The 72,089-nt window shown below is 42.8% G+C and overlaps 1 long non-coding RNA gene across 2 annotated transcripts; it reads right to left on the reverse strand.

The window, feature by feature from the left end:
* Nucleotides 1–8,984: 8,984 nt before the first annotated feature.
* Nucleotides 8,985–35,332, reverse strand: LOC149452825 (uncharacterized). 2 transcript variants are annotated; one of them, XR_016314835.1, is made up of 6 exons: nucleotides 35,053–35,332; nucleotides 34,082–34,189; nucleotides 33,472–33,549; nucleotides 31,852–31,999; nucleotides 17,512–17,629; nucleotides 8,985–9,075 (listed from the first exon to the last, which is right to left on the reverse strand). It is a non-coding gene; the product is annotated as an uncharacterized LOC149452825 (long non-coding RNA). The 2 variants fall into 2 exon arrangements; XR_016314834.1 differs by lacking the exon at nucleotides 8,985–9,075 and having other exon boundaries at nucleotides 17,426–17,629; nucleotides 35,053–35,329.
* Between the last annotated feature and the right edge of the window lie 36,757 nt (nucleotides 35,333–72,089).

The following is a 72,089-nucleotide window of genomic DNA, read 5'->3' on the forward strand; positions in this document are numbered from 1 at the left end:
GTTCCCAGGAATTGTCCTCCGGACCATAGCCCTTCCATTTAATTAGGAACTGGGTCTGACCCCCCCTCCTTCGGCACTTCAGGATTGCTTCTACCTCAAATTCTTCTTGCTCTTCGACAGTTATGGCCTCCAGACGTCTGGACTCTCGATCTGGAAAAGGATCTGGGACCACTGGTTTTAACAGGGACACGTGGAATACTGGGTGGATCTTGAACGTCTCAGGGAGGATGAGCTCGTATGCCACTTTGTTAATCATTCGCTTCACACAGAAAGGGCCTACAAACTTCGGTCCCAATTTCCTTGAAGGACACAACATTTTCAAATTCGTTGTCGCCAACCAGACCTTATCCCCAGGTTGCAGCACCAGGTCCCCCCTTCGCTTCTTATCAAAAGCCTTCTTGTTATCCTCCTGGGCCCGAGAGATGGCCTCCTGAATTAATTTGTTGTTGGTGGAGAAAAAAGTAAGCGCGTCTTGTGTGGCCGGAACTGGACACTCGGGGACCAGATCAGGAAGGAAAATAGGGTGAAATCCATAGTTTGAAAAAAAGCGGGGATTGCCCCGTTGCTGAATGATTTGCATTGTTGTAGGCAAATTCTGCCAAGGGTAAGAGCGTCAGCCAATTATCCTGTAGGAAGGACGTGTAGCATCGCAGGTATTGCTCCAGGAACTGGTTAGTCCTCTCTGTTTGCCCATTGGTCTGTGGGTGGAACGCGGAGGTGAGGGACAGTTTGATATCCAATGCCTTGCATAGAGCCCTCCAAAATTTAGAAGTGAATTGGACTCCTCGATCCGAGACGATGTTTTCTGGAACTCTGTGTAATCTTACTATTTCTTGAATGAAGATTCGTGCAGTCTCGGATGCCGACGGAGTATTCTTCAAGGGTAAGAAGTGGGCCATCTTAGATAGTCGATCGATGACCACAAGGATCGTGGTGTGGCCCTGGGACGGAGGGAGCTCGACTATAAAGTCCATTGCGATCCTTTGCCATGGTCGTTCAGGTATCGGCAGTGGGCGCAGCAGTCCCCAAGCCTTGTTTCTTGAAGGTTTGTTTCTTTGACAGACGGCGCAGGATTTAACGTAATGTTTGCAGTCCTTAGCCATGCTCGGCCACCAAAATGAGCGTTGGAGAAGATCCAGGGTTTTTGTTAGGACAAAGTGTCCTGCCATCGGGTGATCATGACAATGTCCCAAGACTAAAGTTCGGACTTCTTCAGGTACCGCGATCAACCCCTCCTTCCATAGGAGTCCTCCCTTGTTCTGCAGGGACGCCCCAGATGGGGCTGACATTGCCGTGGATGCGTCCAGGAGTTTCGACCGAAGCTCCGTTTGGAGGGCCAAGAAGTTCCCTGAGGACAGAATGGTATCGGGTACTGGTTCTTCCTTGGGGTCCTCAAACATGCGTGACAGTGTGTCGGGCTTCGTGTTCTTGGAACCAGGTCTGTATGTTATATGAAAGGAGAACCTGGAGAAAAAGAGTGCCTATCTCGCCTGTCGCGGGCGTAACCGTTTAGCCATTCTCAGATACTCTAGGTTTTTATGATCGTTGAAGATCAAGATTTGATGCATGGCTCCTTCCAGCAGGTACCTCCATTCCTCTAATGCTGTTTTAATGGCCAACAGTTCTCGATCGCCAATATCATAGTTCTTCTCGGCCGGAGTAAGCTTCCTTGGAAAGAATGCTACAGGGTGTAGGAGTTCCTTGGTGCCTTTTCGCTTGGACAGGATGGATCCTACCGCATTCTCAGACGCATCTACTTCCAGTATGTAAGGCAGGGAAGCGTCTGGATGGCCGAGAATGGGTGCTGTGGTAAACAATTTTTTCAGGGCCTCAAAGGCTTCCTGGGCCTCTGGTGTCCATCTGAAGCGGGTTCCTTGTTTGGTCAACTGAGTTATGGGGGAGACCAGACCTGAGAAGTTCCTAATAAACTTTCTGTAAAAGTTCGAAAACCCAATAAAACGTTGGATGCCCTTTTTATCTGTGGGAACTGGCCAATCCAGAATTGCTGAGACCTTCTGAGGGTCCATCGCGACCCCCGTGGTGGAGATAATCAGACCCAAAAAAGTAATACTGGGCTGCTCAAAGCTGCACTTGTCAGCTTTGGCATATAGCCCATGCAGGCGCAACCGCCCTAATACCTTTGCCACATGAATCCTGTGAGCCTTAAGTGAGGGTGAAAAGATCAGTATGTCATCCAAGTAGACGATTACAAAAACATCAAGGTAGTCCCTGAATATATCGCTCACAAAATGCTGGAACGTGGCTGGGGCATTGCACAGCCAAACTGGCATGACTAGATATTCAAAGTGCCCAAAACGAGTACGGAACACTGTCTTCCACTCGTCCCCCTCTCCTAGGCTCAGTCATGGCCTTCTGGTACCGTAAGGGACCGCCTGGCGGCACCACTAGCACTCCATTGATCAGGCATCCCCAGAGCACGGAATCTAAGCCCCAGAGTACTTGTTCACCAGGGCCCCTGATGGTGGGGATGGACTTGGAGCACCCTGAGACCAGGTCGTGACTACTGAGTATACCTGTCAGTGGTAGGGGTGTTCGCCAGGGGCTCCCACAGGGGAGAGCCTGATAAGAGGAGGTCGGGCGACCCCGACGGGATGGATGGATGGCTGAGCAGGTGCGAGGTCAGACAAGCCGGGTCAGTAGCTGTGGGGACGGTGCGGTACAAAGCAGAAAATAGTCGGGTCACACGCCAGGCCAGTAACAGAAGATCAGATCCAATAGGGGGCATCCAGGAGAGAGGTCAGGCAAGCCAAGGGTCAGAGCAGGAGAATACAGCGTGGTCAGGTACAATCCGGGTCAGCAACTTACAGGGTACAGGTTCACAGGTTCAGGAATGCAGGTAAGACCAGAAGGCACTCAATGACAGTTCAGGACCGTTTAAATATCGCGCCCTGCACTGTCATTGGTGCCAGGCGCACGCCCGCGGCTCCCACTGCGCATGTGCGAGTTCGGACGCCGCGGCCGGCCTGGACCTAGTGCCCACGTCCCTGCACAAGGCGGCGCAATGCACCTGCGCCGGGACCAGCGCCGTGGTGATCCCTGACACATGGACTTATCCCATCAGAGTGTCCCCTTACATAGACTGATCCCACGGAATGTCCTCTCACATGGACTGATCCCATCAGAGTGTCCCCTTACATGGAATGATCCCATCAGAGTGTCCCCTTACATGGAGTGATCCCATCAGAGTGTCCCCTTACATGGACTAATCCCATCGGAGTGCCCCCTTACATGGACTGATCCCATCGGAATGTACTCTCACATGGACTGATCCCATCGGAGTGCCCCCTCACATGGACTGATCCCATCGGAGTGTCCTCCCACATGGACTGATCCCATCGGAGTGTCCTCCCACATGGACTGATCCCATCGGAGTGCCCCCTCACATGGACTGATCCCATCGGAGTGTCCCCTCACATGGACTGATCCCAACGGAGTGTCCTCTCACATGGACTGATCCCATCGGAGTGTCCTCTCACATGGACTGATCCCATCGGAGTGCCCCCTCACATGGACTGATCCCATCGGAGTGCCCCCTCACATGGACTGATCCCATCGGAGTGCCCCCTCACATGGACTGATCCCATCGGAGTGCCCCCTCACATGGATTGATCCCATCGGAATGTACTCTCACATGGACTGATCCCATCGGAGTGTCCTCTCACATGGACTGATCCCATCGGAGTGTCCTCTCACATGGACTGATCCCATCGGAGTGTCCTCTCACATGGACTGATCCCATCGGAGTGTCCCCTTACATGGACTGATCCCATCGGAGTGCCCCCTCACATGGACTGATCCCATCGGAGTGCCCCCTCACATGGATTGATCCCATCGGAATGTACTCTCACATGGACTGATCCCATCGGAGTGTCCTCTCACATGGACTGATCCCATCGGAGTGTCCTCTCACATGGACTGATCCCATCGGAGTGTCCTCTCACATGGACTGATCCCATCGGAGTGTCCCCTTACATGGACTGATCCCATCGGAGTGCCCCCTCTGTAACACTAAACTGATGACCTGTAGAGGCTTTTGAAGTGTTGCCTATAGAAAATATAAGGTACTGACGTTTGTCGCCATTTCACAGGTACATGTAAATTTAATGTTTGACATGCTAGGTATCTATATACTCAGCGCACAGTCCTCTTTTATATTTTACAAAAAATTTGTTTGTAATTTGTTGCATTTGTTTGCCTTAAAATTCAGTTTAGTGAGTTTCTTCATGAAATTTTGCATTTCCTAGACCTTTGTGGTAATATTGTGCGACATAACAAATTGGAACTACCCCTATTTCATTCTTTAGGGTGTCTGCTTTCAAAAAATGTATAATGTTTGGGGGTTTTGTGTAATCTTCAGGCCTAAAATGATTTTGTAAACGTGTGCAAAAAAATGCAAAAACGGTTCTGGCAGTGAAAGGGCTAAAATTGTTCAGAATAGCTTGCAGTCTGCCCAAAGACCAAACATCTAAATAGTAAGATCTTTTTTTTTTTAAACAAGAGTTTTAGATTTGCTTTGTAATTGGGAACCCATAGTAAACATATAGTGGGGGTTTCACAAATGTGACTGCAAATGTAGAACATGCTGCAGATAAGTAAATTACACAATTTAGACCAATTTTAAGTACATAGTAGACATAAACAGATGAGTAAAGCCTGTAGAAATGACTGAAGATGCCATAACCCATAAGGTCAGTCCACCCAAGGGTGATATTGTTGTTGTGGGTTGAGCCTTGTTGCATGAATCAGCCCCTGGCCTCGTATATTTATTTTATGGGTGTTCCTGCTCCTTCTGTTACATTTTTCATAGTATAAAATAGAAAAGTGGAGACCCCTCATAATGGGCACTGCAGGGGTATAGACCCAGGACTTCAGAGGTCTCATCTTTAGAGCCCTTAAAGTAGAAATAAAGGCAAAGCTTTTTTTTTTTAATTTCCAATAGGGTAAAGGAGGGTTTAACACTTGTCAGTTTTATTTTGGTCATCTGTGTCCCATTGGGGAGATTTCCTTTCATTTCCTATCCCATGGCCAAAAAAGGAAGTGAAAGGAAACCCATCCAAAGTGAAGGAATCCGTGGCTGTCATCAAAACTAGTGCCCCCTTGGAAGATTTCCTCTCTATTCCGTTCTGGTCACAAAACTAAATTTGTGATTTTCTTTTACTTTCGGTGATAATAGTAAACCGGGCAAATAGAGAGGGTAAATCTCCCTAAAGGGGACACCAGGGGTGGACTGACAACTCATGGTGTCCCCGGGCAATAGGGGATCATGGGGCCCCTGTGTCCTTGCCCAAACTCAAAAAAGCCTATGAAAAAGGTACCAGTGGCATCTCATGGGGCCCCCTACTGACCCCGGACCCTCTGGCAGTGCCCGCGTTTCCAAATGGTCAGTCCGCCCCTGGGAGACACAGACAGCAATAAAAACCTGACAGGTGTTCTAAACCCTTTCCACTCAATTCAAAACTACAAAGTTTTGCCTGTAGGTATACTTTAAATAAAGATTTAGACTTCGTTCACACAGGCGTACTGCCGCTTTTAGCCACAGGTGTTCATGCATCCCCATGCAGGCAGTCCCATTCATGTCAATTGGGACACAGAGCTGCATGGACACAGCCACTGCTCTCAATCTGACAGCTGTGTGGGTGTACAGCCCCAAACGCACACTTCTGCATTTCGGACTGCACCCCCACATCTGCATGGCACCCACCTGAACACCTGGGCATCCCCCTGTGGTCATACATGGCCCTCTCACAGGTATACACTGCAGCACACCCATGTGAACGAGGCATAGAAAGTAAAAAGATTTTTTGTTACAACATCCAAGTGAAAGATAGAACACCAACAGGTCAGAAAAAGAATTGAAAAAGTCAAAAACAGAATCACCGAGTTGGAAAAAGGATCACCCGCTTGTGTCAGTGTTTTGTTGAATCAATCTTTGCTTTAACCACTTGCCTTCCAGAAGATTTACCCCCCTTCCTAAGCAGGCCATTTTTTACGATACAGCTCTGCGTTATTTTAACTGGCAATTGTGCAGTCATGCAACGCTGAACATAAATGAAATTTATGTCATTTTTTTCCCCACAAATAGGTATTTGATCACCTCTGTGGTTTTTATATTTTGTGCTATAAAGAAAACAAAATACTGACAATTTTGAAAAAGCAAAACAACAATATTTTTGACTTTTTGCTATAAAACATATTAATTACAAAAAAATAAATACATTTCATCATAAATTTAGGCCAAAATGTATTCTGCTAAATGTCTTGCTAAAAAAAATCCCAATAAGTGTATATTAATTGGTTTACGTGAAAGTTATAGCATCTACAAAATGGCGGCACATACATATAATGAATTTTTTTTTATATATTGGTAAGGGCGGTGATCAGCGACTTATAGCGGAACTGTGGGACTGCAGTGGGCAATCTAACACTGCGGGAGACTAACTGCCACTGACCAGTGACACTAATACAGTGATCAGTGCTAATATAAAGCACTGACACTGTACTAATGACACTGGGCAGGAAGGGGTTAACATCTGGGGCGATCAAAGGGTTAACTGTGGGTTAGGGAGTGATTTTTTTGTGTACTGTGTTGTGTTTTACTAAGCAAAGCTGCTGCTTTCTAGATCTCTGCTGTGCAGCATGTCAATGCTGACAGGAGAGAGATCTGTGTTGTTTACACATAGGTCTCTCCCCTCTCAGCTTTGCAGATGATCACCTAGTCCTGGCCAAAAATCACCAGCCAGGACCTGGTGATTGACATCCTCAGGAGCCAATAGCAGAACGGGTAGGGCACCGCACACGAAAACCCCCTACCTGGAACTACAAAATCACATATATTTACGTGATTTTGCAAAGCTGCCCTGTAGCAGTATATCTGCTATGGGGCTGCAGGCAAGCGGATAATTAAAGCCATTAGTCTGTTGGGATAGGTCTCCACTAACTTTGCACATCTAGACTTGGCAATATTTGCCCGCTCTTCTTTGCAGAACTGCTCAAGTTCACTTTAATTTGATGGTGACTGTTTGTGGACTGCAGTCTTAAATCATTCCACAGAGTTTCAAAGGGGTTTAAGTCTGGGCTCTGACTAGGCCAGGGGTAGGCAAACTGCGGCTCTCCAGCTGTTGCAGGACTACAAGTTCCATCATGCCTCTGCAAGTCATAGCTGTAACTGTCAGTTTTGTAATGTTGCAATGCCTCATGGGAAATGTAGTTCCACAACAGCTAGAGAGCCGCCGTTTGCCTACCCCTGGACTAGGCCATGCAAGGACGTTCACCTTTTTCTCCTCCAACCACTGTGTGGCCATTTTTGCTGTGTGCTTTGGGTCATTATCATGTTGGAAGGTAAACCTTCTCACTGACAACTTTCTGGCAGAAGGCAGCCCATTTTCCTCAAGAATTTGATGGTTTTTCACCCCATCCATCTTTCCTTCTATCCTGACAAGTGCTCCAATCCCTGCTGCACAGAAGCCCCCCAGAACAGGATATTACCACCTCCATGCTTTACTGTAGGAACGGTAGTATTTGGATGGTGAGATGTATTGGATTTCCGTCAGACACATTTTATCCTTCTAGTCAAGTAAAAACTGAGGCAAAGGCTCTGCGGTGCCAGGTAGGGCTACACAGTGAAGATTCCCGAAGTAGGGCTGAAGGAGGTTCACATTGGTAGCAAAACTGAGCATGTACAATAAATCATCCTCCCTTCACGTAACCTTTTGCCAACCATGTAGCCCATATCTGCAATAGCAAGAAAAAGTGGGCCTCAGCACCCCGCGTCGGCACATATGCACCCACAACAGCAATTAGCAAGCTCACTGCACATTAACTGAGCTGTCAAAGACAGCTCTCAGTCACAGCTTTGACACGCAGCCTGTGGGATGGGTTCCCAATCATGTATCCACTGTGACAACCAACTTTAGTGGGCTCATGATAGTTAAGCTGTGCCAACTCCCAGCCATTAACCAAAAAGTGCCATTAACCACCTCCCATCCGGCTGTTGTATATAAACGGCCGGACAGTGGCAGTGCAGGGTCGTGTGGCCGTTTATAAACAGCCTTCCTGCACCCTGCTTGTGCGCGCTCCCTGGCAGTACGCAGCACCGCAATCCGGTGCCCGCTGTGTCCTCTGGACACAGTGAAACACCAATCGTCGGACAGGACCTCTGTGTGACATCCCGATCATGCAGAGTAGTAAGCAAGATGTCACTTTTGACATTGCTTACTACGTGTGAAATCTGTTAATGATCACAGAGATCACATGGTACAAGGCTATTCACAACAGCCTTGTACCCTGTGACAAGCTGTGACCAATCACAGCTCACACAGTAGTTCTCAATGGCTGCAAGAATGCAGCTAGTGAGAAGGAGAAATCATTGCTTTTACAGTCTTTACGGGTGTAAAAGCAATCAGTGTAAAAAAAAAAACAAAAAAAAAAAAACTTCATCACCCCTCACATGTAGTACAGTGTCACCATGGTGACACTGTACTGCTAGGGTGACAATATGTAAAAAAAAAAAAAACAAATGTTTAAAACTTATAATTTTTGGTTATAAACTAATTTGGGTTATTTTTTTTTACTAAAAAGATAACAGAATCAATTTTGGCCAATATTTATACTGAAATACTATTTATTTCCAAAATTTTATAAGAAAAACACTTTTTTTCTAAATTTTTGGACTTTTTCATTTACATAGCAAAAAAAATGAAAATCCCAGCGGTGAATAAATACCACCAAAATAAAGCTTTATCTGTCTAAAAAAAATGCTAAAAAATTCATATGGGTACAGTGTTGCATGACTGCGCAATTGTCATTCAAACTGTGATAGCACTGAAAGCTGAAAATTGGCCTGGACAGGACGAGGGTAAAAAAGTGTCTGGTCTGGAAGTGGGAAAGGGAGTTCAAGTTCTCTTTTAGGCATGCATGATGACGTGGATCATATTTAAACATCATAAATCACAATTTACCTTGTGCTCACACTTCTGGTCAACAGGACGTTTCAACCATTCACTTTCATCCCCCATGTTGATTTCCCTTTCTCTGTTTAAGTGCTAAAATGGTGTGCTAGAAAAACAAGATAAATAGCAGGTGAATGTGTTATTACAGATGTGGATCTCCAAGATAAAATGAATGATCAAAAAAGTGAAAAAAAAACCAAGGAGAAAATCATTAGAGGCACAAATAGCAGATCTTCACCCAACCCAGCTTTACATCTATATCAATGTCCCAACCACTCCAGACTCTGGCTGAAAGTTTTCAGAGAAGGAAATCCATTCATGCATTCAATTCCAAAGTAAGCGACTGCCTTTATTCTGAATGTCCTATTTTAGGATAGGGAGGGGTAACATTCACAAGTCTTACACCAATAGAACATATCCAAAACATCCAACTACCATTAAAAACATTGTTGGGAATTTTATTTCGGGGATAGTACAATTTTTTTAAATATATTTTTATAAACACACACACGTACACATACACTTATTTACACACACTGCTGTGCAAACATTTTAGGCCGGTGTAAAAAATGCTGTAAATTAAATATGTAAGCCCAACATTGCATACTCCTGACATACAACTGTTGTACCACGTGCTTGTACCAAAAAAAAAAAAAGTATCCTGTTCTCCTTGAATTGCTTGCTTTGTGTGAAATTGTTGGTGTTCCTGCCAGTTCCTCTGCTTTCCTATTAAAAACTGACCACACCAGGCATGAGAGCACAGCGTGGCCAGTTTTCTGGTTCTGCTGACAACTCAGCCTGCTCTCCATGGATTAAACTGTGCTGACATGCTTCCTTCACAGCCTTTCACTGGGAAGACCAGTGTGCTGCTGTTTCTCTTCCCTGAGTTCCATATGAAGCTGAGAAAAGAAGATATGTTTTCACTTTTTCTATATGTATACATAAATGTTTTGCCTTTCATTTCTATTTCAAACTGAATGGGCTATTTTACAAGATGAGGGTTTACTTATACTATGGATTCTTTCAGGCATAGAAGTGTTAATAGTTTATTTTTATCAAATAACAAAATGGAAGATAAATGAACCAAAGAGGAATCCAAATGAAATCAATATTTGGTGTGACCATCCTTTGCCTTCAAAACAGCATCAATTCTAGGTACACTTGTACAGTTTTTGAAGGAACTCGGCAGGTAGGTTGTTCCAAACAGATTGGAGAACTAACCACATATCTTCTGTGGATGTAGGCTGCCCTTTATCCTTCTGACTCTTCATGTAATCCCAAACAGACTTGATGAGGTTGAGATCAGGGCTCTGTGGGGGCCAAACCATCACTTCCAGGACTCCTTGTTCTTCTTTACAGTAAAGATGGTTATAATGACATTGGATGTATGTTTGGGGTCATTGCCCTTCTGCAGAATAAATTTGGATATATATCCTGAAGTTTAGGCGCTAAGGCTGGGCAGTGAGGTATACATAGAATGATTGTCTAAAGTGGCTGCTAGTCCTCAGCTGCTTCGCATGAAAATCACCAAGAGTGGTGAAAAAAGCAAACATGAAACCAAATGTCCCAAAAGCGATTCGAGGAAAGTGACTTGTATAAAGGAGTCCCCATGTCAAATCAAAAATCAGAACAACAATTCGGTCACTGTGGCACTAAACGTTTATAACAAGGCACAAGCATATTTATGGCAGATAAAACACGTGCTCTCTTGCTTGATCAATGGTAATATACCAGTCAGAACAAGAGAGGATGAACTTCAATAAAAACAGCAACATTGCACATTAAAGGAAAGCCTTCCAGGGAGATAGAAGCTCACAGAGCTGCAGGAGTGTCAGCGGTGAGCCCATGTCAGCAAACAGGACTGTTTTATAACCACTAGTGACTCCGCTAGTAAGGATCCACCATCAATGGGTCTCCGGCTGGGTCCACTAGGATTCTGGGAGTCACTCGGTAACCTGCGTGGGCTCGGATGCGGTGCACCAGAAGTGACATCAACAAAGGAAGTTAACTGGATCCGGGGATCAAGGTGGAGTGCAAGCTGGACCAAACAAGATGGAGGCTTCCACTGTCACCATGACAACGCATTTCGAGCGTGGCCCTTTCCCTGCTCACAGTAACTGGTGACAGGGGTCTAAAAGACCCGACATCTCACCTGCCTGCAGTGAAACTAATAGAGTGTGAGTGCCCTCCATTCCTGTCTTCCCCAGCCATACTCACAGACAACTATCAGGAGCAGAAAAACACAAACTGGATCCCAGGAGGGAAATACACACTGCCAAGACAAGGCAACCAAATCATGAATCAGCCATATAGTAAGAGGCCCCTAATGCCCCTCCAACCCCCAGAAACACCAACATCTGTTACGGCATCATTAACCCTCTCACTGCCGGGGGGGGGGGGTACACACCAGGAGCTGGGAGTGTGTTGTATGTAACAATGTATCACAAGTTGTCTGTCGGCTTGCTGCTGAAATAGACTCCTGATGTGTGAAGAAGCAGCACCTGTCACAAAGGCATTACATCACATAGGAGACGGTGTCCTCTCTGTGATATCAATAAAAAGTGTCAACAAATAAACGTACACCCAGGCACTTAAACCTCCAAAAGGTCCCCCCCCCCCCCCTATGTACATACCAACCTGAGCACACCAGTCACGGCACCCACATATGAAAACATTGCTGGTGCTACACGTGTTGTGCATTGCTGCACATGCCAGAGTGACAGCAATCATTTTAGGGCTGTTATACAGAGTTACTTCCAACCTAATGACCTGGAGGGGCTTTTAATGTGTCCCCTTGGAGAAAATATAGGGTGCTGAAGTACATGTCTGTATTATGGGCACGCTCAGTTTTAAAGCTTCACATATTGGGCATCTATTTACCTGGTGCAACTTCATCTTTTATATTTTACCAAACATTTGGGGAATATATTGTGTTTGTGTGCCCTAAAATGAACTCTAGTGACATTTTTTACTAAAAATTTGAGCTTGAAAAACCATTGCACACATATTATGTGACATAAATTGTCTAATTTTTGATATAATTTTTGATATTTGAATTGCCAGGGTCTCTGCTGCAAGAAAATATATCATGTTTGGGGGTTTTCTGTAATCTTCAGCAATCACCTTAAATTCATTTTTAAAATATGTGTAAAAAAAACCCTAAAAACGTCTCTGGCAGAAAAAGGGTTAAACACGCCCAGTCTAAATGTATGGTGATATTAATGTGTGTGTCTATAGAACAATATTTCTGGTTGTATTTGGGGTAAAATAAGGTTTATGTGTTAAACAAATGGGCTAACAGGTGAATTTCTAAGCATCAGGTCGGTTGAGGAGGGGGGGGGGGAGGGGGGGGGAGATTTGAGTAAACAACCTCACACCAAAAGTGACAGTTGATCGCTGCTGATAGCTGTACTGCTGAGGACACAGACACCTGTAGCTCCAGGATTTCTGTGGATTTCTGTGGATTTCAGCAAGTTTTCAGCGTTTCTGCTATTGTGATGGCCAAAGACTTCGACTGGGGATCAGCGGACCCTCTTCTGCTTCTGGGATTCGCATCCTCGGACTGCACCGGGAAGGACAGAGAGGAGGACATCATGGCCGCTGTCACTTACCTGCAGGGAGGAAAGCCTGAGAAGACTGAGGCCCTGGGACAGCTTCTGGACATGGCTACTACCTGCACCATGGCTCCCATCTTCCACTATCCAGTGAGGTTCCCAAAGACATCTGGGAAGAGGGCTGAAGATGGAAAGGCCCTCAAGGTGAAGAGGAGGGACATCACCACCAGCTTGGCATCCCAGGAGCCTACAACCAGCACCCAGCGATGCTCTTCCCGAGCAAGCAAAGGGGCTAAATACAAAGAGCTGGTAGCTGAAGGTCTCCTGGATGCCCTGAATGCCAAAGAGCCCAAAAGAAAGGCAGCGTACAGCAAGCCTCAAGGAGCCAAAAGACCCAGGGCCGAATGAGGTAAGTAACATCAGGTAAGGGCCGAATGAGGTAAGTAACATCAGGCAATTATGGGTTTTTTATGTTTACAGCCCATCTCTCTTACCTCCCCCTAATTACTGGCTTAAAGGGGAAAAAAAGTCCATTTTTTAGCCATAGCTCTCTCTATACTGTGTGTTTCTGATTCTGACATCTTCCCTGTCTCCTGAATCTGTCCTTTTCTTCTCACTTTGTTTGGAAAAAAAAAAAAATTACAAAAAAAAAAAAAAAAATACAAAAAAAAAAAAAAATAGATTTTAGTTTTTAAACATAGATAAAATAGTGGTAAGTTAATGTAAGATATTATGGTGTGTTTCTGACTTCATGTAACATCCTCTTTAACCCTTGAACCTCTCCTTTTCTTCTCATTTCTGTTTAAAAAAGAAAATGTTATATATAATATTATATTTTATGTATACAAACTGCAAAACCCACCACCTGTCACCCACAGCTGGCAGTTAGATTACAAAAAATGGAGATCTGGATCAGAAAAAGTCACTTTTTTGGGTTATTGTATACATTTTTAAAACATCTTAACGTTAACATCTTACAAAAAAGGAGAGGATTGGCTGGCTATAGGGGTGGAGGAGGCCAGATTTTTTTATTTTTGTGACACTAAACAATATCCCTATTATTCAGAAAAAAAACCCAAACACATCCGCTAGTTACTGTCCCTGTAATCTATTTTTCTGGAAATAATTTCTTACTGTGTTTTTCTACTTCTTTGTAACATCCTCCATGAGATTCCACACCTTCCCTCCAACTTCTTTTTGAAAATAAAACTCCTTGTGACATCCTACATTAACTCCCAAACCTCTCCTTTTCCCCACTTCTCTTTGTTTGAAAACAGCAGTGAATATTAGTTGTAGCCATGTACACTGCTCTATACACACTGCACGCCCCATCACCCATCGCCCAGGGCCCATATCAGGAAGTTGGATCACAAATTAAAAAAAGTAAAAATGGAGATTTGGAGGGTCTGAGAGCACCAATGACTTTTTTTTGGCTTAAGAACACATATTTGAATTGGATATATTTTTTAAACCAGAGTTTAGTGTCACTTCTTTAACATCTTACTAAAAAGGAGAGGATTGGTCGGCTGTAAGGGGAAGGAGGAGGCCGGATTTTTTTGTGACACTAAACAATATCCTTATCATTCAGAAAAAATCCAATACACATCCTCTAGTTCATAAAACATACAGTGCCGCGCTTTTAGTATGTGATAGCAAACAAATTATGTTATAATACAGTGAACATATGTGAAAAAAGAAAAAGTGAACCTATGTGAATAAAAGTCTCCAAGTATAATGTTTTTCTTCAACTTGAAACAAACTTCACAATTTCATATCTTCATGCAATATCAATCCTCCACCACAAACGCCAGATGTGCCCTCAACAGGGTTTTTGATCTCACATATAGTTTGGTCAAAAAACGCATGTGTCCCTCGAGGTGGACATAAATGGTCAGATGTATCCTGAAAATGGAATCTTCCTCCAAAGATCACCGATCCCTTTAATCTTTCCTCCTCCATTCAGCATACATGATAAAAAAACGAGTAAAACACAATAGTGCGTTATCCTTTAAAACACATTACTTTACTAAAAGCATAAAAAGTGGCCAGTCACATGGTACAGGTGCTAGATCGCACCAGATATATGCGCAATTAAAACCTGCAATACTCTTGTATGAGCAATCAAAGGAAACTCCACTCCTCAAATGTAACAATGTGGTTGTAACGATGAACAGCGAGCTTCATGACATCACCAAGCCCCCCCTTCATCGTTACAACCACATTGTTACATTTCAGGAGTGGAGTTTCCTTTGATTGCTCATACAAGAGTATTACAGGTTTTAATTGCGCATATATCTGGTGCGATCTAGCACCTGTACCATGTGACTTGCCACTTTTTATGCTTTTAGTAAAGTAATGTGTTTTAAAGGATAACGCACTATTGTGTTTTACTCGTTTTTTGACATGTATGCTAAATGGAAGAGGAAAGATCACCGATCCCTTTAATCTTTGGAGGAAGATACCTTTTTCAGGATACATCTGACCATTTATGTCCACCTCAAGGAACACAAGCGTTTTTTGACCAAACTATATGTGAGGTCAAAAACCCCTGGTGAGGGCACATCTGGAATTTGTGGTGGAGGATTTATATTGCATGAAGATATGAAATTGTGAAGTTTGTTTCAAGTTGAAGAAAAACTTTATACTTAGAGACTTTTTTCACATATGTTCACTGTTTTATAACATAATTTGTTTGCTCTCACATACTAAAAGAGAGCGCGGCACTGTGTGTTTTATGTATTAGAATCCACGCACATCATGAGTATGTGTTAGTGTGAGCTGCTTTCTGATATATAGTTTTGTATTTGACACAAGAAGGGAATATTTTTAGTAGCATTTGTGACTGTGCGAGAATTTGTTGTTTATAATTGTACACATCCACTAATTAATGGCCCTGTAATAAACTATTTTTCATTAAACAATTTATTACTGTGTCTTTCTGCTTCCTTGTAACATCCTTCATGAGCTCCCACACCTATGCTTCCCCCCCACTTGTTTGTTTGAAATGAGCACACTAGTTGTGATCATACGCCTGTTCTATGCACACTGGAGTGTCACTTTAACATCTTGCAAGAAAAGAACGTGATAGCCTGGCTATTAGGGGAGGAGGCCAGATATTTTTTTTTCTGAAACTAAATGATATCTTGATTTAACAAAAAAAAAAAAAACAATTATTTTTCAAGAAATTGTGTCTTACTGTGTATCCTTGTGATATCCGCCATTGACTCCCAAATGTCTCCTATCCCCCTCACTTCTGTTTATTTGGAAAGAGCAGTGAATATAAGTTATGGCCATGTACACTGCTCTACATACACTGCACAGCCCACTCACAAAAAAAAAAAAAATTGAGATTTGAAGCAGTAAAAACAACTTTTTGGGTTAACAACACATTTTTTAAACCAAAGTTTAGTGTCACTTCTTTAACATCTAACAAAAAAGGAGAGGATTGGCTGGCTATAAGGGGAAGGAGGAGGCCAGATTTTTTTTGTGACACTAAACAATATCCTTATTCAGAAAAAAATCCAATACACATCAGCCAGTTAATGTAATAAGCTATTTTTCATAAAATCATTTCTTACTGTGTTTTTCTGCTTCCTTGTAACATCCTTCATGAGCTATAACAATCAATAAGTGTAGCGCTCTGGTGAAAACTAACTGAATCTCAACATAAACAACATGTGACATAATGGTGTCAGGGTCCCTGAGGAAGTCACGTGAGAGGTGATGCAAGGCATAGGTGACGTCATTTTTGGCGCGGACGCCATCTTTGGACTCCCTAAAGAACCCATGCAAGTACACCCATACATCAGGTTCAAAATGCTGTATACAAGAAGATGTATCATGTGAGTGTCCTGTGTATATTATTTTAATTACTGTGTTAATAAATGATAAAACACTATGGAGGCTTTTCTCGTTGTGGACCATGTGGGAGATGATTTTTCTGAATAACAGCCATTTAGGATATTCCTAGAGGATACGCTTTAACCCAAGGGGGATCCAGGAGTGATCCATAAGGCATTTAGGCCCTTTTAGGGTCGCAGCAAGGAGGTGATGAGCCAATCTAGCTGTGTGTGGAGTCATCACCAGAGCCTACAAACGTACAAGATTCACCTGCATGATTGCATTTATTGTTGTGAACACTGGTGGCAAGTTTTGTTTATGAGATATTACTTTCAGTGATGTGTTCATTTATATTCACTTGCTGTATATATATATATATATTTTCTGATTTCAGCGGTTTATTTATGGTATGAATAAAGTGTGTTGACACAGAGCACTTGTTTTATAGGGTATATCCCTGTATTAGGGGGCTTAATATTAGTCATTTCCACCATATGCACAATATCGTGTGATGTTGCACTGTTTTAGCATTCATTCTCATTAAGATTCACGGTTTGTTCCACCATTATGTCACATGTTGTTTATGTTGAGATTTAGTTCGTTTTCACCAGAGCGCTACACTTATTGTTTGTTATATTTTGGTTTTTCACTTTCGGTAATAAGGTGCAGGTGTAGCAGCTTATTATTAGTTTAGTAGGATTGAGCGCAGGAGGTTTTCCCCAATCCTTCATGAGCTCCCACACCTATGCTTTTCCTCCTCACCTGTTTCTTTGAAACAAGCATGCGCACTAGTTGTGATCATACGCACTGTTCTATGCACACTGCAAATCCCACAGCCTATTTCAGCTTCTGGTGCAGGAAAAAAAGAGAAAATGCTGCATTTTGTTCTAAACAGAACTATACTGGAACATGGCAAACTGCATCAAAACTGCACCACAACAGAATGTGGTGTGAACTGTAAGCAAAAACGTATCCGGAATGCATCCAGAGTGCGTTTTGTGGTGTGAACTGGCCCTACATGAGATCTTTATCTTTCAGAAATAAGAAATACACATCCACTAGTTAACACTCCAGTCATCTATTTTTTGTGCAGCATTTGCTTTCAGTTCTGCGGTCTCAGATTTGTGCATGAAAGAATAAAGCCGTACCGTCTGGATTATTGGCGGTTGTCAGCAGCATCAGGAGTGAGGTAAGTGAGTCAGGTAGATTGTGAAAATATCTCATCCACTCGATGTCCAGTCTGGAATCTTGCAAGCAACCCAGAACCTAGAAATAACGATCATAAAATGATTTAGATGGTGCAACCATTGTACACAGCAAATGTCAAAATGTCAGCATTATAAATAAAGGTGTGAGAAAACTATTCTAGCCAATAAACACCCACCACCAGGGACACAATTCCAACATTTGAATTTCGGGCTCTAAATGCTGATGGATCTAATCTACTGGCCACATTGTCTAACATTCATCAGATACAACACTGTCATATCCTAACTAGGGATGCAAGTGTGATATCGATACTGTCGGTCAAGTACTCGCCGTTACCAATTACCGATACTTTGCTATGCCATTGGTGTTCATACAAAATGTATGGACGCAAATTGAACCGCAAAGAATAGCATGCATTTTGAACAGGAATGCAATTGACTTCTTCAGGACTGCGTGATTGTTAGACAGAACTCCATTTTATAGGCTGAAGATCTGCCAATCAGACCGCTGGGCGGGACAACCACTGCCATACTAGCGTAGTCCGAACGGTAACTAGGCAACCCTACCGTCGGACTCGCAGTGAAAAGAAGCCTGTTTTCCACAGACCCTATAGATCACAGGGCAGTACTTCTTAATGGCACTATATAGTATATATCCCTTAATGGCTCCCAACATCATTATTGGACAGTATAAATTGGACATCCTCAAAAAACCTTTAATAATCTAAATAATTATAAATTTGATAAAAATACACTAGATAAAAAAATAAAAAAACTCACCCCCTAATCCTCAAAAAAAAAACGGGTGATACCAACCCGATGCCATTAATATAAAAATTAGTATACAGAATTATATGTATATAAAAAATAAGTACATGTATATAAAAAATATTTTAATATACAAAACCCTTAATCAAATACTGTATACTAATAATCTCATATTGCCAATCCATAATATATGTGAATAAACCAAAATAAAATTACCTTTTATTAATATAATTAAAAATGCAAATAAACCCTTAAAAAACAGAGAAATAATGCTCATAATAGTGTATTGGCACAGGTTTTTTTTTAGGCGGAGTGTAGACACTCTGTTCCTGAAGGAATGGAGTGAGGCTACCTCTCGGGGAAGCTCTGAAACTGCGGCAGGACAGGAATGTTGGTGGCGCATAGCTCTGAGGAAGTCTCGGCCTTCCTGTAGGGTTCACGAAGTTCAGGATTGATTGCACCTCCTCCCAGTGGGGTGTGGTCTGGTGGGATAACTGGGGTGTTGTGCATGGCCTGATAGGTGGAATATGGGTGGGGTGTCCTCCTTCAGGGGGTGACCACAGTACCCTGAGGGTTGTCATTCCCCCTGTTGCTGCCATGGGCTCTATTCAGATGTTTTGGAATTGTAATTCTAAAAAAAAACTAATTTTTTATTTAACATCCAATTATTTATTGTAACACACTATTGTGAGCATTTTTCTATGTCAGTAAAACTGAGGACTGGTAGGATGAGGAGGGCGACAAAGGCAGTTCTCTGTGAACAAACTTCACGACAATTAACCTTTCAGACTGAAGGCATCTATGTGGAAGAGAGCTCTGCATTGATTAAAGAAGGGAAATGTGTCGGGACATTACAGGTGAGCATTGCTGACCACTGCATCACCCACCATAAGATAACAGCAACAACCATTTCAAATCTGTTCTCTGTTTTGTGAATGAAAAGGGTTGTTCTTATGTAGATCTTAGTAAACAAGTCTGGAGAGGAAGATGGAAGGTTCTAGGATGAGGCTTATTACAATCAGGCATCTAACAGTAAAAATACGATGACTAGCATGGAGTAGGTTAGCGTAGTGTAGTTTAGTGTAGGTCCTGCCCTGAAAGAGTCTACCTTGTCGTGGTGGGCAGGCTTGTCATCTTTTGGTTACAAATGTCAAAACTGGAGAAAGAATGTATTGTCTCTGGGCAGTTTCATTTTTGACCATGGGATTCAACTAAAAGACTCCTAAGATTTCATATAGGCAGATCAGAAAAAAGTGTGACCAGGGGTCTGACGAAGGGCGGCAAAAACAGCAAATCCCCAAAATTAAGCAAATGCAGCACCACCCATAAATGAACATAATTAACAATGTGTCTCATTTATAAAATCGTACAACAATAAAGTTCTGTGACTATTTGTAAAACTGTAATGTAACAATGTGAATAAATGCAATAAAGAAAAAAAAATTACTAAAAATGAAAATAAAAATAATAATTAAAAAATATATTATTAATATATATATTTTAAAGTTTTTTTTATCATTTTAATCTTAATTTATTTTTTTCATTTATTGCATGTATTTATATTGTCACGTTACATTGTTACGAATAGTCATAGAACCTAAGGCCTTGTTCATGCCATTTGTTTCTGTATACCTTTCTGAGTTTTTCTGCATAAGTTCTGCAAGGGTACAAAGAAAACAATAGTTCTCTATGTGCCCTATTCCCTGTATAAAACTCACTGATATGCGTATGAAAACAGATGTAAACTTGTGCTCTGCGAGTGAAATCTTTTCCATCAGTTTTTCTGCACGTATAGTGTGAACGAGGCCTAACTTGTATGATTTTATTAATGAGACACATTGTTAATTATGCTGATTTATGGGTAGCACTGATTTTAGCTTTAATAACTGTTGATCCTTCAGTTGAGAGGAGATACACGTTTTTTGGTGTAAGCAGCTTCCTTAATTAGGATACCTATACCACATAATAGGCACGGGATACCTATTGCTCGCCCGCCCGGCAGTGTCATTCAGTCACAGAATTCTGTGAATGGGAAACTACACTCTCGGCTTGTAGTCCTCAGTGAACTACCACAGCACTGTTGAGCACTGTGGTAGTTCATTGTCTCTTCCCGTCAGTGTGTATCTGCTTGCCCGTACAGAGTAAAAGCACACATCCACTGACAAGTCTGCAGAAGTCCTGCATAGCACCCGCGATCTGCTGATTGCAGGAGCGATGCTTTCTAATAAATGCACATTTTCTTACCTGCAAAAAGATGTACATGTATTATTTATTTATTTTTTTTTTAGAGGTGAACTTATCCTTTAAAACTAGCTATAAAATGGGACAGTTGCCATTTTTGTAAACATAAGAAACAGGCACAACAATGTGTCACATAGAGGCATGGTGAGGGGTGCAGCAATGAGGCCACAGTGTACAAACTACAGACACCCTGTCCTCAGTCCATACTGAGCTCCTGAGCCGCACAGTGCCATTGGTTGGTAAGATGCTGTTAGGTGTGCAGTAGGCAGTGCCTTAGCAAATAATTACGCATCCCTCGCCCCATTCAGCTGATGATTGGAATGTTCCCCAGCCTACAATTGAATGTAAACAAAGGGTTGGGGTGCTGGGGATGCTGACTGATGTCATTGTTCAAAAAGTGCCATAGCCATATTTGGTTTATTACATCAGCCGGCATTCTTAGTCCCTTCATTTACAATCAGCTGTCACCTGGAGAATCTCCTGGTTGTCAGCTGAATGGAGCCAGAGATGCATCCTTGGTTGCTAGGATAGCAGCAGCCTCCAGCATTCTAGCAACCAGCAAGCCCTAAGGAGGAAGCGTAACATTCACAACAGCTTTGCAGCGCAAACATGGTCTGGCCTGTCTCTGTACACCAAATTGGAGGTGGTTTTAATTACCTCCTGATACGTTATCTACAAACTGTCAGTAATTCTTACATTTGAAAATTCCCAAAATAGGAACTACCCAAGTCTGTTGCATGTTTTGGAACTTTACGAGCAAGGCTTTCCTTAATTATGTGCAGATGATTTAAAGGCAATCTGGATCTCCCCAATGTGCCTAACATTGATGTCAGTGGGAAAATAATTCCTCATACATTGATGTCAGTTAAAATATAATGCCTGCTTGTACATGTGACTTACATCGATGTCACTGGGAATATAATGCTCTCAAGTTGCTGTAGATGGGAAAATAATTCCTGTTTCACTGGTGTCAGTGTGTTGCTACATAAAACTAACTAAAACTAAAGGTCTTGAGAACGCCCGATGGGAGGGGCGAAACGCGTTGACGCATTTCCGGTTTGTACTCCGTACGTCTGACGTCACTTCCGGTGAGTGGAGCGCACGCTGAGCGGTGCGTTCCAGCGGCCATCTTTTGGGATCTGTATATGCGGTGTCTCTGTAGAGCTTCTGCTGAAACCTGGAGCTGTGATGTGAGATTCCGTGGGAGGTTGCCTTGCATCTACTGTTTATCTGGAAGAAGCTGATCCTAATAAATATGCCTTTTTAAATTGAATTGAATGTGAGTGACCTCAATCCTTGATTTCACTTATGAATGGTGTCTTACAATATTACACTATCTGAGATTTTTTTCTCCCTGGTCGGATGGTGGAGCCTATGGTGGAGAGGAGGATTCCTATAGAGTGGATACGAAAGAGGGTGTAGGATCCCATAAAATTCCTAAGAGGCGTTTTTTTCACCTTTATCTGGTGAGTGCATTTGATATTGGTTTTCACGGGTGGAAGGTGGAAGTTCCTCTATATTAGAAGAAGAATTTGAAAATATTTTTTTCTCTTTTTTTCTTTTTTTCTTTTTTTGCACTAATATTTTTTTTTTGAACTTTGGTTTATTTTGATGGACTTTACCACTGATCAATTTTTTCACTTATGTTTGCACTTTGTAATATTGATTTCATGTAAAGGTCTATGTTTGCGCTGTTTTTTCCTTATTTTCATTGTGTTGCTACATAAGTGTACAGCCGGTGGGAAGGGGTTTATTTGGTGTGGATGGGAAACCTCACATTGGAAGGAAGACCACATGAAATCACCACACACTGACAGCACAGCAATGAAGAACTCCCTTTAAAACGTGTGTGCGTGTGCGTGTGCGTGCGTGTATATAACAAGTTTACTGCTACTTTAAATTGGTAAAGATTGTAAAATAATGCCCTTTATACTGGTGTCAATGGGAAAACTATTCCCCACCAACATACCAGTGACAGTGTGCAAAAAAAAAAATAATTACATTGGTGTCAGTGGGAAAATAATTCCCCTTATGTGAGCATCCCTTTGGTAATATTTTTCACATATGTGGATGTCAGTGGAAAAATTGCCAGTAAGGCTACGTTCACACTAGCGTTGTGTGGAGGCAGAAGAGAGGCGTTTGGGAAGCGTTTTTACCGCTTCCCAAACGCCTCGGACAATTCTGCACATTGCAGCACATGGTGCTGTTCTAACGGGAGCATTAGCATCGAGGCAAAACAGACGTTGAAGCCTCCTATTCTAGTCTATGGTGCCACTCCGCAAACGCGCGACTGGCATTTGCGGTGCGATTGCGGGGTGTTTGCGGAGCGGTAATACCATTCAAAATTCATTATAGGCGTTTGTGGGGCATTTTTAATGCTCGGAAAAAACCTAGCAACCGCCGCTAAACCGCGCATGCGGCATTTTCCGAGCGTTAAAAAACACTCCGCAAACGCCGGACCAACACATGCCAAACGCTATAGGGGCATTTGGCAAGCGTTGGTAAAACAGTCAAGTGTGAACGAGCCTTAAATTGGAGTCAAAAATAATTTCCATTACACTGGTGTCATTAGGAAAATGATTTCTCTTTTCTTTTGTTAGTTCATCCTGGGACAAATCGGTTCAATCTCAGGACAAACTGATGCACCTGTCACCAAACACCAGGTTTTCTCTGGCCTGGTGGATCATCATTCAAGCTTTGTTGGGAAAATCCTTCCTATTGATCTCTTAAAAGATCCTCACAATGGAAGCAAGTCATGGGTTAGATTCCCTATGAAATTGTTATTGCGATCTGTGTTCCCCCTGGGGAGATTCACCTTCTATGTCCTGGTAACAGTAAGTGACATATAATGAGGGATTAAATGGAGTTAACTGTATCTATAGCCAAATCGTTTTCACTTTTGGATAGAGTAGAACAAATGTCTGCATTGGAGGACTTCTCTATTCCTTTTCTGGGAACAGCTTTACAATTTTACATTTCTCATAATGTTCTGCTTCAGTGACAACAGCCATCAAGAAAAATAGAGACTCTCCCCAGTGCGAAAAAAAAAACAATAAAACACAACAGGGGCGCCGATCCTTCCCACTTAACCAAGAACAGAAAAAAAAGTTTTGGCTATGCATACAGGTTACGTGTTCTGGTGAGGAATGTCTACGAGGGAATTTCCTGGCAAAGGCTCCAGGAGGGTTAATGTTCTGATTTTGGTTGCAGGGATGGGACTGTGTTCGTGTTGGGGGGTGGTGAGGAGGCAGGGGTGTATCTGCCATGAGGCAAACAAGGCGTTTGTCTAGGGTGGCAGTTTACAGGGGGGCGGCACGCCCCCCAGGCAGAAGGGACACTGTGTGTGTCAGCAACAGTGCTGCCATGGGTGAGTGTACAGCCAAGCCGACACACAAGGAGGGTCACCCGGGCTAAGGGACTGGCTGCAGAGGAGAGAAGAGTGGTGGGCGGATCCCTGGTGTGCGCTCGGAGTGTGTGAGGGGGGGGCCCACTGTCAGTGTGCGCTGGGACGTGCAGGATGGCTAGAAGGTGCCAGCGGAGGAGGAAAAAGAAAAGAACGAGGTCAGGGTGTAGGAGCCCCCGCTCTTTTGCAGCCGCCGCCGGAGATCCTGAGGGAGATGGGACACAAGCGTCCCTCCTGGAGTGATCCTGACACTGTCTGGAGGAGCCCCTGCTGGACAGGTAAGAGCTTGGAGGACTGGTGCTTCCCCACTCCTGTCCCCCCGACACACAGCCCCCCACCACTTCCCTCCCCCGTACCATTGCCCCTTCTCTGTCACACTGCCCCCTGTCACGCTGCCCCCTCCTGTCACCCTTTCCCACACCTGTTCCACTTCCCCCCTCCTGTCCCCCCACATTGTCCCACTACCCCCCATCTGTCCCCACTGCCCCTCACCTGTCCCTCTGTGCTCTTATCACTTTCTATTGCTGCCTGTGCCCCCGTTAAAGAGATTCACCCTCTTTATTTTTGCTGTTTATCATTATCATTGAAAGTGAAAATAAAAGAAAATCCCAAATTTTGGGTTGTCCCCAGAAAAGTAGAAGATGGGAAATCTTCCAATAGGGACACTAGTTCTGGTTACCTGGGGGTCCCAAAGGAATTCCCTTAATTTGCATGGATTTCCTTTTACTTCCTGTTTAGCTATGGGACAGGAAGTGAAGGTAAATCTTTGCAATGGGACACAGATGTCAAAAAAAAAAATCTGGCAGAGGTTATTCCTCCCTTGCTCTATCCAGTATGAAAAAAAAGTTGTGCCTATAGTTCTACATTAACTTTTATAAATGCATGGTGCATGTCACATTATGCAAAAGAAAGTTATTTAGTCTGAATAGCATCCTATTTTACATGGAATAATTAACCACCTGTAAATTCTCACTGAATGTCACATTGTGTGTTAGGTAGTCATTCATTCTGAATGGCACCCCGATGCACCTTGTCAAAGGGCAGTGCCTGTCTGTCAAGCACCTTTTTTGGTTTGGTTTGGTGTGTTAGGCCACCCATTTCAATGAATGGACTGCCTTAACGCACCACACATTAAGACATGTGCACTGTGACACCTCAATGGTGTGAATGAGCTCTTAGGGACATATTGGCAAAGCACTGAATGTGACACTCCCCCAGCATTTAATGATGGTTAATCATTCCCTGTACTTTTAAGCGCTTGGACTAGGGAGAATGACTGCTTATTGTATAGGTCACTAGATCTTAGTTTCGAGCTAAGTAAAGCCCTGTATACACGTTGAAAATATCGGACGAATGATCGTCCGTTTTTTTTTGCATGCTAGTATCATATCGAAAGTGAAGAGGTTACTAAAGTTACGAAAATTCTTGAATAAAACTTCAGAAGTGATGTAATAGAATGTAGCACTACCCTCTTAGGAGTTGCTAAAGATTTGGGTCCCCCTATAGTCCTGCACAGTCAGGCAACACGCATTTTCTTCAGACCTTGCACACTGGAGTTAATAAACAGTCTTTGAGCTTGGTTTTTAGGTTTTATTAAGGGGTTTGAACTTAGATGGAGTTGAGAGGTGTATGGGATGCCCAAGGAACTACAACTTGAGGACAAACTCCTTAGCAACTATGTACAAGTCTCTATACAGCAAAATCTCTTCTTGGAGAGTTCTCCTGGTGTATCACCCCAGACCCAAGATTAATTATTTTCTTCACCCAGCTGCCTGAGGGAATCCCTGGGCAAGAATACAAGAAGCTGCCACTTTAGATGAAAGCAGTCCCAGATGAGGAGCTAGTCAGGTTTCCCACCAGAATGCTCTCTCCCCTTATCAGGCCCAGGGGGTGTAGGATTACTCACTCAGTCCTCTCCAGTAATACATGAACATAAAATATGCAGCACTAAAAATTGGATAATAAAATAGATAATAAAATGTACATGATATACGTGTGCAAATGAGCAACATAACTTAGTGCTGAAACCAATGATGTAAAGCAATATCAAATATCCTGAAGGAAAAAGGTGCATATAGTGACAATAGTGCCAAAGTCAGTCTATTCGGTGGTATTGCAAAATGATAAAAACAATCCGTGACATCTGTGGCTTAGAAAGTGAATGTTGATTGCGCTAACCATATAGCGCAATTATTGCGCATTGGAGTAAATGGGACCTACTCCTGGTCATCTGGATCTGGAGCACTGCAACGTGGATCGTCACCAGGTCACCAGCATTCAGGTACTATGCGTCTGAAGGTAGAAAGCTCATCACCAGGTATTCCGTCATCAGCCACCAGAGGAATGTTACCCACTCTCATATGTCAGGAATCACCTTAGGGGGGACTCGCAGGACAAACAAGCCCAGAAGAGAGGTATCCGATAGTGTAGCATTTTTATTAAAGGATGTAATATAAAAACAGGTAAACAACTTACATAAAATATCAAGATGGCCACCGGTCGTTCATAAGGACCGTGCGGGCTAAGGTCACTGTGTGGGGGCACCTTTCTGACGCGTTTCGTGTAAGTACACTTTTTCAGGTGCCCTTCTAACCACAACACTTTCTCCCACTCCTTCTCTGAATCATTTAGATGTTTACTGGCAAATGTCAGACTTTCACATTTACATGTGCCTTCTTGAGGAGGGGGACCTTGCGGGCGCTGCAGGATTTCAATCCATGGAGGCATATTGTGTTACCAATGGTTTATTTGGTGACTGTGGTCCCAACTGCCTTGAGCTCATTCACAAACTACTCCCAAGTAATTCTGGGTTGATCCCTCATTTGTCTCATCACCCTTACCCCATGAGGCGAAATCTTGCTTGGATCTCTAGACCGAGGGCAATTGATGATTATTTTGTATTTCTTCCATTTGCGAATAATCACTCCAACAGTTGTCTCCTTCTCACCAAGCTTCTTGCTGATGGTCTTATAGCCAATTTCAGCCATGTGCAGGTCTACAATCTTGTCCCTGATGTCCTTTGACAGCTCTTTGGTCATTTGCCCATAATGATGGTGAGGTTTGAATGGAAGAAAGAGATTCTGTGCACAGGTGTCTTTAGGAGCACCTTCTTATATTGACAGGACTAATCTGTGGCCCACATGAGCACATTGCCAGTCTGTAGGAGCCAGAATTATTGTTGGTTGGTAGGGAATCAAACACTTATTTTACTCACTGAACTGCAACTCAATTTATAACATATATTTTTTTTCTGGATTTTTGGTTGATATTCTGTCTCTATCATTTAAAATATACCTATGATAAAAAATGATAGACCCTTCATTTCTTTGTAAGTGGGAAAACTTACAAAATCTGCAGGGGATCAAATAATTGTATTCCCCGCTGTATACCCAGGTCCAGTCAACAATTAAAGTGATCACTTAAAAGTGACTGGAAACCTATATTTTTTTTAATAAAAACATGGGACCAACTTACCTGCTCTGTGCAATCATTTTGCACAGAGTAGCCCCAATCCTACTTTTCTGGGGTCCCCTCTGCCAAGTGCCCCCCATAGCAAGCCGAATGCTATGGGGGCACTCATGCAGGCTCACTCCTAAGACACATCTGTGAGTCCATTGACACACAGAGTAGAGTGTTGCTCGGCTCTGCCCCCTGCTCTCTCCGCACTGGCTGCGATTGACAGTTGCCAATGGCTCCTGCTACTGTCTCTGAGGGAGAGAGCCTCAGTGCTGGATCGAGATTGGACTTAGGTAAGCATGTTGGGGGGGAGCTGCACTCGGAAGGTTTTTTTTACCTTTATGCAGTAAAGGCATTAGGTTAAAAAAAGACCTTCAGCCTCTAGAATCATTTTAAGGAGAAGAAAAGATGATTATTAATTTTTAATTTTATAGCCACCGTTTAAGTTCCAGTTTCCAGAAACTGTTAGTAAAAAGCCTGCATAGAGTGTCTTAGTGCCCATGATTGGACTTTATTACTATTGCAGCCATTACTAGCACCTGAGGAGCTTCTTTTGAAAACTCAGGGACTATTGATTCTAATGGGAAACAAAGAGGTGCTGATTTGGTGCAGACTGAAGAGTGCTGTAAATGCTGACTATTATTATTAAGGTAGGCATACATGGATGGGCTGAATCAGTCTACATTTAGGCTGTGAGTGGCCCTGACAACACCACCCAGGTTGATCAAATCAACTGAGCTAGGTGGAAAATATTCCCTCAAAGAGTGACTGCATCCTATCAGATGCATGCCCTATTCAGGTATTCAGACAGCCGCGGTTGCTGTGGCTGTCTGAATACTATGCTTGGCATGTAGTGTGGAAGTAGAAATCTATTGCTTTTCTCTCATTCAATCTATGGAATGAATGAGAAAAATCTAAATGTGTATTGCTAGCTTTAGTGGAGGGGGATTTTGCTTATACCAGCTACTGTACCTAAATAAAGCAGAGAGTGATTTAAGATCTTTTGAGGTTTTAAGACCTGAATATTAGAACACTCAGAGCAGCTAGCTGTACTGTGTCATTATACAGGTGTGTAAGTCTGATAACCAGTGACTAAGTAGTAAGTGTTTCTGCTTCAGAATACAAAAACAGATCCTCTCTGAATGTAGCAACCAGCCCAGAAAACCACATCTGGAATATTACTTCCCTCTGTATTTTATTGTATGAGTAAAGCAAGCCTTAAGATTTCTTTAAAAAGTTTTATAATAAAGGCCAACAGTCTAAAAAAAGAAATAAAGAGTTCAAGAAATAAACTACAAAACACAGCAACCTATAACAACTCAAATCATTAAAATGACTAACGTAGGGCCAACATAAGCTAGATTCTGATCGGTTATCAGTTGGCAATTGTATTTATTTCTTTGCTTCTTGCGTTGGTTTATTGAATAAAAAGGTTAGTCTAGCAGGATGTTAGGACAGAAACCTCAAAAGCTTGTGTTGTTTTACTGCAGATAACCAGGGGAGTATCTGCCGCAAGGCAAACAAGGCGTTTGCCTAGGGCGGCAGTTTTCAGGGGGGCGGCCCTGCCCCCAGGCAGAAGGGACAAGGGACCAGGGCTTGGCAGGTTAGGAGAGCTTGGCAGGGTTCGGGCGGGAGGCAGGCTCAGGTGGAAGGCAGGGTTTAGACAGGGGTGGGCTCAGCAAGTTTTGAGCAGGGGAAGGTGGGCTCGGCTTATGCCATCTTGAGTTAATGGCAAGCCAGCTGTCTTACCCTCTCTGTGCCTTCCTGGAGCTCCGATTCCCTGTTGTACCCACTGCCATCATTAAGATCCGGCAAGAAGCCCAGAGCCGGACTGACCATTGCAGCTATGCTCCGCTTACCCGGCCTCTCTGCAGCCAGCCGGCTGTCTATTCCATTCACTGCATAGGGCCGGAGGGCAGAGCCTAGAGGTCAGCTGACCGTGCAGAGGGGGTGCAGAAGAGGAGACCATCGCTGCAAGGCAGGTATCAGTGCAGCCGCAGACACCACGGACCCCAGATAAGGGCCCCTTTACTTGTCAAAGAGAGTCTCCCCCTCTCTCTCTCCTCCCCTCTCTCTCTCTTCTCCCCCCTCTCTGTTCTCCCCCCCTCTATGTTCTCCCCCCCTCTCTTCTCTCCCCCACTCTCTCTCCCTGTCTCCCCCTCTCTTCCCCCCTCTCTCTCCCTGTCTCCCCCTCTCTCTCCCTGTCGCTCCCCCCCTCTCTCTCTCTACCCCCCCTCTCTCTCTCCCCTCTCTCTCTTCTCCGCTCTCTCTCTTCTCTCTCTCATTTTGCACAAGATAAAAGTAGTCTGGGGGCTAACAAGCCTCTGGATTACTTTTACAGGCGGCGGAAGGGTGTCCCTCCCCCTCCTGCCACCGACGCCTTTACCAGGCTCTACCATGCAGTCCCAATGCAAACGGTCAGACTGATCTGTGTCTGAACGCATGCATTGGGAGGCCAGAGGAGAGATTTGGGGTCTAATAGACCATAGATCTCTCCATAAACAGGAACTGTCATGGCGTATGCTATCACAAGGGATGTTGTTCATCCCTTGTAATAGAAATAAAGTTGATCAAAAAAAAGTTAAAAAGGTACAGTGTACAAAAAAAAATGTAAATAAAGAAAAAATAAAATTAAAAAAAAAATGAAAGCACCCCCGTTCCCCCATGCTCACAGGCACATAGGTCCCTCACGCATATGTAAATGGAGTTCGCACCACACATGTGAGGTACTGCCATGAAAGTCAGAGTGAGAGTTCTAGCACCAGACCTCCTGTGTAACTCTAAACAGGTAACTTGTAAAGGCTTTTAAATTTTGCCTATGGAGATTTTTAGGTACCATAATTTGGCACCAAATGGTATACTATGGCTGGAGTGGGACAAATTCAGATGGTGGGGGTTGCCCAATTTTAGTCTTTCTGGGGAAGGAGGGGACGCCCAATTTTAGTCTTGCCTAGGGCAACACAAAACCAAAGTACATCACTGCATATAACAATTCATCTTATAGAATGAAATATTGAAATAACAAAACATCATTTTTTTCTCTGTACTTTCCATTAAAGTACTGAAGTATTAAGTAAAGTATTAATAAATCATCCAGTTTTATCTTGAACCAGTGAATAAGGTATTGTCTTTATAAATATGACAAAATACATAGATTCATTACCAAAAACAAACTCAAAAAATCGAGTAAGGAATTACATTTGCATTGCAGTACAGTTACAATCCCAGCATGCATTCAAATGACAATACCTTTTTTTTACCACAATGCAAAAAAATGAATGTATCTACCTTGCAGCAAATTGATTCATACATGTTGACTGCCCACACGTGTATATCTTGCTTACTAAATTGTGATTGGCTTTCTCAACTGCCTTGTAATTTTTACTAGGATTATAAAACAGCCCATCACAATAGATTGACAATTAAACTATTCAGGCAAGGGGAATTAAACAATAAATGCAAGGGGAATTCTGACAACTGCCATACAGAGGCTATTGTCAAGAGATACTTTGAACCTGTTTTGAGTTGTAATTAAGCTGGGTAAAATCAATGGTGGAGTTAAATAGAGAGAATAACAAAAATCATAATTGGTTGTAACAATATCAACTTCCTGTGTGCTGATTCTCCAGTTGATTTTTCATGTCTTAAAACAGACAAAATGGTCGTTTCAATAAAAATAAAGATGTTTCAGTACACAAAATGGTAAAATGATGTAAAACAACTTCATAAAAGTGTCATATGAAGTGATCTACATTAGCGATTAAAGAATGCTGAACTAACTTAGCTATAATGGCGAGGGGAATGTGCAAAGTGCTGGTGATAAATTAATTATTACGCTTTGGCCACTCCCAATTACATTGGAAACATTACTAACTGCTAGAGGCACAGAGGGCAGGACAGCATACCATGAGCTAGGACGGCAATGCTTACAAAGTATTGGCATCCTCTTACCATCACTACAGCAGTCTGGTTGTTGGGATATTACCCTAATAAGTGACATGCTCAGGAAGGCATAGCACTATTCATATCTTGCTGCAACTAAATACATTTCACAATTAAATTAACATATTAATTTGCTAATTATGATGAGCAAAATACTCAGGAAAAATTACATTAAACCAGGAGAAAAAGTAAAAAAAAAAAATGAAAGTACAAGGGTTTGAAATATGGAAAAAAAAAATATTTTCATATTTCAGTGCCGCTGGAAGAAACATATGTCAAATTGCTCTGGGTGACACAATTTTATACACGAAGACCATTATAAGTGGTTTCAGAGCTAAACTATTTTACAGTACATGATACTGTAAAAATAATACACATTCATAAATCACAACTCTAACTACACGTACATACAATTAATTTTGCACTCATTTAAATCACACAAATAAATTACTAGAATTAAAGTTAAATACCTATTAATTGAACGCCACATAGTTCAACTAGAGACATCGCTTTTGTCATTGAGGTTCTCCTTAGTTTTGTTCATACTAATTAGCATGGGAATACCCAGTGTTTCTGTTATGGTCATCATTTTCTTTATTTTGTTGTGCTTTTCTTTACCTTTAAAAAAAAAACAAAAAAAAACCAAAGGTTAAAATATAAATATGACATAATGCATCTTGGGAGACTTGTTTGTAAAGGCCATGTTTGAATCATATTTATAATTGTAGTGCGTTTGACACAGTCTAAATAAGCCCCAACTTCTATTCCACATGTGCCAAATCCATCCCTCCAGGTCATTTCATGTGGCCGTCAGCTGCAGCACCCCCCTAGTCTTTGCCCCCACCTTGCCTGAGCAGTCAGCAACTAGAAGGGAGACAAAACCCCTCAGCCAGATCCTCCGTCACTCTGTGCAGCTACGGACAGGCTCATCTCCATCCCCTCCTCTCCTGTCTCAGCATTCAGCAGACTCCAGTCCTTCTCCAGACCCTACCCTTTCTGCTTCCAAGCTCTGCCCCAAGTTTATTCCCTGCAGCAGCAGTAAGGGGGCTGCACTGTAATGCAATGGAGAGTGGGGACTCTTGACTTCTGATGGTGGGGGGCTCTTGACATCTGATGTAAGGGAGGGTGGGGAGCTCTGCACATCTAGTCTTACAGGTACAACTGGCCCTTTGAGGGCAACCATAATGCTGGTGCAGCTAGACATGCTGATGCGGTTAGACACCCCTGTTCTATTCTATTTTCTCTCACTACAGAAGCCTTGGCATTGGTGTAAGACATGAATTAGGGCAACACTTTGGTTAGCATACATATTGAACCACTTGATTTTCATCTAGGCTACAGGTACTCAGTGTGTAACAAATCTGGCCATTCATGGCAATGGCCAAGTTAGGTAGATGTAGACAAGCCAGGAGGCTACCAAGAGTCTACATTTGTTCAGATGTTTCTGGATGCCCTATAACCATAAATAATTTATTCAGACAGTTCTGTATCTGCTTGGCAAGCTCTTGCCCTGGAAAAGCAGTCATTAGCCTACAAATAGACCAGTTAAAGACAGAGGGCCTAAAATGAGCTTTCCCTGTGATCATCTGCACGTACAAGAGGCTTTTTAAATACTTAAAACAAAACTTGACTCTCTCAATCAGCATGGACTATTTCTAATCCTTATGCTGCTAGCATTAGTAAAGTATATCATATTTACTTGTTTTAACCTTTTCTTTTTTTGTATTCCTTCATTAACTTCCTGGTTTACGTGCCTAAGGAAATGATGTCATGCATCCCAGGAGTCTTCAGGAGGGGAAGGAGCTCAGCCAATGCCTGAGCGAAGGACAGATGGATTCCAGGAAGTAACTGCTATGTGAAACATCTGCCCTTACTCAAGATGACCACTGCCAGAAATGCCAGGAGGTGTTTTTCAAAATGTTTTCTTAGCAAAATAAAGCATGGAGACATGAATGGATGGAGGAGTTTGTTTTGAATATTAATAATGAATTGTATAGCATTTTTGGTTTGTGGTGCTCAGATGCAGTGCAGTTCCACTTTAAGTTGGAATCTAAGCATTTGAATCTGAGGTTTAAATCGTCTTAACTTACCCAATCTCCTTCACCTTCTGAATAACCCAGGGCAAGTTAGGTCTGGAGTAAAGAATCTTGCCTTCTTTTGTGATAAACCTGGAAGAAATACATAGTATTTGAGAACACTTCATAAGTGTTTATTAGCATTAAGATATAAACAGCAGATATGCATATAATCAGAAACTGGCTAGTTTTTGCTCATATCAATGTAAACATTTGTTAAAAGTTAATTATACAAATATACTGTATGAATATAGCACAAAGCACAGCACCTACCCTCCCCACAATGCAGCACTTAGGACCTCAGCAGCCCATCACCAGGATCTAGTACAATCACATGGGGTGCAATTATCCCCAATAATGGGTATTTTTGCCCCACTTCCATTCTCTTCCAGCTCAGTGGCTAAGTAATTATCACTCCTGCCTGGCAGCACTAGGGTCGTTGGTTTGAATCCCAACCATGACACTATCTGTATAGAGTTTGCATGTTCTCCCTGTGCCTGCGTAAGCTCTTTCAGGGCAGGGACTGATGTGAATGTACAATATAAATGTAAAGCGCTGCGTAAATTGAGGACCCTATACAAGTACCTGCAACAAATAGTAAATAAATTCTAATCTTAATACTTACATCACAGCTTCAACACAAGGAGGAGCTGCTGTAGGAGGAAGTCCACTATAGGAACTTTGGATTTAGCTGAGGAGACCTTGGTGCAGCAGGTGCTAAATTTATCAGTGTCTGCAAATAATAACAAGTGTAGAGAATTAACCATCACGTGAAATTCTATGTTATTAAAACAAAATGTAAGGTGACAGCAAACTGCATTTCATATACATACCATTTGATATTTCATAAAGGAATATCTCCACCAAAATGAAGAAATCCCCACCAATTCAGCTTTTGGGTTGGTTGCTTGCTTGCTTTTGTGCCTTAGTCTAGAACAGCAAGCCTATAAAAGGTATCACTTTCTTACATCCAGATTCCCAAGATATTTGTTTGTTCTTTCAAATGAGGAATCTGCTACATAACATGACACATCAATTTAGCTAGTGGATAATGGCTTTGCCAATTGGTCCAAATTGAGAATTTAGAGGGAATATATTACTAATGGCGAGATTGCCTTTCAAAATAAAATGGTGAAGGATCTGTATATAAAAATCTTCAGAAGAGGTCCTGAGTAGTCTTTACCAGTCAGTCATATGAAAATCGTCATTTTATGGCTGCATGATTAAATACATTCAGTGTTGCAAAAAATCTATTAATAAAAGATGGGATGCAGAAACAAACAGGGAAAATATTGCCCAATAAATAGTTATAACACTGTATTGTCTTCTACTCTTCTTTCTCCTTAAACCGTGCCAAACATTTAAGTCATTTTATAAAAAGTGATACAAATTGGGAGATTTTCTCACAGATTCCTCCCATTGTCCTTGCTTAGGTTCCTTGTGTATATTAGAGGCTGAAGTAAAAAACTCACTAGTTTATGTAGGAAAAATCTTTACTGACCCACTTGTTCCATAAATCAGTTCACATGTAACCATACATCCTTCCACCTGCATATTATCTATCTGCTTACTATGTGTTCTTCTGTCGCCACTTACCAGCAGATACGGTGACTACTGCAACTGCAAGGAGTGCCATACACAGCATGGTCTTCGTGGAGCACATGATGTTGGGGTATCTTTGACCTTTAGGGCTCTTGTCTTCTCCTGTATGCAGAGCTGCTGAGTACTGATAGCCACATGGAGCCATCTTCTTTTATAGACCCAAAAAGAGGAACTTTACAAAGGCAGAAGGAAATGATGCTGGTATTTCCATGCAGTGATTGCAGCTTCAGCACTTACAGGTGAAACCAAAGATGACAAATATTTTTCTATAGCACTGAATAGCTGAAGATAAAAGAAAAGAAAGAATAATTGTTGCAGAGCTGGCCATCACAGAAACATTGATAATGGTAATGCTGATGATGATAAAAGGTCAATTTAACCAACTTGCTGGTTTATTACATTTTTTATTGACAGCAAGGGCAAAATCTCCTCTTTTCAGATCCCAGTTTTCCCCCCTCCACTAAGTCTCACCACTTCTGCTGCATTCAACGGTATATAAAGTATAAATGGAATATTCCACAGGTGAACAGGGAACCTCCTGATAATGGCTCTGGTGGGTAAGCAGAGTTGAGAATTTAGGTACAAAACTGGTGTCACTGGTAGTGTAACTCAAATTTTATTTCTTTAATATAATATTAGCTTCCATAGTGGAGTTAGGTCCCTTTTACAGTTTTGCCAATGCTGATCTGTTCCCACTGTTGAATGCTACATTATCCTATTATTTGGCAGTGAAGAACTCCTCCTGTTGTTTCTAGGAGGAGGTAAGGAAGAGTGGAGTCCCCAGTTTTCATCAATGGCAGTAGCACCTACATCAACACAAGGCAACTTGTGAAAACTGATGACACCATGAAAAAACAACACTTGGCTGGCACAAATAGACAATGAGTGGAGGGACCTGGCAGGGAGAGAAGGTGGAGAAATGCTCCCAATGCAATAAGTGTTATTGGCTCTTCCAAAGACACAAACCAGTCATTTGGATACGTTGCAAAAATGTAATTTTATTAAATGCATTACGGTTACTGCATATAGCATGTTGTATACGCCAAGTGGCCTGAAGAATAAATTCACCTTTTGTAACATGCTACATGTTACACCCATATTCAGGGTGTAACATGTTATGAAAGGACCGGTCGCTGCTCCCATCTGGCTTTTTTAGATGTTTTTTGGCAAAGTCTAATCTGGCTTTTCTATTTTTCGGGCTTTCCATTAGGATTATTATTATACAGTATTTATATAGCGCCAAAAGGTTTGCTCAGCGCTGTACATTGTAGTGGGGGACAGTACATGGGACAATACAGTAACAAAACAATACATGAGGGGTTCGAGGGCTCTGCTCTTATTATATAACTATAGCTTGAATATGTTTTGGTAAATACCTGAAAAATAAAATTGTGTGCAAATATATATGAACCTAACTGTACAGTTGAAATTGCCCTGAAATTTGCTTTTGTTGAGAATAGACTGGGTGTCTTCATCTTTTGCTGTATAGAAATAATTTTTTTAAATGCCATTAAAGAATTCTGTAGATATAGGAAGAGATAGTCCGGCGGGAGCACACCTGACCCAACCTGTGTAATTAGCTGGTAACATCCCCCTCCCAGGGGTGGAGTGAAACATGTTGGGGCATGGCTTGGATAAATCAAGTTGAGGCTTCTTTTATCTGCTAACCATTCATGCCAGGCAAGGTGTGTGGCCTCCGGGCAAACTTTTCTTATTTCTACAGCATGCTTTGGGTCTGGACGAACTTTTCCCCAGCCTGCACCTTCACTAGTCAGTGGAATCCAATTCATCGGACCTTGTTAGCCTGAGTGGGGGCCACTAAGCATTTATTGTGTACCATTAAGGAATATTGTAATTGTTCTCTTACAGCATATTTAGATATATGAGTAACATCCTTGTACAGCATGTAACCCTTTACTAATGCAGCTCAGGGTTATCCAGAAATACAAATAAACCGTGCAGCTACTGACTGTTGCAATATAGAGGAAGCAACATCATGTGTCTCAGCATCCTGCAGACAAATGAGGACTGCGAGGGGTTAATGCTGCAGGGAGGCTGTCTAGGCTTAAGGTTGGACCAACAGACAAGGCCAATGGAGGCAGACTGCCTAGGAATGGGATCGTTTAGTTAATTGCACCCATAGAGTCCCACCTCCCCAACCTCTCAGCTCTCCTCTCTTCCTTCATCCCTTTTTCCATACCAAAAATCACGCAGCAGCAATTTTTCTCTACCCTCACTGACGCAGCATCAAATTTTGCTTCCAGTGACACCACAGACATAGGGGCATTTTTTTCTTCCACTAATACTACCAACACAGGGACACTTTTTCCTTCTGGTGACCCAAACAACACAGGGGAATTTGTTATCACAATGATGCCAGTGTATTTCTTCCTTTGCTCACATTTTACTGCATAACAGAATGTGCAACTCTATTAAACTCTTCAGTTCAACTATCACTATTTTAGTGCATGCCACAAGCATTACATGTTACGGCTTGGTGCTGTATGCACTGCAGGGGAGTATTTACCACGAGACAAACAAGGTGTTTGCCTTGGGCGGCATTTTCAGGGGGGAGGTGCCACCCCCCCAGAGAAGAGGGGTCACACGTGAGGATAGGGACCCAGTGAGACACTGCATGAGCTCTGCTCCATCACTGACAGCTGTGTGCTGTCCAGTGGAACAATAGAGAGCCGGCCATGGGACCTGCTGTACTGAGTTCATCTCACCTCCCTCACCACCATTAACTGCCCAGACTCGATCCTTCAGACATGCCCACCTCACACATTGGTAGTCATGCGACCAGTGGTGGGATGGACATTTCAGTTGGTATACAGGGATCACTGAGAGAAGGCTGCTGGACATGACAGGCGGCTGTCTGGGGAGGTGCAGGAAGATGGCGGCCTACAGGGAAGACGAGTGCTGTTGCTGCTGCTGTGAGAAGAGGGAGAGCTGCACCCCAGAGGAGCTGGTGAGATCCATCCAACCCCCATCACACCCTGTGTACACCCAGCCTGCAATTTTTCACCACCCATCACACCCCTCTATTGTGTACAGCCACAACTGATACCCTGGAGACTAACATACACTTCATTACATCCCACCATACCCTGTATACACTCATCATACCTTGCACACACCCATTACACCTGATACCCTACAGACCAATGTAAAGCCATCCACTCCCTGCAGAGACCTGACACCACCCAACACTCCCCATTACACCTATCACACCCCAACATACCCTGCCAGCACCACTCACCACATATCCCACCCTACTATTCCTGCTTACACCTATCACACCCTTCCTACAGCTAAGGCCTCCCATCCTACTCTGTGTATACCCATCACGTCCCATAATACACTGCATACACCCCTCCTTCATTGTCACCACCCTTTACACCTAGTTGCTATTGTCACCATGCAACCTCTCTCTCATTGTGGGGCGCGCACGATTTTTGTGTTTCTTAGGGCAGCACAAAACCTAAGTACACCACTAATGCACTGCTAATAGCCCCACCGCCTATTCCGCCCGGGGGAGTGCAGTTTGGCATCTCTGCCCTGGACACTGAAAGAACTTGTCCCAGCAGTGTTCCACTCTAAAACCTGGGAAAAAAATGTGTCTCAAGCTTTATTGCCATCAACCCCTGGGGCTCCGTACAAACTGAGTGAGTAATATAGAAAATACAAAATTATAAAAATATTTGAAATAGAAGGTACATGCAATTGTTTAACAAAATCTACAAAGCAATAAATTGAAGAAATATTCTTTACCCTGTGAATTTACAAGGTAAAAGTATGAACCTGTAATGAGAGGTCTCTGATCATCTGCCTCCATCCTTGACGCCCCATCCCTGAATAAATATATGCAATATTATCTTGCCTTTTTGGTCCTCCGGTGCCTGTAGACCAACGGTGGTCAACTTACTAGGCATAGGGGGTCTCAACTCTGAACCCTGACATTACAAATAGGTGCATACTGCAGATGGTCAAAGACAACATTCATGCAACAGGTGTGGATTTGAAACTGGAGCGTGGCTGCAGGAGACAGAGACTGGGGCATAATATGAGAGACTGTTACTGCAGGTACATCCCCTTTACAAATAGGTACTCCAACTCCCACTAATGTGGCTCAAAGAGAATTGATGTCAGACACAGCCAGGCAATAAGCATTGTCACTGCGGCCCCCACACTTCTTCCATAATAGGGTCTGTTTAAGTGAATGGGACTAGAAAGCAGCCGTTGTTAACAAATCTCATATGTATTCAGTAAGTAAACTGAAGCCAACCTGATAGGCAGGAAACCAGCATTTTCTAAAGCAGGTCGGCAGTGGCCAAGTATAGAATTCGCTCCATGCTGGTGTTCTTTAAGAGTAAAAGTTTTGTTAAAAATTTACAGCATAAGAAGCTTTTATTTCCACCGTTAATTACTGAGCATGAACATATGAATTTAAAAAGTAAAAGTGACTTCTGTTTAGTTTCACTCTTCAACACAAATGAGCTGTCTGATAGAATTACAAAACACTTTGCCATGTATTAGTGGAAATACAAAGCCATGTACTGCCATCTACTGGGAACTCTCTAATTATACGCTTTTTGAACTACATTGAAATACTGTAGGTGTTGTGTTTGTTGGCTACCCTGCCATAAAAAATCACTTTAAAGGGTAAGCTCACTTTTTTGTAAAAGATAATAAATGCACATTTTTGTACAGGTAAAAAAATGTATTGCATTTATTGAATTTATCATTTTTGTCTGCAGGAGCCTGTAAAGCATTGCACCGGTGATCAGTAGATCGCTGATTCCATGCAGGTCTCCTACAGATCTGTCAGAATATCTGCTTGCCCGTACGGTGGTGAGAAGATCCCCCAATAGATGTCAAAGCGGGGATTGGGAGGGAGTGGGGGCCAGTCAGATCGTAACATATTACATGTTACACCCTAACTATGGGGCTAACGTGTAACATGTTATGAAAGGTGAACTTATCCTTTAACCACTTGCCTACCGGGCACTTTCACCCCCTTCCTGCACAGGCCAATTTCCAGCTTTCAGCGCTGTCACACTTTGAATGACAATTGCGCGGTCATGTAACACTGTACTCATATGAAATATGTATCATTTTTTGGAGACAGATAAAGCTTTCTTTTGGTGGTATTTAATCACCACTGGGTTTTTTTTTATTTTTTGATAAACAAACCAAAATCAACTGAAATTTTTTTCTTAGTTTCTGTTATAAAATTGTGTAAATGAGTAATTTTTCTCCTTCACTGATGTGCGCTAAGGAAGCTGCACTGATAGGCGGCACTGATCAGGAGGCACTGGTAGGTGGCATTGATAGGCATCACTGGTGCACATTCACATACATCACTGATGGGCACTGAAAGGCAGTACTCATATGGCACTGATAGGCGGCACTGACTGGCACTCATAGGCGGCACTGACTGGCACTGATAGGTGGCACTGAAAGGCAGCTCAGATGGGCACCGATATGTGGTACTAATGGGCACTGACAGGTGGCATTGATGGACACTGACAGGTGGCACTGATGGGGCTGCACTGATCATCAGGGCACTGATCATCAGTGTAGACGTCCCCTCTAAGGAATGCTGATTACTGGCTCTCCTCTCGAGCTGTCAGCGTGACAGCTCGAGAAGAGAGAAATTCAGATAACCAGCATTTCCTTATTTACATGCGATCAGCTGTGATTGGACACAGCTGATCACATGACAGAGCCGAAGTCATTGGCTCTTTCTGCTGATCGGTGATCCGCTGTGTCCCAGGAACACGGCGCACCACCGATCGAGTGCGAGGACGTCAAATGACATCCTCCTAGAACGAGAGAACCACCTTGCTCCCGTCATTTCCTTATATGGGGGGCGGGAGGCGGTTAAAGTACTAGGCATGAAAAAATACTGTTCTAAGAGAGACTGCCATTGCTGAACTCTTTCATAAATGCTTTACCGTATGTCTAGTTGTCTCTGTTTTCAACATTTCTAAGTCACTGACATAAAAACAAGTATTGAGCGTGTAGCCGGTTATAGTCAGCAAAATCCTGATTTGCATACTTGTTCCAGGTCAGTGGCTTAAAAAAGTATCAAAGCCACTAGATCAAGCATGATAGCCAGGGAACTAGAATTTACAAAAGTAGAAGACAACTATTGCATACCCAGCACCTCTCTCAGTATGGGTTTCCTTTAAAAATTATGTTTAAAGGACTGTTAGAAAGAAAAAAGTAAAGTTTATTTGTGCATTCAGAGTAATTCAGTGAAGAGTGCAGAGTCTTCAGTTTAACCAATAAGAATGTGTTTTTCTGAGGTCATAGCAGGATTCACTCTGGTTGGTTTGCTATGAGTTACTGCACACAACTAGCACTCTTGTTGAAGAAGGTTACTTCTCATGTTTTGTGAGTTGCAGCAGGACTGCAAGAAACGTTTAGGAGTACACAATAAGATGAAGAGCCGGCAACTAGTTCTCCTGATAAAAGTACTTTATTCATAAAGGTTACAGTGTGCAAGTTACAGCAGCTTACGCATTTCGGTAAAAAGACTTTTTTCATAGCCATTTGCCGAAACGCGGGAGAACGAGTTGCTGGCTCTAAACAAAATTTGCGTCCTTTTTTTCACATAAATAGAGCTTTCTTTCGGTGGTATTTGATCACCTGTGCGCTTTTTATTTTTCACGCTATAAACAAAAAAAGACCAAATATTTTGAAGAAAAATAATATTTTTTACTTTCAGCTATAAAAAATATATAGTAAACTCAAAGTTAGTTATAAATTTAGGCCAAAATGTATTCTGCTACATGTTTTTGGTAAAAAAATCCCAATAAGTGTATATTGATTGCTTTGTGTGAAAGTTATAGCGTCTACAAACTATGGTATAGATAATGGAATTTACACAGCTTTTACTTTCTGACTGCCCATCACATTTCTTGAGGTGCTAAAATACCAGGATAGTACAAACACCCTCAAATGACCCCTTTTCAGAAATTAGACACCCTAAGCTATCTGCTGAGAGGCATATTGAGTCCATGGAAGATTTATTTTTTTTCCACAAGTTTCTGGAATATGACAAAAACTTTTTTTTTTTTACACAAAGTTGTCATTTAAATGATTTATTTCTCGCACAAGCCATGGGTATATGTGGAATTACACCCCAAAATACATTCTTCTACGTCTACTGAGTATGGGGATACCACATGTGTGAGACTTTTTGGGAGCCTAGCCACATACAGGAGCCTGATATCCAATGACCACTTTGAAAGCCTGAAGGTGTGTAACTTCCTCATTAAACTTCCTAACCTACCTATCACAGTTTTGAAGACCCTGACATGCCAGGATAGCCCCAAACCCCCCCCCCCCAAATGACCCCTTTCTGGAAAGTAGACACCCCAAGGAATTTAAAAAGAAGGTCTCACAAGGTTTTGAAATAGAAGAAAAAGAGAAAAAATTAGTTTTTGTTTTTTTTCTTCGTTTTCCAAAAACTTGTGGCAACAAATGAGATCTGCAAAATACTTACCGTGCTTTTTATCAAATTCCTTGGGGCGTCTACTTTCCAAAAAGGAGTAATTTGGGGGGGGGGGGGGTTAGGTGCTATCCTGGCATTTCATGGCCTCCGAAACTGTGACGGTAGTCTGGAAGTGTAATGAGGAAATAAAGCCCTTTAAAAGCCTGAAGGTGCTTATTGGATTTTGGGGTCCTGTACTTGGCTACACTGCCAAAAAGTCTCTCACATGTGGTACCCCCATACTCGGGAGAAGTAGCAGAATGTATTTTGGGGAGTAATTCTACATATACCCATGGCATGTGTGAGCAGTAAATCATTTAAGTGACAATTTTGTGTAAAAAAAAAAATATTTATTTTTGTCATTTTCCAAAAACTTGTGGTAAAAAAATAAATTCTTCTATTGATTTAACATTCCTCTCAGCAAATATTTTGGGGTGACTACTTTTCAAAAAGGGGTCATTTTGGGGGGTGGGGGCGTTTTATGCCCAGCATTAGAAGTTTATGCCACACATCATTAACTCTTCTAACCACCTGAAGACCAAGCCTTTTTGTTCACATGAAAAAAATCAGTATTTTTTGCTAGGAAATTAATTTAAACCCCCAAACATTATATATTTTTTAAAGCAGACACCCTAGTAAATAAAATGGTGGGTACTACAATTTTTTATGGCACATAGTACTCACGCAGCGATTTTTCAAAAGCAATTTAAAAAAAAAAAAACACTTTTTTTACTTTTAATGCACAAAAACACAATATATTGGCCAATATAATAGATAACGGTATGCCGAATAAATAGATACCAAACATGACATGCTTTAAAACTGCGCATGCCCCTGCAATGGCGACAAACTGCAAACATTTTTAATATCCATAGGCAGCGCTTTAAAAGCCTTTACAAGCCACCATTTTAGATTTACAGAGGAGGTCTAGTGTTAGAATTACTGCCCTTGATCTGACGTTCACGGCAATACCTCACATGCATGGTGCAACTGCTGTTTACATAACGGCACAGGGTCAAGGCTTGTGCACACAGGTGTGGGGGAATGGGAGGGGCAATTTTTTTTTTTTTAGTTATTTTGATTTTTTTTGATTTTTACATTGTACCTTTCATTTTTTTTTTTTTATCACTTTTAATGCTATAACAGGGAATGCAAATAACCCCTATAACTTCAATGGGCATTGTCATATTCTTTTTTGAGAAATCTGGGGTCTATCAGACTCTAGATATCTCCTCTGCCCTTACATTATCTAATCAAACCAAAATCGGTATGATCAGATGTTTTCCCAATTTACAAATGGCGCTGTTTATATCCTGCGAAACTGAAGTGATGAAATGCTTGTAGCTTCCGAATTCTTAGACTATAGAGATGATTTGCACCATTCTGGTCTCCAATCAGCTCTATGGTCAGCTGGCAAAAACACTGACTGCATTCTCAGGTTCCCCTGATGGCACGGGACTGCCCGAGAAGGCCGTGGATGGCAGCAAGGGGGGGGGGGGCATCATCTCCCACTGCTTCTAAAAGCAATTTTGCAGCTAATTAGCCACTAGGATTGCTTTTACATGAAAGCCGATCACCGGCTGAAAAAAACCATACCAGGATGATGCCTGCAGGTGTAGGCATCATCCTGGTATAACCATTCAAATCCAGTGATGTATCAGTACTTCGCTGGTCCTTGTTGGTTATATATGCTATGTTCTGTTTTTTTGTACGCAGCCTGTGGACTGAATGAAAAAATAAGAAGAAATCTCTGCCAGAAAAAGTGTGCGGTATGCCCACCATTAGAATATACCGCCCTGCATCCACCCACTTCTAATGGTGGGCACACATTAGGTCACACTTTGCCACAAGTGCCAATTCCAAGATTTAATAAATGTCTAAATAGTGGCACGCTTGAATAAAAATTGTCCACGTATAAGTGGTACCCTATATGGAAAAAGGATGACACCAAGTCCCAAACTATCTTGCCACTGCTCCCCATGCAGTCTGGGCATCCGGGCAGGCTCCACGTGACTATCTTTTCCCTCGTAAATCCGAAACTTATAAGTATAGCCTGTCGCCCTCTCACAGGTCTTCTACATCTTGACCCCATATCTGGCACGCTTGCAGGGAAGAAATTGTTTGAATGCAAGGCGGCCAAAAAAATTAATAAGGGACTCATCCACTCAGATGTTTTGCAGGGGAGTATAGACATCTGCAAATTTTAGGTTAAGGTGATTTGCGAGGGGCTGAATTTTGTGGAGCCGGTCAAATTCAGGGTTACCCCGAGGATGACAGAGTGTATTGTCGCTGAAATGCATAAAACACATTATACTCTCATATCTATGCCTGGCCATGGCAGCAGAGAACACGGCATATGATGAATCGGGTCTGCGGACCAATACAACCGCAATTCATTTCTTTTAGTAATGCCCAGGTTGAGGGTTAGGCCCAAAAAAAATTTAAATTTGAAAACCGTAATGATTTTCCATGCGAATGGTCTGGCAAGGTTTGAATTTGGGTTGGCGGCAATAAATTGTTGTGCGTATAAACTGCTTTGATCCACAATCAATGCATAAAGATATTCCGTGAAAAACAGCTCCAAAAATCAAGGAGATATGTGAAAGACCAGGATGTACTAGACCGCTGGTACTCGACAGTTCACCAAAAGGTAGAGCGGCACTAGTACTGGCACTCTGCTGCATATGAGAGTCATCAAAATTTACCGGCAAGTGCTAACAGAGATCAGGCCTGATTCTGCGAACACTGCGGTTTTGTGTGCAATGTATCAAGTGACAGTGACCTACTGACACTGCACTTGCTGGGGGAGAAGGGGGGGTAAGCGTAGGGGCTAAACGCAGGTGTTGGCAGGTGCCGGGGCTGATCCCGTTAACGCTGCGTTTTTGTAAACGCTGGTATAGTGCTGATCTGATAAAAGATATAGACCCGTTCAGACACTATACTAGCAATGGAGGTTTATTGTACATGAGCGTGCTCATGGCAATCAAGGGGTTAAATGTGATGACTGGTGTACTGACGGGCAATCTGACGCTATCTGGGAGAGGTGTGAAAACCACGGGAGCGCGAATCACGTATATATATATATATATATATATATATATATATATATATGTGGTTTTGCGTACCCATGCCGCCCTGTAGCAGTATTTCTACTATAAGGTGGTCAGGAAGCGGTTACACAAGAGGTTTGTGTTACGGCGCTGCGTTACTTTAACAGACAATTGCGCGGTCATGCAACACTGCACCCAAATTAAATTTACATCCTTTTTTTCCCACAAATTTAGCTTTCTTTCGGTGGTATTTGATCGCCTGTGCATTTTTAATTTTTTGCACTATAAAAAAAAAGGCTGACAATTTTGAGAAAAAAACCCAATATTTTGGACTTTTTGCTATAAAACATGTCCAGTAAAAAAAATTAAAAAAACTAATTTTGGCACAAATTTCATCCAAAATGCATTCTGCGACATGTCTCTGCTAAAAAAAAATCCCAATACGTGTAAATTAATTGGTTTACATGAAAGTTATAGCGTTTACAAATGGCGGGAAAGATACTGGGATTTTTAATTTTTTTTATACTAATAATGGCGGGGATTAGCGACATATGGCGGCGATCAGCGACTTATGGCAGGACTGCGGCGGACATTTTGACACTGGGGGGGAACTGACTTGGGGTCACTGACCCCCAGTGACACCAATACAGTGATCAGTGAAAAAAAAAACCCACTGACACTGTACTAATGGCACTGGGGAGGAAGGGGTTAACATTTTTTAGGGTTAACTGTGTGAGGAGAGTGTTTTACTAGGGGGCGGGGGTGTGTGCTGGACGGGGACAGGCTGATCGGGAGAGAGAAACTCTTCTCTCCCTCTTCAGCTTGTCAGGAGCTGACAGGCAACTGACAGATAGCAGGGCTATGTATAAACAATGCAGCCCTGCTCTCTGTCAGTGATCACCGCTAATCGCGGGGAAACGGCCAGTAATGACCGGCCGTGACCCGGCGGCGGAGACCCGCTGCTGACACCCGTGGGACAGGCAGGGCGGGCGCATGCCTCGCGCACGCCCCCTACCTGTTTTGCAAAACCACGTTTTAAAACGTGGTTTTGCCCAGCCGTGCTGCCCTGCAAACGTACTAATGCAGTGGCTGGGGCTGAAGTAGTTAATCTTTGGAGGAAGATTCCATTTTCAGGATACATCTGACCATTTATGTCCACCTCAAGGAACACAAGCATTTTTTGAACAAACTATATGTGAGGTCAAAAACCCCTGGTGAGGGCACATCTGGCGTTTGTGGTGGAGGATTTATATTGCATGAAGATATGAAATTGTGAAGTTTGTTTCAAGTTGAAGAAAAACTTTATACTTAGAGACTTTTTTTCACATATGTTCAGTGTTTTATAACATAATTTGTTTGCTCTCACATACTAAAAGAGAGCGCGGCACTGTGTGTTTTATGTATTAGAATCCACGCACATCATGAGTATGTGTTAGTGTGAGCTGCTTTCTGATATATAGTTTTGTATTTGACACAAGAAGGGAATATTTTTAGTAGCATTTGTGACTGTGTGAGAATTTGTTGTTTATAATTGTACACATCCACTAATTAATGGCCCTGTAATAAACTATTTTTCATTAAACAATTTATTACTGTGTTTTTCTGCTTCCTTGTAACATCCTTCATGAGCTCCCACACCTATGCTTCCCCCCCACTTGTTTGTTTGAAATGAGCACACTAGTTGTGATCATACGCCCTGTTCTATGCACACTGGAGTGTCACTTTAACATCTTGCAAGAAAAGAATGTGATAGACTGGCTATTAGGGGAGGAGGAGGCCAGATTTTTTTTTGGGGAAACTAAATGATATCTTGATTTAACAAAAAAAACAACAATCTATTTTTCAAGAAATTGTGTCTTACTGTATATCATTGTGATATCCGCCATTAACTCCCAAATGTCTCCTATCCCCCTCACTTCTGTTTATTTGGAAAGAGCAGTGAATATTAGTTATGGCCATGTACACTGCTCTACATACACTGCACTTCCCACTCACAAAAAAAACAAAAATTGAGATTTGAAGCAGTAAAAACAACTTTTTGGGTTAACAACACATTTTTTAAACCAAAGTTTAGTGTCACTTCTTTAACATCTAACAAAAAAGGAGAGGATTGGCTGGCTATAAGGGGAAGGAGGAGGCCAGATTTTTTTTGTGACATTAAACAATATCCTTATTCAGAAAAAAATCCAATACACATCAGCTAGTTAATGTAATAATCTATTTTTCATAAAATCATTTCTTACTGTGTTTTTCTGCTTCCTTGTAACATCCTTCATGAGCTATAACAATCAATAGGTGTAGCGCTCTGGTGAAAACTAACTAAATCTCAACATAAACGACATGTGACATAATGGTGGAACAAACCGTGAATCTTAATGTGAATGAATGCTAAAACAGTGCAACATCACACGATATTGTGCATATGGTGGAAATGACTAATATTAAGCCCCCTAATACAGGGGATATACCCTATAAAACAAGTGCTCAGTGTCAACACACTCTATTCATACCATAAATAAACTGCTGTAATCAGAAAATATATATATATATACAGCAAGTGAATATAAATGAACACATCACTGAAAGTAATATAAACAAAATGTGCCACCAGTGTCCACAACAATACACAGAGCACTTGTTTTATAGGGTATATCCCTGTATTAGGGGGCTTAATATTAGTCATTTCCACCATATGCACAATATCGTGTGATGTTGCACTGTTTTAGCATTCATTCTCATTAAGATTCACTGTTTGTTCCACCATTATGTCACATGTTGTTTATGTTGAGATTTAGTTAGTTTTCACCAGAGCGCTACACTTATTGATTGTTATATTTTGGTTTTTCACTTTCAGTAATAAGGTGCAGGTGTAGCAGATTATTTTTAGTTTAGTAGGATTGAGCGCAGGAGGTTTTCCCCAATCCTTCATGAGCTCCCACACCTATGCTTTTCCTCCTCACCTGTTTCTTTGAAACAAGCATGCACACTAGTTGCGATCATGTGCATTGTTCTATGCACACTGCAAATCCCATAGCCCATCTCAGGAGTGTCACTTTAACATCTCGCAAGGAAGGAGCGTGATTGGCCGGCTATAAGGAGGGGAGGAGCCTGTTTTTTTTTGTGACACTAAATGATACCTTTATTTTGCACCAAAAAAAAAGTATTTATAGATTAAACATCCACTAGTTAATGCTCCCATAATCTATTTTCCATTAAATTGCTTCCTACTGTGTATCTGCCTTCTTGTGACATCCGCCATTAACTCCTGAATGTCTCCTATCCCCCAGACTTCTATTCATGTGAAAATAGCAGTGAATATTAGTTATGGCCATGTACGCTGCTCTACACACACTACACAGCCCACGGCCCAATCACAAAAAACAAATGGAGATTTGAAGCAGTAAAAATACATTTTTAAGGTTAACACATTTTTTTACTCCAAAGCTTAGTATCACAATTTTAACATCTTACAAAAAAGGAGAGGATTGGCCGGCTATAAAGGGAAGGAGGAAGACGGATTTTATTTTGTGACACTAAACAAACAATATCCTTATTATTCAGAAAAAATCCAAAAACACATCCTCTAGTTCATAGCCCTGTAATAATCTATTTTTTATGAAATAATTTCTTACTGTGTTTTTCTGCTTCCATATTACATCCTCCATGAGCTCCCATACCTATGCCCCCCCCCACTTGTTTGTTTGTTTGAAACAAGCATGCGCACTAGTTGTGATCATACGCATTGTTCTATGCACACTGCAAATCCCACAGCCTATTTCAGCTTATGGTGCAGGAAAAAAAGAGAAAATGCTGCATTTTGTTCTAAACAGAACCATACTGGAACATGGCAAACTGCATCAAAACTGCACCGCAACAGAGTGTGGTGTGAACTGTAAGCAAAAACGTATCCGGAATGCATCCAGAGTGCGTTTTGTGGTGTGAACTGGCCCTACACGAGATCTTTATCTTTCAGAAATAAGAAATACACATCCACTAGTTAACACTCCAGTCATCTATTTTTTGTGCAGCATTTGCTTTCAGTTCTGCGGTCTCAGATTTGTGCATGAAAGAATAAAGCCGTACCGTCTGGATTATTGGCGGTTGTCAGCAGCATCAGGAGTGAGGTAAGTTAGTCAGGTAGATTGTGGAAATATCTCATCCACTCGATGTCCAGTCTGGAATCTTGCAAGCAACCTAGAACATGGAAATAAGGATCATAAAATGATTTAGATGGTGCAACCATTGTACACAGCAAATGTCAATATGTCAGCATTATAAATAAAGGTGTGAGAAAACTATTCTAGCCAATAAACACCCACCACCAGGGACACAATTCCAACATTTGAATTTCGGGCTCTAAATGCTGATGGATCTAATCTACTGGCCACATTGTCTAACATTCATCAGATACAACACTGTCATATCCTAACTAGGGATGCAAGTGTGATATCGATACTGTCGGTCAAGTACTCGCCGTTAGCAATTACCGATACTTTGCTATGCCATTGGCGTCCATACAAAATGTAAGGACGCAAATTGCACTGCAAAGAATAGCATGCAATTTGAACAGGAATGCGATTCCTGTCCAAATCGCATGTGGTTTCCCCACTGCTCATGTGTGAACCCAGGCAGTCGTATCCTGAGTTCACACTGGAGCGGGGAGATTTCCCACAGTGGAGAATGGGAGAGTGGGCGTGTGGGGATGTATACTATGGTGGCAGATGGTAGGAGAGGAGAGGAAGCCGCGGAGATTTCAAATCTTCAGACCTGTGAAGCTGCTTTCTCTCCTCTCCTTGCAGGTATGACAATTCGGGCTAGAGAGATTTTGATTGCTCAGCACCATTACCTGAACGATGCTGACCAATCAGATGGCGTCTAGCCCATACTGACATCCCTGCATAGAGAGGAGAGAAAGCAGCTTCACAGGTCTGAAGATTTGAAATCTCTGAGTTCCTCTCCTCTCCTTGCAGCGATGACAGTAGGGGCTAGACAGCATCCGATTGGTCAGCACCATTCATCTGAAAATATTCTTTATGGAGCATGGAGACAGCGCTGCAGTGGTAATTATGCATGGCCGTAGATTATGCTTTTTTTTTTCGTTCAACTAGCAGGCTGAACGAAAAAAATAACTGGATTCCCCTGTTAATACACTTTGTGTTGATGGGGGATTCGCTCTCATGAAGCCAGTTTTATTCTGACAGTGGGGAGACTTTCCCACTGTCAGAATACAATGATCAGTGTTGCCCGTGTCACTGATCGAGCAAATAAAACACAACAGGCTGGTGGTACAGAAGTCAATCGAGTGACCGACTTCTATACCACCAGCCAGCCCATACAGTAGATGGATCGAAATTCTGCTGCTCCATGCTGAACTTCGATCCATCTATGGACAACTTATGGTTCACAGGTTTCCAATCTCTCTTCTAGAAACTTGAACGCAGATATAAAAACACCAAATAATGCAGTTATGTTATAATCAAAAGTAAATAAAATATGTTATAAATACTAGTAAAAGTACTGGCATTTTACTTGGCACCATCCTCCTGCAAACCCCTGTACAGTAGATCACAGGCTGGGAAAGTGAGGGGTAGCATTAGTGGCCAATCAGGAGTGTGCCGACAAAGGATCTTGCTGACAGAAGGCGAGAACAAAGAGATGAACTCATCGGCCTACCGTTGCCCTTCCTCTGTCCAATCACAGGCTTGCAGTGGAGAGGTGACAAAGCTTTATGGCTATGTTGTAGTACATGAATGTCAACACAACCTAACTCCACTGTCTGGCAGGGCTGCATAAACTTCTGCACCCGACAAATACAAATCATCTTTAGCAGTTTGTCTGGAGGACAAAAAAACAAAACAGAAAAAAAAAAAAACTTTCAAGATAAAAAAAATGAAATGTTGCTGCAGTTTGTATGTCCATTACCTCTCTGCACACAAACCATAACCACTTGCCCTCCAGAGGATTTACCCCCCTTCCTGACCAGGCTATTTTTTGGGTTACTGTAACTGACAATTGCACAGTCATGCAACGCTGCACCCAAATTACATTTTCCCCCATTAATAGAGCTTTCTTTCTGTGGTATTTGATCGCCTGTGCGTTTTTTATTTTTTGCGCTATAAAAAAAAGAAAAAAAAAAAACACAGACAATTTGGAGGAAAAAAACTTTTTGCTATGAAACATGTCTAGTAAAAAAATGTTTAAAAAAAAATCAAATTTCATCATAAGTTTAGGCCAAAATGTCTTTGCTAAAATAAATTCCAATAAGTGCAAATTAATTGGTTTACATAAAAGTTATAGCGTTTACAAATGGCGGTATATATACATTGAGATTTTTTTTTTTCTTACTAGTGATGGCGGCAATCAGCAACTTATAGAGGGTCTGCGGGGGACATTCTGACACTGGGGGGAACTGACGTGATGTCATGGACATTCCCAGTGACACCAATACAGTGATCAGTACTAATAAATGCACTGACACTGTCCTAATGACACTGGGCAGGAAGGGGTTAACATCTGGGGCAATCAAGGGTTAACTGTGTGCTGTTTCACTGTAAACTGTGTGTGTGCTTTCCACTGTAAGCACACTGCTTTGTATTGCTCTGCTATGTAGAGCCATACAAAGCAGTGTACAGGAGCTGACAGGGGAGAGAACTGTATTGTTTACATACAATACAGTTCTCTCCCCAGTCAGTAATGCTCGACAATCAATGGGTGCTGGCAAGTAATCACTAATCGGGACCCGGTGATTGACAGCCGAGGCTGCGAATAGTGGCGAGGGTAGGGGCGCACGTCCTCTACCCGGAAATGCAAAATCACATATACATATACACACACACAATATACAGTGGGGATCGAAGGTTTGGGCACCCCAGCTAAAAATTTGTATTAATGTGCATAAAGAAGCCAAGGAAAGATGGAAAAATCTCCAAAAGGCATCAAATTACAGATTAGACATTCTTATAATATGTCAACAAAAGTTAGATTTTATTTCCATCATTTACACTTTCAAAATAACAGAAAACAAAAAAATGGCGTCTGCAAAAGTTTGGGCACCCTGCAGAGTTAATATCTTGTACTGCCCCCTTTGGCAAGTATCACAGCTTGTAAACGCTTTTTGTAGCCAGCCAAGAGTCTTTCAATTCTTGTTTGAGGTATCTTTGCCCATTCTTCATTACAAAAGTCTTCCAGTTCTTTGAGATTTCTGGGCTGTCTGTCACGCACTGCTCTTTTAAGGTCTATCCATAGATTTTCAATTATGTTGAGGTCAGGAGATTGTGAAGGCCATGGCAAAACCTTCAGTTTACGCCTCTTGATGTAATCCCCCGTGGATTTCGAGGTGTGTTTAGGATCATTATCCATTTGTAGAAGCCATCCTCTCTTTAACTTCAGCTTTTTCACAGCTGCTACCAATCTGCCCAGTGAAGAGGGACAAAGAAAGGAGAGCCGCAGCTCTTATGCACAATGCTGGATCATGACGGGGATCAAGTAAGTATAAGGGAAGGTGACAGTCTGTTACACAAAAGGTTTTTTACCTTAAAGCGGAGCTCCACCCAAAATGACTGCTCCCCTGCTCCCCATTAAGGATTGGCACCTTTGGGGGGGGGGGGGGCGGTACCCGAATTTCACAGGTACCAGTTCCCACTTCTAGGCGATCGGAAGCGGAAGGTGTCCTCCCTCCCTGTAGTCTTTTGGGACACATGACAGGTCCCAGAAGATTACAGGACCATTCATGAAGCGCAGTGCTACTCGCGCATGTGCAGAGGGTACCCTTCTGTGAAACCGCAGGCTATCACAGCTGGGTGCCCACACTGAAGATGCTGGCACCTGGAACACAGGACGGCTGGTGAAATGGGCTGCGGAGGACACACTGTGGGACCGAGGGACAGGTAAGTGGCTGTTTTTTAAAAGTCAGCAGCTATAGTCTTTGTAGCTGCTGACTTATTTTTGGACAGGGTGAGTGGAACTCCGCTTTAATGCATACAATCCATTAAGTTAAAAACCCTTGAGGATTTAGAACTACTTTAATGCCTGAACTCAGCTGCTGCAACTAGAAAATGAGACAGAACACTGCACATGCACGTAGATTGAACCTTGTAGCACCCATGCTACAACTGTGCGCCCACTAAAAACCTGGAAGCAGACTGGTTTCTATGCAGAAGTCAGCCTGATTTTGCACTCCGCAGCTATAATAAATAAGCCCCACTGTAACCAGATCACATGGTACAAAAGTACCATGCAATCTGGTGCGGGCAAACGCACTGCATTTGCGACCGACACTTGGGATGTCATTACATTTCTATTGACACCGGCTGCAGATTGCAAAAGCTGTGTGTTTTGCATCTAGGTTTAATTGCAAAGGAAAGCACAGCACGTTCCTGCGTGATTCAGATGTGGGCATGTGAGAACCGGCCTTAATAGCCTGTTTTTGGTGTAAAATACGTATAAATTCTAGGTCAGCCGGACAGTAATGGTTATTACCTGTACAGAAAGGTCAGCAAGAAATATAAGAAAACTCACAAATTCCACACTTTCCTTCAGTCTTCAGGGTGGCTCCCAGGCTGCTTTGCGGTAACGTACCTTTGATGTTACAGTTAGAGATGAGAGCTTCTCAAAAAAGGCAAAAGTAAAATTCACAAATATGGTGACATACAGGATCCTTAAAAAGTAAGCAATAATAGATAATAAAATAGAGAAATACAACTTTACAGCAGAGATGTGTTATTCATTGGAGGGATTAGATAAAAGTCAAATGTCCCCAGACATCCCAGGATGTAGAAAACACCTCCAGAGGCTTTGCTTCTGGTATTTCAAATTAAAATCCAAGGACAGGCAGAAGAGGCAGTTCTACCTTCAACCATGGACTGCACTACAGGGTTTTCAACTCCAGTTACTGGAAATATCCCACTTTTTACCAAATAAAATAAGAGTTAAAAGGCAAACGTTACCTGTGTCTTTTGACAGATATACCCAGTAAATATTTTACCATTGCAGTACCTCTAGCATCTCCCCTGCAACCTTCATACAGTCTATAGCCCCTTTAGAGTCTCCCTGCCTGCCACCTACAGATTATAGCTGCTCTAGTATCTCCCTCTATATTCACTCTAGTATCTCCCTGCCAACCCACCACCTTCAGGGAAGTTTGCCTGTCATTCTAGAACCGTGGCCACTCTGCACCTCCTTCCCACCACCACCTACAGGAGGTCACACAGAGGATGAACAAAAAATAATAGTGCAGCGCTAAATAAATACTAAATCAATATTAAATAGGACTAATTCATAATTATCAATACATAGTGAAACAAGTGTATCAATAATTGGTGCTCACAAATATAAATATTAACCCCAGCACTAGGGTCATATTAAGTGAATAACAAAAATTCATGCATGTGTATTAAACACTCAGTGAAACAATATAATCTATGTATATATATATATAACATATATACACACAACACATATATCCACACAATGTCCCAATAATAAAAATAAGTAACTCCGTGCTCCACAGCAATAACTCGTGTGTAAATGATGTGAATCCAGTTCCCCCAACTTGTGAATTCAAAAACTTCCAAGGTGGCCCCTCACCTCCCAATAGTGACCACGAAGGCCAGCTCGCTTTAGGGAAAATAAATCTTTCCCAGGAACAATCTCGTCACCTCCAATGGACCCTCCTGGATATCCACAGGCCTTTATCCTCCTGCGTACTTCACTCCCCTGGTACTTGTATCAATGGTTCACCCACATAGGATCATGATGGAAACAAATAAAGATCCTCCATAGTGTAAATCCGTATTTATTAGGTAGATAAGAAAAAGAAATCCTACTCACATATCCTACAGCGACATCAAGCATTTACCCATATTATGGGTGTATGTGTATGGTTCCGGGTGTCTCAAGATGGCCCCCACGCCGGAAATGACGTCACTGCGTACCTCAGCGTCACACAGAGGATGGCTTTCTGATCCAGTTTGCCGTTGTGTTATGCATTGCAGACAATATGCAAATTCAGGTCTGCCAGGATTGCCTCCATGTAACAGGATTTGAGGATGGTGACTCGCTCATGATAACAAATAATGCATTGTGGGAAGGCAGGGGGTATAGTCATGTGTTTTTATACCTGGAAGTACTGGATTTTCACTGGTGTGGATATGGGAGGTGGACAGGAACAATGAAGGTATATAACCACTTCCCGTCCGGTCCATGTACAGTCATGGCCGAAATTGTTGGCACCCTTGATATTTTTCCTGAAAATCAAGTATTTCACACAAAAAAGGTATTGCATTAACACATGTTTTGCTATACACATGTTTATTCCCTTTGTATGTATTGGAACAAATATAAAACAGAGGCAGAAAAGCAAATATGACATAATGTCACACAAAACCCCAAAAATGGGCTGGACAAAAGTATTGGCACCCTTAACTTAATATTTGGTTGCACACCCTTTGGAAAACATAACTGAAATCAGTCGCTTCCTATAACCATCAATAAGCTTCTGACACCTCTCACCCGGAATTTTGGACCACTCTTCCTTTGCAAACAGCTCCAGGTCTCTCTTATTGGAAGGACACCTTTTCCCAACAGCAATTTTAAGATCTCTCCACAGGTGTTCAATGGGATTTAGATCTGGGCTCATTGCTGGCCACTTCAGAACTCTCCAGCGCTTCTTTGCCATCCATTTCTGAGTGCTTTTTGACGTATGTTTGGGGTCATTGTCCTGCTGGAAGACCCAGGATCTTGGACGCAAACCCAGCTTTCTGACACTGGGCCCTACAGTGCGACCCAAAATCCTTTGGTAATCCTCAGATTTCATGATGCCTTGCACACAGTCAAGGCACCCAGTGCCAGAGGCAGCAAAACAACCCCAAAACATCATTGAACCTCCACCATATTTTACCGTAGGTACTGTGTTTTGTTCTTTGTAGGCCTCATTCCGTTTTCGGTAAACAGTAGAATGATGTGCTTTACCGAAAAGCTCTATCTTGGTCTCATCTGTCCACAAGACGTTTTCCCAGAAGGCTTTTGGCTTACTCAAGTACATTTTGGCAAACTGTAGTCTTGCTTTTTTATGTCTCTGTGTCAGCAGTGGGGTCCTCCTGGGTCTCCTGCCATAGCGTTTCATTTCATTTAAATGTCGACGGATAGTTCGCGCTGACACTGATGCTCCCTGAGCCTGCAGGACAGCTTGAATGTCTTTGGAACATGTTTGGGGCTGCTTATCCACCATCCGGACTATTCTGCGTTGCAATCTTTCATCAATTTTCCTCATCCGTCCACGACCAGGGAGATTAGCTACAGTGCCATGGGTTGCAAACTTCTTGATAATGTTGCGCACTGTGGACAAAGGCAAATCTAGTTCTCTGGAGATGGACTTGTAACCTTGAGATTGTTGATATTTTGCCACAATTTTGGTTCTCAGGTCCTCAGACAGTTCTCGTCTCCTCTTTCTGTTGTCCATGCTTAGTGTGGCACAGACAGACACACAATGCAAAGGTTAAGTGAACGTCTCTCCTTTTTATCTGCTTTCAGGTGTGATTTCTATATTGCCCACACCTGTTACTTGCCCCAGGTGAGTTTACAGGAGCATCACATGCTTGTAACATTCTTATTTATCCGCAGTTGTGAAAGGGTGCCAATACTTTTGTCCAGCCCATTTTTGGAGGTTTGTGTGACATTATGTCGAATTTGCTTTCTTTCCTCCCTTTTTTTGTTTTGTCCCAATACACACAAAGGGAATAAACATGTGTATAGCAAAACATGTGTTAATGCAATACGTTTCGTGAGAAATACATGATTTCCTGGAGAAATATCAAGGGTGCCAACAATTTCGGCCATGACTGTATATAAACGGCCAGACGGGAGCAGTGCAGAGGCGGGTGGCCGATTATAAACGTCCTCCCCACTCCCTGCTTGTGTGCAAGCAGCACCGCGATCGTTGTACGGGACTTCTGTGTGAGGCCAATCAGTGATCACATGAAGAGTAGTAAGCAAGATGTCACTTCTGACATCATTGCTTACTACATGTGAAATCTTTGAATGATCACAGAGGTCACATGGTACAAGGCTATTCACAACAGCCTTGTACCATGTGACAAGCTGTGACCAATCACAGCTCACACAGTATTTCTCAATGACTGCAAGAATGCAGCCAGAGAGAAGTAGAAATTATTGCTTTTATAGCCTTTATGGGTGTAAAAGCAATCAGTGTAAAAAAAAAAAATCACCACCCCCCAGAAGTAGTACAGTAGTACCATAGTGACACTGTACTACTTGTGGGGGGTGATGAAGATTTTTTTTTTTATTGCTCTGGTGACAGTATGTTGAAAAAAAAACAAAAAAAACAAATAATAATATAAGAAAATAAAAATGTAAAAAAATGTTTTGAAAAATTATAATAATTTTTGGTTATAAACTAATTTGGGTTATTTTTTTTTTAATAAAAAGATAACAATAAATTTTGGCCAAGATTTATGAAGAAAGATTATTTTTTCAAACTTTTTGGACTTTTTCATTTATATAGCAAAAAAAAATAAAAATCCCAGTGGTGAATAAACACCACCAAAATAAAGTTTTATTCATCTCAACAAATGCTAAAAAATTCATATGCGTACAGTGTTGCATGACAGCGCAATTGTCATTCAAAGTGTGATAGCACTGAAAGCTGAAAATTGGCCTGGACAGGAAGGGGGTAAAAGTGTCCAGACTTGAAGTGCTTAAAAGGCATTTACCAGAATTGTTTTTACTATTTAACTATTTTAAACTAGGAAAAAGTGTTATTCCTGCCAAAACTTTTTTCCAAAGAAGGTGGGATGCAGTTAGGATCTCTCTCTGTGCTCACTGCAGGGGAGATTCCTCCTCCCTACATGTTCAAAGGAACAGGAAGTGAACGGAATCTCTCTAGGTACGCATCAGCAAATAAAACCACTTTATTAATAGAAGGGGAAGTGTTAGAACCTCTGTGATTTTTTTTTTCTTGCCCTTCATATAGTATAAACGTTAGCTGGGTATACACAGTCTTTCTTCAAGCAACCAGCTGGTTGAATGGGAAAAAAAAAAACAAAAGAAAAACCAAAAAACAACTTCCAAATTCCCAGCATCCACACAAGTGAGGGATACACACGTACTGAGATATGGGCAGTTCCTGCTGGACAGGAGGAATTTCAATACGCATATACTCTGCTTTACTCTCCTCATTTGTCCTAACACTTCCACTTGCAAAAACAATAGAAAAAATGATTTTGTTTGAAGATTCACCTAAAATCCGTCTCATTTATTACTGTGCCGGAACCCACAGCCCACAGAGGATGCCAGTGAATAATGGAGATGTGGACATGGAAGGATTGTGTACCATGTATTGCCTATAGCCAACACACAAGTATTTATACAGCAATAAATGAAAAATAAAAGCTTACTTACTACTGGCACAGATCAGAATAATCCCAGCAATAGAGCTGCAGAGAATACAGATCAACACGATGGTCTATGGAGCGATTCTGCGAACAGAAAGAACACAGCCAGGTCATAAAATAAAGACTAACAAAGCATTCCCATTCCACCAATACAAAAGCAGTTACTCATACGCATTCTTATAACCACTCAATGCCGTCATCTTTCTCATCATCTTAAAATATGTAGGGATGGTTACCTGCAAAAGACACCTGGCAATTAGACCCCTGATGTCTCCCCTGCCCTTCACTGAAGCCAATGAAGCGCAGATCGCGCAGTACGAGTCTGAGGTTCAAAGATGGAAAATTGGAACCCGGGAAACATAGTGGGAGGTGGTAGGGGAATTGGATGGTGCATTAACGGGGGCCCATAAAAGTGATCCATCAGCTGTACATCCACCAGATCGCTTCCACCTGACAGCTGAAAATCGGCTTGTTAAAGATACATGCTACAGCACCTGGGAAACTGTGTAAAACCCTCTGCTGCTGCAGACATATGCCATACATCAGTGGAAGCAATAGGATTCAATAAAGTCCTAAAAGGCTACGTTCACCTTTCTGACCAGATTTCATATTAAATCTATATTTAACCACTTGCCCTCCTGAGGATTTACCCCCCTTCCTGACCAGGCCTCTTTTTGCTACTTAGCGCTTCACTAATTCAACTCATAATTGTGCGGTCATGCAATGCTGCACCCAAACGAAATTTACGTCCTTTTTTTCACACAAATAGAACTTTCTTTCGGTGGTATTTGATCACCTGTGCGCTTTTTATTTTTCACGCTATAAACAAAAAAAGACCAAAAAATTTGAAGAAAAACTATATTTTTTTACTTTCAGCTATAAAAAATATATAGTAAACTCAAAGTTAGTTATAAATTTAGGCCAAAATGTATTCTGCTATGTAGCTGGCCAGCTAAGACCAGTCCTAGGTTGCTAATATGGTTCACATATATGTGTATACCAAACCTGCCAATAACCTCAGTACAGTGTATATGTGCATATGTTAAAGCCAAAAGCAGAATCATTGCTGTGATTTATGTCTTTGATTGTTATATGACATTTATATATTCATTGTGTTAGCAGAAGCAGAAAAGGAAAATATGCCTTTAAGAGTTAGTATAGAGCTGAGCCAATCACAGACAGCCTCACACTGTACAGAGCCTTAACCAATCCCAGCCAGTTTTACATTTATGCCTGTGTAAAACTCCCTGCTAGAATATTCTACAGACACATGCTCACCAGACAGAAGAGGAAACAGACACAGTTCCAATCAGAAAAGCTTTATGGAAACAGAGAAGGCCAAATAGGTATTTAATGCACTTGTGTGTTCCTCTGTTGTTTACAGTGCAGGTAGATCTGTGTCTAAAAACTGTTGTATGTGTTTACTTGTAGTTCCACCGAATTTACGAATCAAGTCAGTGTAGAGTAATCATAATCCAATCGAATCTATCGAATCTAACAAATCTATCGAGATAAGCTTTTGAATCAACCCAATGTAATACGAATTAAACCATTGTAATATGAAAGAAATAAGCCATTGTAAGCAGTGTTATATGAAGAAGATTGAAGTTATTAAAGAAGTTAACTAAAGTATTCGGTGTGCTCTTTAAACCTACTGCATCCATAGAGCGGCATTGGAGGAATTACAGAGCAAAGTCAGTCTAATCAAACAAAGAAACAGCAATTGCATCATTTTTCTAATGCCACAGCGCACAAGGCACCAAAGGGTGCTGCGCCTGCCACATGCTACATGTTTTTGGTAAAAATATCCCAATAAGTGTATATTGATTGCTTTGTGTGAAGGTTATAGCGTCTACAAACTATGGTATAGATACTGCAATTTACGCCATTTTTTTGCTATACGGCGCTGTGCTAAATTAGCGGAAAATTGCCCGGTCATGCAATACGGTACATAAATGAAATTTACATCCTTTTTTTCCCCACAAATTGAGCTTTCTTTCGGTGGTCTTTGATTGCCTGTGCGTTTTTTATTTTTTGCGCTATAAAAGAAAAAGCCTGAAAATTTTGAGAAAAAAAAACAATATTTGGACTTTTTGCTATAAAACATGTCCAGTAAAAAAAATATAAAAATGAAATTTAGTCATAAATTTCTGCCAAAATGTATTCTGCGACATGTCTTTGCTTAAAAAAAATCCCAATACGTGTAAATTAATTGGTTTACGTGAAAATGATAGCGTTTACAAATGGCAGGAAAGATACTGGGATTTTTTTTTATTATACTAATAATGGCGGCAATCAGTGACTTATGGCAGTGATCAGCGATTTATGACAGTGATCAGCGACTTATGGCGGGACTGCAGCGGACATTTTGACACTGGGGGGAACTGACTTGGGGTCACTGACATCCCCAGTGACACCAATACAGTGATCAGTGCAAAAAAAAACACTGACACTGTACTAATGGCACTGGGGAGGAAGGGGTTAACTTTTATTAGGTAAAGAAAGGGTTAACTGTGTGAGGGGAGTGTTTCAGAGGAAACAAACAAGAGATCCCTGTGCTCAAATCCCAACAGCTAGTGCATGCATTTATCCATCAGGTGTAAAGGGGTGTAACCACACAGGGATCTCTTGTTTGTTGTATTGTTGGGTCAGTAGCCAGACCTGAACCTTGTAGCTCTCCCCCATTGTGTCTTTTCCCCTATGCTAGCATTGTGTCCACAGTAACATTTGCGTAGGCAGAGCAGAGTAGGACTGGCCATAGAGGGATTACTTTGACGCAGTTGGCCAGCTTAAGCATGTATTGCAATATGTGTGAACTAAATATCCCTATTTATTGCATAGTCTGCTGGAAAGGGTATATACCAGTGTGCAGAGGGTCCTCAGAATTTCTAGTGTACTTCACAGGAACACGCTGATCCCGAGAGATAAAGTCTTCTCTCAGGTTCAGTGTGCTCTGAACTGACAGATAGCACGGCTGCATTGTTTACATTGCAGCTCTGCTATCTGTCAGTGATTACTTGGAAATGACCCGCCGGGAGCCGGTGACAGACACCCGCTGCCACGATCGGCGGGACGGGTAGAGCGGGCACGTGCCTCGCGCACGCCCCATACCTGTTTTGCACAGCGACGTTAAAAGACGGTGCTATGCGCACAGGTGCTGCCCTGCTGTAGTAAAAACACTGTGGCGGGTCGGCAAGCGGTTAAGGTGTAACATAACACATGGTCACATTCTCCCGCCCTCCCATCCTGAAACTGCACCCCACGTCACCGGAACCACAGGGTGCTTCTACCTGCACAAATAAAAACAAAGATACAAATATCCAGTGATTGTGTTTCCAAGTGCAATTAACACAATACTACGCACCTTACATTTCGGGGGGAGGGGCTCTAAGTTATTAAGGCAAAACATTTTTTTTTATACATTTTGGATAGGGTAATGCAGGCCATAGATGGGTCGAAAATCGGCCGATTTTTCGGCCGAAAATAAAATCGGCCGATTTTCGGATCGTTAGTGGGCGATTTGGTCGGCCGTTTTTCGGTATTTTGGCCGTTTTTGTTTTTCGGTAAAGTTGGAAAAAAATCGGCCGATTTTGCCGATCGGCCGATTTTCGCGGCAATTAGTGGGCAAATCGGCCGATTTTTTACCGATAAAAAATCTGCGCATGAGCAGTGACCTGCAAGAGGAAGACAAAAAGATGAAAAAGAAGAAGAGGAAGAGGATGAAGAAGAGGATGAAGAGGAAGAAGAAGAGGATGAAAAAGAAGAGGATGAGGATGAAGAAGAGGATGAGGATGAAGAAGAGGATGAGGATGAAGAAGAAGAGGATGAGGATGAAGAAGAAGAAGAGGATAAGGATGAAGAGGAGGAGGAGGAGGGTGAAGAGGAAGAGGAGGATGAGGAAGAAGAAGAGGATGAGGAGGAAGAAGAAGAGGATGAGGAGGAAGAAGAAGAGGATGAGGAAGAAGAAGAAGAAGAGGATGAGGATGAGGATGAAGAAGAAGAAGAAGATGAGGATGAAGAAGAAGAAGAAGAAGAGGATGAGGATGAAGAAGAAGAAGAAGAAGAGGATGAGGATGAAGAAGAAGAAGAAGAAGAGGAGGATGAGGAGGAAGAAGAAGAGGATGAGGATGAAGAAGAAGAAGAAGAAGAAGAAGTAGGATGAAAATAAGAAGAATTCCAGTCCAGCAAAAAGTGTCTCTGCAGAGAGCTCCGCTATTTCTGACAGTTCTCTGACAGTTCTTTGACATTTACAGCGGTTGAAACAATGTATCTATTTGTTTCCGAATAAAAACATCTGTATCCTAAATGGAAACAAATAGATACAATGTTTCAACCGCTGTAAATGTGAAGGAACTGTCAGAGAACTGTCAGAAATAGCGGAGCTCTCTGCAGGGACACTTTTTGCCAGCTGTAGAAGGGATGAAAATCGGCCGATTTTTTTTTTACCATTGGTGGTAACGTCGGCCACTTGAACGACCGATTGTTCGTTTTTTTAAAAGAAAAATCGGCCGATTTTTGACCCATCTATGGCCTGCATAAGGGAGGGTTATAATCCCTTTCAGATTGTTTTGCCATCATTTTCCAATTGGGAAGATTTCCCTTCACTCCCTGTCCCATAGCCAAAACAGGAATGAAAACAATTATCTCCAAAATTAAGGAATTCCCTGGTTGCCACCAGAACTGGCTTCCCCTTTAAAATATGCCCCTCTACTATGTTCTGGGGACAACTCTTTCCCTTTCAGTGATAACCATAAACATGAGGATAAATAGAAAGGGTAAACCCTCTTAATGTAGGCACAGATATCAGTAAAAACCTGACAGGTGTTCTAATCCCTAACCACTATAACGGAAAAAAAGGGGGTTTTAAATACTTTTTTAGCTATAATTTAAATAGATTCTAAACAAATTGTTTTTTTCAGCTTTCCTGAAAACCCCATGGAGAGTCCTTTGGGTGAATAATAGAAATAGACCAAGACTGCATGAGTGATGGTCAGTTTTACAGTCATTCATTTTACGGTATTTTAAAAAGTATCATTTTAGTTCATTATTAAAGTCCATTTTAGTGTAAAGTGATGGTAGGTAATGCAAACACTTAAGCTTAAGTTAAATATTTAAATACACTTAACTTATATATTTAACCAAAATAATTTTCAAACAATGTTTCTACAGCTGGTGTTAATGAACACTTTCTAGGTTGTAGCAAAAAGAACCATACACCAAGGGTTACGTATCTGAGTGTAAAAGCCCCAGAGGACCCAGGTAGATGGGGAATTACAGCTCACCCATCCATCTCCTTCTTTGTAAAAATAGAGTGGAGCATAAGGAGCCTGAAGATCCCAATGACTACTTTTGGCAATGCTCTGTCTTGTGTATCAGCTTCTGTTTTCAAGCAAATGTGTGCACAATCCCTTTAAGGTTCAACAAGCCCTTCATGCACCTGCCGGGAGCTCATTATACTTGTTGCAGGTAGAGCTGGAGAAAGACAGAACCTGTGGCTGTCAGGTGAACTCTTGTGTATATGAGCCTTCTATTAGGAACATTGTGTATCCTATGAATAAACACTTTCACACCTTTCTAGTTCAGCTGGCCATACACTAGTGGATTTCCAATTATGTATCAATAAAATTGTTTGAGTTATCAGCAAGTGCTGAGTGCCTAAAAAGTCCATGTGTGGACTTCTATCCATTTTTTGGTATTAATGCTCTTGAATTAGGACATGGCACTGTTTATGCATGTACAGGTCTCCACATGAACCACCCTTTGTGGTCTATTACTTATAGGGAATGCAGGGTCCTGGGTTTAGTAACACTGCATATACAGACTGATTTTACCGCTGTGGGTTTAGTAACACTTTAAATGAATATTTAATTTGCTTTTACAACGGTAGAGAAATCATTAAAAAAAAGTCCCCCGGCAAGATAAAGGCATAATGTGCTAGTATGTACCACATACTGTACTAGCACATTATGACAGACTTACCTGTAAAAGGGATCCCTCCAGCGGTGCTCTGTCACTGCTGACAGGGCTTCCATCTTCAGCCGGCCATTTGAATGGCTGAGCCATGAGGATGTTACACCCGCACATGCACACGGGAGTCACCATCGCGGCACAGCACCCTGGATTGACAGCACATTCAGTGTGCCCTCAGTTCAGAGCTCATGCGCTGGTGACGTCATTAGCTGCAGAAATTGTGAATATCTCCTTAACCACGTCAAGTCCGGACACTTTCACTTCCTTCCTGTCCAGGCCAATTGTCAGCTTTCAGTGCTGTCACACTTTGAATGACAATTGCGCGGTCCAACAACACTGTAACCATATGAATTTTTTAGCATTGTTTTGAGACAGATAAAACTTTATTTTGATGGTATTTATTCACCACTGGCATTTTTATTTTTTTTGCTATATAAATGAAAAAAAGTGTTTTTTTTTATAAAATTTTGCAAATAACTAATCTTCATAAATCTTGGCCAAAATGTATTCAGTTATCTTTTTAGTAAAAAACAAAATAACCCAAATTAGTTGCAGCCATTGAGAAATACTGTGTGAGCTGTGATTGGTCACAGCTTGTCACATGGTACAAGGCTGTTGTGAATAGCCTTGTACCATGTGACCTCTGCGATCATTCACAGATTTCACACGTAGTAAGCAATGATGTCAGAAGTGACATCTTGCTAACTACTATTCATGTGATCACTGATTGGCCAATCAGTGATCACATGATCTGGACCTCACACAGAGGTCCTGTACAGCAATCTGTGTTCCGCTGTGCCCTCCGGACACAGCGTGCACCGTATCGTGGTGCCACGCACTCCTGGGGAGCGTGCACAGGCTAAAATGGCGGGCGGCGTTTATGAACGGCAACTCACCCCTACACTGCTCCCGTCCGGCCCATGTATATAAACGGCCGGACGGGAAGTGGTCAATAGCGCATGTTTAGGAGAAATTCATTGTGCCTACAGGCAGGGGAGGACTGACCATTTGGAAACTTGGGCACTGCCTGAGGGCCCGGGGTCAGTAGGGGGCCCCATGAGATGCCCCTGGTTCCTTCTTTCATAGGCTTTTTTGAGTTTGGGCAAGCACACAGGGGCCCCATGATCCCCTATTGCCCGGGGGCCCCATGGGTTGTCAGTCCGCCCCTGCCTACAGGTAAGATTTATTATAAGCATACCTGTAGGTACAATTGACCAAGCGGAGTTTACTACAACTTTATCATTTGATTTAGGAATGAATGTCATTTATCAAATGTAAACTACAGATAAGTGGAAATTTGTTTGTTCAAGACAAATTATCCATCTTATTCCTTAAAAATTTGTTCATGGCTATAGTGGACAACAAACGTTGATTTCACCTCACTAAATTTTAGAAAATTGAGTAAAAGTCACTGCTCTTTTCACATTGTCCCTTACAATGTGATTCCTAGAAAACTCAAATAAAGAAAAAAGAGTTTGCGTAAAAAAAGTATGCAGCGCTAATAAAGCTAATAAGAACAAATGGAAAATCAAAACATAAGTTGCACAATAGCATAAGTGAAAAAACTCGATCTTATTCTGGATGTAAGTTTATCCGTTACCTGTACATGCTGTAAGTTTGCTTATTAAAGATATACTACACTATCAGAAGCTTCTCTGGGTCTCATCTATTGCATGGGAGCCCGCTTTTGAAGGTTCCTGCTGGTTTGGAGTGATGTGTGCATTGGGGATGGACTTGGAGCACCCTGAGACCAGGTTGTGACTACTGAGTATACCTGTCAGTGGTAGGGGTGTTCGCCAGGGGCTCCCACAGGGGAGAGCCTGATAAGAGGAGGTTGGGTGACCTCGACGGGATGGATGGATGGCTGATCAGGTGCGAGGTCAGACAAGCCGGGTCGGTAGCCGTGGGGACGGTGCGGTACAAAGCAGCGGGCAGAGAATAGTCGGGTCACACGCCAGGTCAGTAACAGAAGATCAGATCCAATAGGGGGCATCCGGGAGAGAGGTCAGGCAAGCCAAGGGTCAGAGCAGGAGAATACAGCGTGGTCAGGTACAATCCGGGTCAGCAACTTACAGGATACAGGTTCACAGGTTCAGGAATGCAGGTAAGACCAGAAGGCACTCAATGACAGTTCAGGGCCGTTTAAATATCGCGCCCTGCGCTGTCATTGGTGCCAGGCGCGCGCCCGCGGCTCCTAGTGCGCATGTGCGAGCTCAGACGCCGCGGCCGGCCTGGACCTAGTGCCCGCGTCCCTGCACAAGGCGGCGCACTGCGCCTGTGCCGGGACCAGCGTTGCGGTGATCCCTGACATTGCCCCCCCCTACGGGCAACCTCCGGATGCCCACCCGATCTCTCCACCACGGGTGATCACGAAGAAACCCCCGGACAAGCCTAGGTGCATGAACATTTTGGGCCGCTTCCCAGGAATTGTCCTCTGGACCATAGCCCTTCCATTTAATTAGGAACTGGGTCTGACCCCCCCTCCTTCGGCACTTCAGGATTGCTTCTACCTCAAATTCTGCTTGCTCTTCGATAGTTATGGCCTCCAGAGGTCTGGACTCTCGATCTGGAAAGGGATCTGGGACCACTGGTTTCAGCAGGGACACGTGGAATACTGGGTGGATCTTAAACGTCTCAGGGAGGATGAGCTCGTATGCCACTTTGTTAATCATTCGCTTCACACAGAAAGGGCCTACAAACTTCGGTCCCAATTTCCTTGAAGGACACAACATTTTCAAATTCGTTGTCGCCAACCAGACCTTATCCCCAGGTTGCAGCACCAGGTCCCCCCTTCGCTTCTTATCAAAAGCCTTCTTGTTATCCTCCTGGGCCCGAGAGATGGCCTCCTGAAGTAATTTGTTGTTGGTGGAGAAAAAAGTAAGCGCGTCTTGTGTGGCCGGAACTGGACACTCGGGGACCAGATCAGGAAGGAAAACAGGGTGAAATCCATAGTTTGAAAAAAAACGGGGATTGCCCCGTTGCTGAATTATTTGCATTGTTGTAGGCAAATTCTGCCAAGGGTAAGAGCGTCAGCCAATTATCCTGTAGGAAGGACGTGTAGCATCGCAGGTATTGCTCCAGGGTCTGGTTAGTCCTCTCTGTTTGCCCATTGGTCTGTGGGTGGAACGCGGAGGAAAGGGACAGTTTGATATCCAATGCCTTGCATAGAGCCCTCCAAAATTTAGAAGTGAATTGGACTCCTCGATCCGAGACGATGTCTTCTGGAACTCCGTGTAATCTTACTATTTCCTGAATGAAGATTCGTGCAGTCTCGGATGCCGACGGAGTATTCTTCAAGGGTAAGAAGTGGGCCATCTTAGATAGTCGATCGATGACCACAAGGATCACGGCGTGGCCCTGGGACGGAGGGAGCTCGACTATAAAGTCCATTGCGATCCTTTGCCATGGTCGTTCAGGTATCGGCAGTGGGCGCAGCAGTCCCCAAGCCTTGTTTCTTGAAGGTTTGTGTCAGGAATGGACTCAGCATTGGTGGTGGGACTCGCCTGCTGTGTGGGCTGCAGTACCAGAGCTGACCAGCGGGTGCTCTCAGCAATGGACTCAGCACTGGTGGTGGGACTTACCTGCCGTGTGGGCTGCAGTACCAGAGCTGACCAGCGGGTGCTCTTAGCAGCCAGAAGCTTACAATCAGCCAAACCTGGGGCTGATTACAGAAAGGTGTATATAAGGCATGACCAGGCCTGTGCTCTGGGCCTTGGTGTATGTTTTCCTATGAGCCTCTGTACCTGTGTTCCTGCTTCGTTGCTGACCCGGCTTGATCCTGATCTCTGTTGACCGTCTCCTGTTCTGACTACTGGCTCATCCCTGACTATTCTTCTGCCTACTCCTATGCTGTTTGACCTCCTGTTGCTGTACCTTGGCTTGTGACCCGCTTACTCTTTGCCTGCTGCTCTGTACTGATCTGCCTCCACCGTTACCGACCCGGCTTGTCTGACCACGCTAACTACTCTGCCATCCATCCATCCTGCACGGATCCAGCCGTACCTGCACATACCTCTGGCGGATCCCTCTACCACTAGCAGGTGTACTCAGGGGCCGCGACCTGGTCTCAGTCCTGCGCCAAGTCCATCCCCACCATCAGGGGCTCTGGTGAAAAGGCAGACTGGGGCTTAGACTCCGCGCCCTGGGGAATCCTGCCCTGAGGACCGCTAGAGGTACCACCAAACGGTCATCAAAGAACCCTACGGCCGGCCTGACCGTTCCACCTCTCCAGCCCTGACTACGCCTGTGTTCCTGCACCTCCTAAAGATTAGTGGAAGGTTGGTTTGCTCACTGTGTGTTTATATAGATATATATCTGGGTGGCTAATAATAAACTGTATTGTATTGTACCTGAGACCTGCGTTTCCCTGTGTCAGTCCACACCTTTCTGGTCATTCCTTGATTCCTGACAGTTTGTTTCTTTGACAGACGGCGCAGGATTTAACGTAATGTTTGCAGTCCTTAGCCATGCTCGGCCACCAAAATGAGCGTTGGAGAAGATCCAGGGTTTTTGTTAGGACAAAGTGTCCTGCCATCGGGTGATCATGACAATGTCCGAAGACTAAAGTTCAGACTTCTTCAGGTACCGCGATCAACCCCTCCTTCCATAGGAGTCCTCCCTTGTTCTGCAGGGACACCCCAGATGGGGCTGACGTTGCCGTAGATGCGTCCAGGAGTTTCGACCGAAGCTCCGTTTGGAGGGCCAAGAAGTTCCCTGAGGACAGAATGGTATCGGGTACTGGTTCTTCCTTGGGGTCCTCAAACATGCGTGACAGTGCGTCGGGCTTCGTGTTCTTGGAACCAGGTCTGTATGTTATATGAAAGGAGAACCTGGAGAAAAAGACTGCCTATCTCGCCTGTCGCGGGTGTAACCGTTTGGCCGTTCTCAGATACTCTAGGTTTTTATAATCGGTGAAGATCAAGATTGGATGCGTGGCTCCTTCCAGCAGGTACCTCCATTCCTCTAATGCCGTTTTAATGGCCAACAGTTCTCGATCGCCAATATCATAGTTCTTCTCGGCCGGAGTAAGCTTCCTTGAAAAGAATGCTACAGGGTGTAGGAGTTCCTTGGTGCCTTTTCTCTGGGACAGGATGGATCCTACCGCATTCTCAGACGCATCTACTTCCAGTATGTAAGGCAGGGATGTGTCTGGATGGCCGAGAATGGGTGCTGTGGTGAACAATTTATTCAGGGCCTCAAAGGCTTCCTGGGCCTCTGGTGTCCATCTGAAGCGGGTTCCTTGTTTGGTCAACTGAGTTATGGGGGAGACCAGACCTGAGAAGTTCCTAATAAACTTTCTGCAAAAGTTCGAAAACCCAATAAAATGTTGGATGCCCTTTTTATCTGTGGGAACTGGCCAATCCAGAATTGCTGAGGCCTTCTGAGGGTCCATCGCGACCCCCGTGGTGGAGATAATCAGACCCAAAAAAGTAATACTGGGCTGCTCAAAGCTGCACTTGTCAGCTTTGGCATATAGCCCATGCAGGCGCAACCGCCCTAATACCTTTGCCACATGAATCCTGTGAGCCTTAAGTGAGGGTGAAAAGATCAGTAAGTCATCCAAATAGACGATTACAAAAACATCAAGGTAGTCCCTGAATAGATAGCTCACAAAATGCTGGAACGTGGCTGGGGCATTGCACAGCCAAAATGGCATGACCAGATATTCAAAGTGCCCAAAACGAGTACGGAACACTGTCTTCCACTCGTCCCCCCTCCCCTAGGCTCAGTCATGGCCTTCTGGTACTGTAAGGGACCGCCTGGCGGCGCCACTAGCACTCCACTGATCAGGTGTCCCCAGAGCACGGAATCTAAGCCCCAGAGTACTTGTTCACCAGGGCCCCTGATGGTGGGGATGGACTTGGAGCACCCTGAGACCAGGTCGTGACTACTGAGTATACCTGTCAGTGGTAGGGGTGTTTGCCAGGGGCTCCCACAGGGAAGAGCCTGATATGAGGAGGTCGGGCGACCCCGACGGGATGGATGGCTGAGCAGGTGCAAGGTCAGACAAGCCGGGTCGGTAGCCATGGGGACGGTGCGGTACAAAGCAGAAAATAGTCGGGTCACACGCCAGGTCAGTAACAGAAGATCAGATCCAAAAGGGGGCATCCAGGAGAGAGGTCAGGCAAGCCAAGGGTCAGAGCAGGAGAATACAGCGTGGTCAGGTACAATCCGGGTCAGCAACTTACAGGATACAGGTTCACAGGTTCAGGAATGCAGGTAAGACCAGAAGGCACTCAATGACAGTTCAGGGCCGTTTAAATATCGCGCCCTGCGCTGTCATTGGTGCCAGGCGCGCGCCCGCGGCTCCTAGTGCGCATGCGCGAGTTTGGATGCCTGGACCTAGTGCCTGCATCCCTGCACAAGGTGGCGCAATGCGCCTGCGCTGGGACCAGCGCCGTGGTGATCCCCTTACATGGACTTATCCCATCAGAGTGTCCCCTCACATGGACTGATCCCATCGGAATGTCCCCTCACATGGACTGATCCCATCGGAGTGTCCCCTCACATGGACTGATCCCATCGGAGTGTCCCCTCACATGGACTGATCCCATCGGAGTGTCCCCTCACATGGACTGATCCCATCGGAGTGTCCCCTCACATGGACTGATCCCATCGGAGTGTCCCCTCACATGGACTGATCCCATCGGAGTGCCCCCTCACATGGACTGATCCCATCGGAGTGCCCCCTCACATGGACTGATCCCATCGGAGTGCCCCCTCTGTAACACTAAACTGATGACCTGTAGAGGCTTTTGAAGTGTCGCCTATAGAAAATATAAGGTACTGACGTTTGTCGCCATTTCACAGGTACATGTAAATTTAATGTTTGACATGCTAGGTATCTATATACTCAGCGCACCCTCGTCTTTTATATTTTACAAAAAATTTTTTGTAATTTGTTGCATTTGTTTGCCTTAAAATTCAGTTTAGTGGGTTTCTTCATGAAATTTTGCATTTCCTAGACCTTTGTGGTAATATTGTGCGACATAAAGAATTTGAACTACCCCTATTTCATTCTTTAGGGTGTCTGCTTTCAAAAAATGTATAATGTTTGGGGGTTTTGTGTAATCTTCAGGCCTAAAATGATTTTGTAAACTT

Source organism: Staurois parvus, unplaced genomic scaffold (genome assembly GCF_062004578.1).
Source record: "Staurois parvus isolate SC_StPar_1 unplaced genomic scaffold, SC_StPar_1.0 ptg000462l, whole genome shotgun sequence".
Taxonomy (NCBI): Eukaryota; Metazoa; Chordata; class Amphibia; order Anura; family Ranidae; genus Staurois; species Staurois parvus.